Consider the following 72,089-nt stretch of genomic DNA (forward strand, 5'->3'; position numbering starts at 1 on the left):
TATCATTCGGATTCGGTCGCGGATCATTCAGGAATGATTCCGAGAATTACTAACTAGGCTTCGGCCAAACTTCACGCCGTCGGCTTCGTACTAATTTCGAACCTCTTACAACCACCACCAACACTAAAACATCGCCACTTTTTCCGTCGTGCTAAACAGATGAAATCACTGATTGCGAGATAATGTTGCAACCACCAACAAAAACTGGAGCACATCACTAAAAAAAAAGATAGCCCCCATGATGAACCAACAAAAGCCCCAAGGAATAAATAAAATTTGGATTGGAAAAGCAGATCTGACCACCATCACCATCATCTCAATAAAAAATTCTTCCATCGCCAGTCTCCAGAAACTCCAAGGAGCAAACTGTTGGTAAAATTACTAATAAAGTAACTGAGAAGAAGATACTTAGCTCAAAATAATGTTGTTGATGTTGCTGCACAGAGAATGTAGAGGCACGTAGACTACGCTGTCCTAAAGGCAATATCGCCTGCCACTCCTCTGAGATGCTACAGCAGTTGGCGAGTCACCTCCAGGATACAACTACAGTTAGTACCCCTCAATGTAGCATACAATGAGGGTACCCTTAGAGCTTGGCAGAACTTAAAACAGTAGAAGAGATGTGTATAGAAAAACTGAGGGAGAGTAGAAGAGATATTACTCTGTGTTGTGTTTTCTGAGATTACAACTACTCTCTTATATAGTGTTTGTGTAGTTACAAACAAGAAAGAAAACCCATGCGTATGACAGGAAAAACTGGTTATGTTGGGTTAAAGATAGTGCAAGAAAAGTTGTTTTGACAGGCATGGAGCAGTGTGTTGCTGCCAAGCCAAATACGTACATACAAGAGAGCCAGGACAAAACACGTACAGACAAAGAAGCAAAGACAAGCACGTTCAGACAAAGAAGTCAGGAGAAAACTCGTGCAGACAAAGAAGCCAAGACAAGCACGTTCAGACAAAGAAGTCAGGAGAAAACTCGTGCAGACAAAGAAGCCAAGACAAGCACGTTCAGACAAAGAAGTCAGGACAAAACACGTGCAGACAAGGAAAAGATTCTTCTACTTGTGTGGAAAACACGTACCAAAAATTTCAGCAAAAAGATAGGATCTAATGAACCCACACCCACACCCGAGCCCGAGCCCGAGCCCGACCCGACCGGACGGACGGACGGACGGCGGCGGCGGCGTGCGTGCTTCTGTGCGAAGCACCGCGCGTACGGGAAAGGCAACCTTGCCCTAGTCTAAGCCTCCCCCCCAAGCACAAAAGTCTAATGACCCAAGGGCCATGCCCTTATAGCCAACTCTATGGTATTTATGTCTAAAACTCTTTAGATTTTAGTCAATGTGGGACTATTGTTTTATCTATTCAAAAGAAAAAACAACTAATGGGCAATAGGTCTAGGGATCAAAACATAGTCCATGGAAAAATTGGTAATTTTAAAGCGTTTTTTCTAACAATCCCCCACATGAATGATAAAACATATCGACGAAATACGAGAAAACATAATACATCATTATTAGGCTAAGGTGTCCCAGAGATTGAACCTTAACATAGTGAGAGGTTACCGGAACTGCTTGTTGTTTCGGTGAACACAATGTCTTGAACCGTCAACAGTGAGTGCAATTCAGAAATAACAACCACACTTTGATGTCTCAAAGAAAAAGAAAGCTGCCAAGCTCTTGCCGTTGTGCCCGTTTTGGCCGTGGGCTAAATCCCGGACTTAATGAATGTCTCTAGAGAAAAAACTCAAATTCTCATAGGAAGCGGCCCCACTTCCAACATCCATATAGGTGAGTCCATTAAGAGTGTCCTGCCACACTCCGCTTTAAGCAAAGCCATGGAACTCATTAAGATCCTGACAGATCATCCTAAAACATGCAGGCAGCACTTATCATACGGTTACACCATAGGGAGGGACAAAGATAGTGCTTTCTCTCGACATCACCAAAAATTAGTTGTCTCATTGAACCTTGATCTTGGAGCTCCATTCACAAGGTTGAGTGTCCTTCATGGCGATTTATTCTATGAGCTTGAGTCCCATCCCCTTCGATGTGGATCTAACTACCTCTCTAGATAACCCTTTCGTCAAAGGATCTGCAATATTCTCTTTAGACCTTACAAAGTCTATAGAGATGATGCCAGTAGAGAGTAGTTGTTTCACTGTCTTGTGTCTTCTTCGAAGATGTATAGACTTTCCGTTGTATACACTATTCTTTGCGCATCCAATAGCAGCTTGACTGTCACAGTGGATTGCGATCGAAGACACAGGCTTGGGCCAGAGTGGAATTCCACCCAGGAAACCTCGTATCCATTCAGCTTCCTCTCCAGCTTTCTCCAAGGCTATAAACTCAGACTCCATGGTGGATCGAGCTATACATGTCTGTTTGGTAGACTTCCATGACACAGACGCACCACCAAGTGTGAAGATGTACCCGCTAGTGGATTTGCACTCATCTGAGTCTGATATCCAGTTAGCATCACAATACCCTTCTAGCACAGCAGGATACTTCCCAAAACTTAGGCAATAGTTTGAAGTTCCTCTCAGGTACCGTAAAACTCTGTAGAGAGCATTCCAGTGATCCTGCCCAGGGTTGCAAGTGTACCTGCTTAATCTACTCACAGTATAAGCAATATCAGGTCTTGTACAGTTCATTAAATACATAAGACTGCCAATAACACGAGAATACTCAAGTTGATAAATACCCTCACCCTTGTTCTTTTTCAATTTGCAATTGGGATCATAAGGAGTAGTTGCAGGTTTAGCTTTTTCATGATTAAATCTCTTAAGCACAGTTTCAACATAATGAGATTGACTAAGACTATATCCATCAGACATCTTTCTGATTTTCATCCCTAAGATTACATCAGCAGGGCCTAAGTCTTTCATGTCAAAGTTTTCGTTAAGCATGCTTTTAGTGGTATTGATACTATCAAGGTTACTTCCTAATATGAGCATATCATCAACATATAGGCACACAATAACATGAGAATCGTCCACAGATTTAATGTAAACACATTTATCAGATTCATTAACCTTGAAGCCATTAGATATCATTACATGATTAAATTTTTCATGCCACTGTTTAGGTGCTTGTTTTAAACCATACAAAGATTTTTTCAGTTTGCATACTTTATCTTCATAACCTTTCACAACAAAACCTTCAGGTTGGTCCATATAAATTTCTTCATTCAATTCACCATATAAAAAAGCAGTTTTAACATCCATCTGATGTATATGCAAATCATAAATAGAAGAAATATCAATCACCCACACCCACACCCACACCCGAACCCGACCGGACGGACGGCGGCGGCGTGCGTGCTTCTGTGCGAAGCACAGCGCGTACGGGAAAGGCAACCTTGCCCTAGTCTAGGCCTTCCCCCCTCACATAAAAGTCTAATGAACCAAGGTCCATGCCCTTATAGCCAATTGTATGGTATTTAAGTCTAAAACTCTTTAGATTTTAGTCTATGTGGGACTAATGTTTTATCTATTCAAATGAAAAAAACAAGTAGTGGGCAATAGGTCTAGAGATCAAAACATAGTCCATGCAAATTTGGTATAACAAAACCGTTTGTTTCTAACAATCCCCCACATGAATGATAAAACATATCGACGAAATACGAGAAAACATAATACATCAATATTAGGCTAAGGTGTCCCAGAGATTGAACCTTAACTTAGTGAGAGGTTACCGGAACTGCTTGTTGTTACGGTGAACACAATGTCTTGAACCGTCAACAGTGAGTGCAATTCAGAAATAACAACCACACTTTGATGTCTCAAAGAAAGCTGCCAAGCTCTTGCCGTTGTGCCCGTTTTGGCCGTGGGATAAATCCCGGACTTAATGAATGTCTCTAGAGAAAAAGCTCAAATTCTCATAGGAAGCGGCCCCACTTCCAACATCCACGTAGGTGAGTCCATTAAGAGTGTCCTGCCACACTCCGCTTTAAGCAAAGCCATGGAACTCATTAAGATCTTGACAGATCATCCTAAAACATGCAGGCAGCACTATCATACGGTTACACCATAGGGAGGGACAAAGATAGTGCTCTCTCTCGACATCACCAAAAATTAGTTATCTCATTGAACCTTGATCTTGGATCTCCATTCACAAGGTTGAGTGTCCTTCATGGCGATTTATTCTATGAGCTTGAGTCCCATCCCCTTCGATGTGGATCTAACTACCTCTCTAGATAACCCTTTCGTCAAAGGATCTGCAATATTCTCTTTAGACCTTACAAAGTCTATAGAGATGATGCCAGTAGAGAGTAGTTGTTTCACTGTCTTGTGTCTTCTTCGAAGATGTATAGACTTTCCGTTGTATACACTATTCTTTGCGCATCCAATAGCAGCTTGACTGTCACAGTGGATTGCGATCGAAGACACAGGCTTGGGCCAGAGTGGAATTCCACCCAGGAAACCTCGTATCCATTCAGCTTCCTATCCAGCTTTCTCCAAGGCTATAAACTCAGACTCCATGGTGGATCGGGCTATACATGTCTGTTTGGTAGACTTCCATGACACAGACGCACCACCAAGTGTGAAGATGTACCCGCTAGTGGATTTGCACTCATCTGAGTCTGATATCCAGTTAGCATCACAATACCCTTCTAGCACAGCAGGATACTTCCCAAAACTTAGGCAATAGTTTGAAGTTCCTCTCAGGTACCGTAGAACTCTGTAGAGAGCATTCCAGTGATCCTGCCCAGGGTTGCAAGTGTACCTGCTTAATCTACTCACAGTATAGGCAATATCAGGTCTTGTACAGTTCATTAAATACATAAGACTGCCAATAACACGAGAATACTCAAGTTGATAAATACCCTCACCCTTGTTCTTTTTCAATTTGCAATTGGGATCATAAGGAGTAGTTGCAGGTTTAGCATTTTCATGATTAAATCTCTTAAGCACAGTTTCAACATAATGAGATTGACTAAGACTATATCCATCAGACATCTTTCTGATTTTCATCCCTAAGATTACATCAGCAGGGCCTAAGTCTTTCATGTCAAAGTTTTCGTTAAGCATGTTTTTAGTGGTATTGATACTTTCAAGGTTACTACCTAATATGAGCATATCATCAACATATAGGCACACAATAACATGAGAATCATCCACAGATTTAATGTAAACACATTTATCAGATTCATTAACCTTGAAGCCATTAGATATCATTACATGATTAAATTTTTCATGCCACTGTTTAGGTGCTTGTTTTAAACCATACAAAGATTTTTTCAGTTTGCATACTTTATCTTCAAAACCTTTCACAACAAAACCTTCCGGTTGGTCCATATAAATTTCTTCATTCAAATCACCATATAAAAAAGCAGTTTTAACATCCATCTGATGTATATGCAAATCATAAATAGAAGCAATAGCAATCAGCATACGGATAGAAGTGATTCTAGTGACCGGTGAATAGGTATCAAAGAAATCTAATCCTTCCTGTTGTTTGTACCCCTTAGCTACCAACCTAGCTTTGTGTTTTTCTATAGTTCCATATGTTCTAAGTTTCCTTTTGAAGACCCACTTGCAACCTATGGTTTTACTACCAGGAGGTAAGTCTACAAGCTCCCAAGTTTCATTTTGTTGAATGGAATCCCACTCATTATTTGAAGCTTCTTCCCAGAAGGGAGCTTCCGGAGAAGTCATAGCTTCCTTATAGGTTTGGGGTTCAGACTCTACCGTAAGAGTCACAAAATCTGGACCGAAACCTTTCTCGGTTCTGACCCTCTTACTTCTTCTAGGTTCGGTTTCAGCATCTAGAGACGGGGGTTGACTAGTCGAAGGAACATCTGAGAGATCATCGCGGACCCTTTTATGAGGTCCAGACCCTAAAGGGAAAATGTGTTCGAAAAACACTGCATCTCTGGATTCCATTATGGTGTTCTCACCAATTACCATGAACCTATAAGCACTAGTGTGCTCAGGATATCCTAGGAAAACACAATCTACAGTTTTAGGTCCTAGTTTGGTTTTCTTGGAACGAGGAGTGGCCACCTTGGCCAAACACCCCCACACTTTAAAGTATGCATAGGACGGTTGTCTTCCTTTCCATAACTCATATGGAGTTTTGTCGGATTTCTTAAATGGAACTCGGTTCAAGATATAGCAAGCAGAGAGAATTGCTTCCCCCCACAGGTTAGAAGGTAGCCCTGAACTAGCTAACATAGCGTTCACCATATCTATGAGTGTTCGGTTTTTCCTTTCAGCTACTCCATTCGACTCAGGTGAATAAGGTGCAGTAGTTTCATGAATGATGCCATTAAGTTTGCAGAATTCTCCTATAGGTATCACATACTCACCGCCTCGGTCCGACCTAAGAGTTTTAATAGTAACACCTCTTTGGTTTTCTACTTCAAGTTTATATAATTTGAAAGCGTCTAGGGCTTCATCTTTACTTCTAAGAAGATAAACCTGACAGTATCTTGAGTGATCATCTATAAAAGTGATGTACCATTTTTTCCCACCTCTAGTTGGTGTTGATTTCAAATCTCCCAAATCGGAGTGGATTAGTTCTAGGGGAGTTGTACTACGTTCAACCTTTTTGTTAAAGGGTTTTCTAGCATATTTAGATTCAACACAAATTTCACATTTATGACCTTTGTCAAAGTTTATTTTAGGAATGCAGCCTAGTTTAGCAAGTCTTTCAATAGATTTGAAATTAACATGTCCTAGTCTATCATGCCAAACATGTGAGGAGTCACAAACATAAGCAGAAGAAGATGCATTATCATTCAAGTTCAAAGAAAGTACACTAAGCTTAATCATGTTATCAGTGACATATCCTTTTCCTACGAAGTCACCACCTTTAGAGATTACAACTTTGTTAGACTCAGCTACAAATTTAAAACCTTTTCCAAGTAAGATGGTTTCTGAGATAAGATTCTTGCATATGTCCGGGACGTGATACACGTCATTCAATGCGAGAGTTTTTCCTGAAGTGAGCTTCAATTCAACCTTGCCTTTTCCTACCACTTTAGAGGTAGAAGAGTTTCCCATAACAATTTCTCATCGTCTCCTACTTTGTTATAGGAGGAGAAAGCATTTCTGAACTTACAGACATGCCTAGTGGCTCCAGAATCAAGCCACCAGTCTCTCACATTGGTCACATTAGAGACAAGGTTGACTTCAGACACCATGCCAGTAAAATATCCAGAATCATCTACTACGTTTGCCTTATTTTTCTGTTTAGGATCATTTTTGGTCTTTTTAGGTGCCCTACAGTCCTTGGCCATATGACCAGTTTTCCCACAGTTATAGCAGTCGCCTTTGATGGTGTTTTTGGAGACACCACCCTTTGGCTTAAGATGGTTACCTTTGGAGTTACGCTGTTTGTTACGTTTACCATTTTTGCTGGATTCTCCGTGCCTTTTCTTTGATGAAGCATTATCGTCCAGGACATGAGCTTTGTTTGACATGTCTTTGCTCAGCATCAGGCTCTTGTCTTTGCAGCACAGAAGTTCCTCCACCTGGATCTTTTTCCCCAGCTCCACCATGGTGATTTCACGATTCTTGTGTCGCAGCCTCCTCTTGTACTCGTTCCATGAGGGTGGTAGCTTTTCAATCACTGCGGATACTTGTAGAGATTCATCAATATGCATTCCTTCAGCAAGAATTTCGTTGATGAGTAGCTGGAGTTCGACGAATTGTTCTACAACAGGCTTTTCATCAGTCATCTTATATTCCAGGAACCTAGCCACCAAGAACTTCTTGCTTCCAGCAGCTTCAGCAAGATATTTTTCTTCTAGGGCTTCCCATAAATCAAAAGCAGTAAAATTCTCTTTTGCATTATAAAAGTCGTACAGGGAGTCATCCAGACAGTTAAGAATATGGTTTTTGCACATGTAATTTTTCCTAGTCCACCTATCCAGTCTATCTTCATAACCACGGTCATGAAGCCTTCTTGAGGGTCTTTCTAAGGCAACTTCATCTAGCCTTTGGTCTTTTAAGAAGAATAACATTTTAGACTGCCATCGTTTAAAGTCTTTGCCACTAAACTTTGGGGGTTTGTCTACAGTACTCTTTCCCATGTTGTTACAAAATATAGTAAAGAGGCTATTGCCTTTAGAGTGTTGGTAAAATTACTAATAAAGTAACTGAGAAGAAGATACTTAGCTCAAAATAATGTTGTTGATGTTGCTGCACAGAGAATGTAGAGGCACGTAGACTACGCTGTCCTAAAGGCAATATCGCCTGCCACTCCTCTGAGATGCTACAGCAGTTGGCGAGTCACCTCCAGGATACAACTACAGTTAGTACCCCTCAATGTAGCATACAATGAGGGTACCCTTAGAGCTTGGCAGAACTTAAAACAGTAGAAGAGATGTGTATAGAAAAACTGAGGGAGAGTAGAAGAGATATTACTCTGTGTTGTGTTTTCTGAGATTACAACTACTCTCTTATATAGTGTTTGTGTAGTTACAAACAAGAAAGAAAACCCATGCGTATGACAGGAAAAACTGGTTATGTTGGGTTAAAGATAGTGCAAGAAAAGTTGTTTTGACAGGCATGGAGCAGTGTGTTGCTGCCAAGCCAAATACGTACATACAAGAGAGCCAGGACAAAACACGTACAGACAGCGAAGCACCGCGCGTACGGGAAAGGCAACCTTGCCCTAGTCTAAGCCTCCCCCCAAGCACAAAAGTCTAATGACCCAAGGGCCATGCCCTTATAGCCAACTCTATGGTATTTATGTCTAAAACTCTTTAGATTTTAGTCAATGTGGGACTATTGTTTTATCTATTCAAAAGAAAAAACAACTAATGGGCAATAGGTCTAGGGATCAAAACATAGTCCATGGAAAAATTGGTAATTTTAAAGCGTTTTTTCTAACACAAACATCACAAGAACGCTGGAAGATTAAGATGATCAAGTCTGGATACCATCAACACCACCTCGACCAAAGACATCCCAAAAAAATTCTTGCTGACGATGAGCAGGAAGAACGCAGAAGAGATAGAAAAGAGAGAATCTTTATCGTCACGAGGTGATTAATTTTTTGATTGTGAGGAGATTAGTTTCTGATGCACCGGGCATCTTTTGAATCGCGGTGATGGATTTAGAATATTAGATCACTCCAAATTCATTATTCTACTATAGAATTCTCATGGAATACTATATAAGGAAAACGTTTTACTACTAATATCAACGCTGAATACTAACAACATCCGGTCATCAGAAACTACACATCCGGTTTCCAACAATTTCGTCACCAACAATATGAGTACTGTTGCCGATGATATTCATGTTACTAAGCACAAGAAAGCACTTGAATTCATCGAAGAGGCACCACAGATACGGACAAAGTTCAGAAACAAGTCCTCTCTGAAATTTTGTCCATCAGTTCACACGTCCAGTACTTAGAGCGTCACGGTTTAAATGGTCGAACATATCATGAAACCTACAGGAATGTCATTCCCATCGCCACTTACGAAGATCTTAAACCTTATATAGAACGCATCGCTAATGGTGATACTTCACCAATCCTGTGTGGCCGTCCCATAACAGGGTTTGGACTCAGGTCAGTTCTATTACTCGATCTTAAACCAATTTTGTTTTTACATATTACAAAATTAGTTGGTTTTGCGATTTGGATCTTAAACCAATGGTTGACTTGTTTCAGCACTGGAACTTCAGGTGGCGAAATAAAGATATTTCCATGTACAGAAGAAGAGATGGAAAGCATATCGTTTGTTCACAGTCTTATAATGCCGGTTGTGAACAAGTACATAACAGGTATTGATAAAGGAAAAGCTATGATTTTTATGTTCTCAAGAGAGATTGCTTATACTCCTGGAGGACTACCAGTATGTTCAGCTTTAACGCGTTTGTATCGTAGTTCACAATTTAAGAATAGATTGTACGATCCACTTGAAGATTACACTAGTCCTGTTGAAACCATTCTTTGCGAAGATTTTGACCAGAGTACGTATTCTCAGTGTCTTTGTGGTCTTTATCAAAGCAAACTAGTTGTCCGAGTTGGATCTGTTTTCATAACCGTGTTACTAAGGATTATACTTTTTATTAAAAAACACTGGTCTCTGCTCTGTAACGACATCCGAACAGGAACAATTAATGCCCAAATTGTAAAGGATCGTTCGGTACTTGAAGCTGTCAAGAAAATACTAGTAAAACCTGATCCTGAACTCGCTGATGTTATCGAGGCCGAGTGTAGAAGAGATGAGTCATGGAAAGGTATTATATCTAGGTTGTGGCCTAATACCAAGTATATTGATGCTATCATAACAGGGTCTATGTCTCAGCATATACCTTCTGTCGACTTTTACGGTATGGGAATACCATTTGTTTCTACTAGGTATGCATGTACAGAATCCTTCCTAGGGATAAACCTAAACCCTCTCTGCAAACCAAATGAAGTTGCTTATACCCTTGTCCCTAACATAGCCTATTTTGAGTTCTTGCCAATACTTGACGACCAGCAGAAGCTACATGATGCGCAAGAATTAGTTGAATTGGCGAACGTTAAACTCGGACATGAATACGAACTTTTCGTCACCACTTATACTGGTAAAATATATTGCTTACATTTTATTACACTCATTCATTTATAGAAACATTCAGTTTTAATTGCGGAAATATGGTTAATTTGTGTGCAGGACTTTATCGGTATGGGATTGGAGATGTGCTAAGAGTCGTTGGATTCAAAAACACTGCTCCACAGTTCCAATTCTTATGCCGAAAAAAGGTACTTCTGAGCATTGATTGTGAGAAGACGAATGAGTTGGAGCTTCACAATGCAGTTCAAAATGCAATGAAACATCTCATGTCGAAGTTCAATATATCACTTGTTGATTACAGTAGTTATGCCGATACTACAAGTACTAGCAATCATGGCCACTATGTTATCTACTGGGAGTTACGATGTCACGACTCTAACGTTAATAACCATGCAGTTACTATTCCTAGAGTTGTGTTCGAAGAATGCTGTTTAAAAATTGAAGAGTCATTAAGCTTCGTATACAAGATACATCGTACGATAGACAAATCAATTGACTCTGTAGATATAAAGATAGTCGAGACAGGAACTTTTGATAAATTGATGGACTACGCAGTTTGCCGAGGTGCGTCCGTTAGCCAGTACAAAACTCCACGGTGCATGAAAAATGTTGATCTTCTAAACTCTTGTGTTGTTTCGAATTACTTCAGTCAGGAACTCCCGGACTATGCTCCTTGTTTGTGCTAAAAACATAGGTTTCACCTATTTGCCTCCCACATTTTTCATATATGCCATCCTCTCCGAATTTCTAAAGTGACTCTATTTTACAATTCCATGTATTCCTATTTACCACCAATAACTCATTAAAAATCTATGAACCCTAAATCAAAAAATCTCTTTTCCATTATAGTACACAAAGAAATAAAATAATAAAAATATCGTTTTATCGTGAAGTACAGATTTTTCATTTACTAACTTTCGGTTGAGACTGATTCACTTGTTAAGATCTGCCATTAATGGTGGTTATCAAGCCATTAACCCCAAATTTGATTACCCTCAAAAACTGTTTAACTTGCTTGAGTGGTTAACACATATATCGGTATTTATGCCGTGAACCGAATGTAATTTTTGATTACATCGTTCCATGAATAAGGAACTGTATATTCAATTCCGTGATTAAGATACGTTTCGAAAGAAAAAGGAAGAACGTTCACCATCAATAAAAAAACAAGCAGCCCATTGAACTTTCATTAGTTTAAGTTTATTTTGTTTTATTGAATGCAATAAAATCCAACCAAAGTTTTTGAGTATTTGTCACTATATGAACGATCAGGAGACTAGTAACTTAGAAGCTGGGAAGCACCGACACGGACACGAGGACCGGTAATTTTTCAAAATTCTAGGACACGGACACGTATATATATAAATATTTTCATTAAATTATATATGTTTGTCCCCATTCCTAACATAAAAGATTAAGCATTTACCTGTCTAAATGTTCCAGCCTTCCAGGAGAACATAGATATCCATTATCAACAAAAGGTTATATAGACATTTACTAGTCTATATATACATATCAACAAAAAATTAGAAGGCTTCGCAAAAGGGAGTAAAGTCCTTTCCGCGACATTTACTAGTCTATATATATATACATATCAACAAAAAATTAGAAGCCTTCGAAAAGGGGAGTGAAGTCCTTCCCGCAACAGCGCAACTTCATGAACCAAATACTAGCCCAAAAAACAAGGATCCTCCAAGTATGATGTGAATGACACTACATCCAGCTGTAGAAATTTAAAACAAAGAATTGGCATAAATGAAACTTGCCAGAGTTTGTAAGAGTGCAGGGCTACTTGTAGAAGGTCAGTTTAAACACAAATTTTAGGGGGAATTCACATCATAAAACAAAGAATTGGCATGATAGTAACTAAAATTTTAGAATAAAACAAATCAAGGAGATGGACAGTTACCTGGTCACCAAAAAATAACGTCAACAGTCAAACCAGGGGGTATAGCTCCTCCACATTAGCTTCATTATCATCCAATATCATGCGTTCCATCTCTGACTCATTAAGAGAAAGATCAGCAACTTCAAGTACACCAACAGTACCCTCCATAGTATCAAAAGAATCACCTCCAATGTCCCACATTCTTGTATCCCCTAGCAAGTATTCTGGGCTTCGTCTTGATAAGAGACGAATATTAGTATGAACAAATACCAAATCTTCACCTCTTTGTGGAGTAATTTTATTTCTCTTCACAGAATTTATGAAACTATACGTACTCCAGTTTCTCTCACTACAAGAAGATGAACAAGGTTGGCCAAGCAACATGAATGCTTTTTGCTGAAGTAAAGGAGCATACACCCCATAAGTAACCCACCACACATAAGGATTCATACTCCATCTATCATTTATGGTATTTGCATTTGCAAATTCTTCACGGCAAGATGAAAACTTAGCATACTCAATGTTAACTTCTCTTAACTCATCCGCATCGTAATACCTCTCGAAACACTTCAATCTTTGACCTGCAATCTAAAGATCTCTATGTGGTGGAACACGCCCTGGACGTTCATCAAGCCACTGACGACTATAATACCTATGTTGTTTCAATTATGATTTTAGTATAATTTTTTTTAACACTTAACTCAACTGACCAGAAAATATAAATAAGCGATTGCATATTTTACACTGTCATACATACCTTGGGTTCAATGAATGTGCCAAAGAGTGAAGCGGTGTGCTACTTTTACTCCAACGATCTGTTAAAATCCCGTCCACCACCATATGAAATGGTGAAATATCATATTCTTGTAAGCCCTCGTGGCGATGTATAATGCTCTTTACCTCATCTATCATTCGATCCCACCTTTCATAAACCAAGTGAAGACAAGGCTCGTCTGTGTCGCATAATCTAAGCATTTCTATGATAGGTTTTGTAAAATCAATAACATACTGCAAAGTGTTCCACCAATCATCATCCAACAACTTCTCTTTTATAAACAATGCTTGATTAGGATCATCATCTTTATATGATGACCATTGATTGCAAATTACCAAGTTACGGAGTCCTTGCTTCACATCTTTAAATCTTTGAAGCATTATAATACTAGAGGCAAAACGTGTCTCTGCAAGTGTGAATAATTTTAACTCCACATGCTCATTAAACATGGCTAATCTCATGAAATGTTTAGTGATGAAGTTTCTGATCAGTACCACCTCAGCAATAATTTCACTAATCCAAGCACACCCTTCATATACTAAAACATTAGTTCGAATATCTCTCGGATGACATATATTCTTTAAAGCAAGGTTTAGTGTGTGGACTACACATGGAGTCCAAAAAATGTGTTTAAATTGACCTTCTACAAGTAGCCCTGCACTCTTACAAACTGGTGCATTGTCCGTGATTACTTGCACGATATTCTGATGCCCAACTTCCGTAATTGTCTCAATGATCAACTTAGAAATGTACACTTTGTCCTTCACTGACCCTTGAGTGTTGACTGCTTTAATAAACATTGCACCAGCCTCTGAAACAGCCATAAAGTTCATGAGGGGTCTTCGTTGTTCGTCGGTCCATCCATCGGTCACAATACTCGCACCTTTTTCTTTCCAAGTGCTCTTAATTGGTTCTAGCTCTTTCTCAACATGTTCTCTTTCCTTCCGTAAAAGAGTTGTTCTTAGTTTATTATAACCCGGCGGAATATAACCTTGAATGCTTTTACTATCTGATGTAGCCAAATTAAATGCAACTTTATAATATGGACACCTAGCAAGATGGAATGGCAAGCCAGCTGCATAAAACAACCGTGCAATTATGCTATCCATTTCTTCACGTCTGGCAGCATTATATAATTTCTCTATTGGGCTCTCAACCCCTCTTTTCTTCTTCCTAGGATCTTCAACAAGTGATGAAGAATTTGACGCAAAAGAAGAACCACTACCTGATCCACATGTTGGCAGAGGCACACTTTTAAACTTAGATGCTTTTGCTCTGGCCTCAGCTTCATCACTCAATTGTTTCATTTCCTGAAGTTTATGTTTTCTGACCTTTGGACATATTCTAATTCCAGAGCCTGGAATCTTTAACAAATGTGCTTTCACTCTTGAATATGACCCCGAATATGGAACTTGACAGTGGTTACATACAAAATTCCAATTACCACCACCTTTAACTTTATCCTTCTTAGTCACATATCTCCATAGCGGAGTAGTGCTTAAAACATCTTCGCTCATATCTGGCTATCTGCATCAAAATTAAAGAGATGATAGCCATCAAAATACAAGCATAAAATCATTACAAGCAGAAAATTAAAAGATAAATTATAAGTATTATATATAAAGCTCAAATTCAATGAACAACCAAAAATACCCCCAAAGGCCCCAAAAAAAACCCTAAAACCTACACAGTAGACAATACACATGATCCCCACCACTAAAATCAAAACAAAACCCAAATTCACCAAATACAGCAACAACCCAAGTTCACAATAGATTGAAAATAGAACAAAAAATCAATAACTCAACAAAATCATGCAAATCAGAAGGAAGAAGGGAGAGTAAAAGAAAAGGAACATACCTTCAAATTCAATGTAAACAACTAAGAGATAAAGCCAGAACAACTAGCAAATGATTGTAAAAAACTAAATAAGTTGATTTTCGGATAATCAACTTAGATCTGAGAAGAGAAGAGTAAAGGTGAGGGAGACTGTGGGAAGGGGTATTCACAGAAGAGTAGAAGATAGACGAGAGAGAGAGACGAGTTTTGATAAAAAAAAAAATTGGAATTTAAGATATAGGGTAACATATGCGTCCGAGTGTGTCCAATGTGCGTCCAACGTGCGTCAAGTGAGGACACGGATTTTCATGCATCCGACACGCGTCGTGGCCGCGTCATGTGTCCATAGTGCGTCCGACACGGACACGGAAACAAATCTGATGTGTCCGTGCTTCCCAGCTTAGAAGGGAACAAAAATGGATTTATAGGAGGTGTCGATTATGGAAGAATGGGATGGTGACGGTGGTGGTGGGTGGGGAAAGGGAATGATTTTTGGATGGGGTGGAGAAAAATAAAAGATGTGAAAAATAAAGTCAAACCATGTGAAGGCTGTATTTAGTATTTTTAAAATATATTCAGGTGGTAAATAGGATAGTTAGGGATGGTAATTAATATGGGTGGCAAATACAAAAAATATGGGTGGTAAATAGGTGAAACCAAAACAAAATAAAAGTATTTTTCTTCTTTCAAGTCTTTTTCTATAGAACAATCTCTCTTTTTCAATTTTTTCATCCTGTTTCTCATTGCTTGCATTGGTATGTAATTTTCGGTTTCCCTAATTCCGAGCGATGGTGCGTATCCAAGTACCGAGCACCGTGTAATGGTGAATACAACAATAGAGATGCTTTCAATTGCCACATTTCCTTCACCAATCCCATTTCCAATGTTTTGAAGAAATACTATCAAAACTTATTCGATTGTTTGGTAATGATTGTAACGCTTAATCCCTAAATGGAAATTTCAAGGATTAAGTACATTTATTTTCTCTTTAGTGTCAAACTCAAGGATTATGCACATTTATTTTCTCTTTAGTGTCAAACTCGCTTCTCTTGTAAATTAGGGATATATTTTCCCATTATTGATACTTATTATGAAGAGACATTGGGTCAATTGTCCAAATATTTTTAAAACATGGTTCTAATGGAAGAATAAAAATTAGTATGGGTGAAATGGACACAAAAAAAAAATAGCAACAATGAATTTGGCTTCATCCTGGCTTAAACTTAAAAATTAACGAGGATGGAACTGGATGCATCCTGATGTGAATTAAAAATAAGAAAAAATGTTTGAAAATGGGTAGGATGAAACTGTTTACATTCTGACTATTTTTACATTCTTGTCCAGTTAAACAGATAAAATTTTACATATCTTTCTCATCCAGGAATTATCGTTATTGGGTTAATTGACCAATTTTGTGTATTATGAATTGCTTTTGACAGGAAAAATAAAATAAGAATGCTTCTTTCTCTGTAAGTAAAATCGGACTAATTCATCTTTTCGAAAATTTTTGTTTGAGCCTGTGTTTTAAAAATGTATTAGAAAATATAAAAAGTAAGAGAGTTGTTTTGAAAGTCTGTACTGGAGAACGGCATCTGTTATGTTGTCTATTGAAGCAGTAGCTTCATCAAGCACCAGTATCTGGCTTCCCCTTAATAATGCCCTACCCAAGCAAAATAGTTGGCGTTCTCCCATGCTCCACTTCACACCATCTTGTTGAACTATAAATATTTAATGATTATGAACTAACTACGTTCAAACTTGAAGAACCGTCCAAAAATGAAAACGAAAAGAAGAAAAAATGTAAAAGGTTTGCTTGACGAACTTCATTATATACCTGAACTATTTAGGCCTTCTTCGGGGCCGTACCAAGATTTTTAGGGGTCTTAGGCGAAAACCGAAAATAGGGGACCTAAAACTTTTTTCAACGATTGTTTAAAATAAAGAGACCGATAACATAAGTATGTTTCCAAAAATGAAAAGACAAACAAACATAAGTATGTAATAAAATTTTCAAATGAAAACGACTACGCAAAAATAGTTAATTTGCGAAAAATTGATCTCCTGGTCTCTTCGATGCGAATACATCAATTATCGTAATCGATGTTATTCACCAAGTCGACCTCGATATATAACATTGCTAGGTCATTTTATCTTTCTTGTGACATTGTCAATCGATGGTAAGACTTGATCAACTGTAACTTTGAGAAACTTCTTTCTACAGAGGCAACTGTAACGGGAAATGTCAATAAAATCATGTATGCAATCTCTGCATTTGGGTAGCAACCTTCCATATATTTCAGGAAATTCAACACTTCAATTGGACTTTCAGTTTCTTCTGGAAAATAGCCTTTTAGAACTTTCATTTCGGCATACAAGTCACGCCCATCGATATCGGAACCTATGTCATGTTTTAAATAATTTTGAATTGATGTCATGTAGATTTAAACATAAATAAAAACAAAATTGAATTCTTTGTTGAAATAGTTCTAATTGATGAACTTACCGTACCGAGGTGAATGTCGAGAGATGCAGAGATAACCCTTCCGCGAATGAGGAAATCAATTTGTACGAATGGATGTAGCTAGTTAGGTTTTTACTTTCGTATATGCTAGACAATCAGATGGGCCAAAAATACAATGTTCCATTAGACCAAAATAGTTTAGAAATGGCTGACATTAGTTTTTTTTTTTCACTGACGGGCGAATACATACTAGTAGTATACATATAAAAAAAAATGGGCCCCCTAATATCTGGGGGCCCTAGCCCTAGGCGAATGTCTATGTTTCCTAAGCTTGGCCCTGCCTTCTTCTTTCTCTTGTACTGTCTCCCGAAGTTGGTGCATTTCCCAAGAACCTTTGTACATGCATCTGCGAATGATCCAATTAGCTATGTTACTTATAAACTACACATATTATAGTAACTCATCCATATACAGCAGAAAATACAACGAATAACGAAGCAACAAAAATACCTCGCAAATTGCCTGGTCTGCATGTTGAGAAAGAGGGTTCAAATTGAATCTGGCAGTCCCATTGAAAAGTGTAGGATCCTGAGGTATGATACCTAAACGTGCTCGAAGGTCATGAACCCCTATTGTTGAGTTGTCAATGTCATCAATTACGATGTTTCCTGTTACTGGTTCAACGAGTCGAAACAAAGCACCTATTTGAGTTGACTCCCCGCTACCGGTTCTACCAACGATCCCAACCTTGTGCCCTCCTTCAAATGTGCAACTAATTCCATTTTCATTCTTTTAGCTATCTTTTCATTGCTTCTTCATTTCCGTCTCTCAATATCATTAACCATTGAAACTGAAGTCCTCCTAGAATTTAAAAAACAGTTACAAGATCCCTTGAATTCCTTAGCAACATGGAAATCAGACTCACCAGATTTCTCCATGTGATTTCGAGGGAGTCTCATGTGATCTGAAATCTCGCGGAGTCACATGATGTTGGATTAACTTTAACATAGAAGTCACTAACAAGCTGGTTAGGATAAGATTAGGAAATTGATGTAATTAGAAGTCATCTAGTTCTAAGAAAAGGAAAGACATATAATAAGGTAATAGGACTAGGAAAAGGAATTCATAGTTCTCTATATATATAATCACCAAAGTTGTGGTTGATCATATGAGCAAGATTAGAGCTTGTGTTTAGTTTTGAGAGATTTTCTAAACATCAATAAAGAGAGTTGTCTTTATATAAGCTAAGTTTCATCTTGCAGTTGCCATTAATTGGTATCAGAGCTTGTTTCTGAGCCATGGAAAACGAAACCACCATTGTGGGTGCAAAACAGTTCACGCCACCATCAATACAAGTTCCAATCCTCAACGCCACAAACTACACAGTATGGGCCATGAGAATGAAGGTACTGATGAAAATCTACAAAGTTTGGGAAACAATTGATCCTGGTACATTGGACCCAGACAAAAACAATGCTGCCATTGGATTACTCTTTCAAGCAATAACAGAATGTCTTGTTCTACAAGTTGGTGAACACGAAACTTCAAAGAAAATTTGGGATGCAATAAAGGCACGTAATCTCGGAGCTGATCGAGTTAAAGAAGCCCGTCTGCAAACCTTAATTTCTGAATTTGAAAGAGTGAAGATGAAAGACACTGATACTATTGATAGCTTAGCAGGAAAGCTATCAGAGATAGCCTCAAAAGCTGCGTCACTTGGACAATCCATTGATGAAGATAAACTGGTAAAGAAGTTTCTCAATAGTTTACCAAGATCCAAGTATATTCATATCATAGCTTCTCTCGAACAAGTCTTAGGTTTAAAGAAAACTAGGTATGAAGATATAATTGGAAGATTGAAAGCATATGAAGAGAGAATCCTTGATGAAGAAAACAATGGAGAAACTCAAGGAAAACTATTGTACACAAACTCTTACCAACAAAACTCTGCGACAAGAGGAAGAGGTCGTGGAAGAGGTGGTAGAGTAAACAGAGGCCGAGGAAGGGGAGGAAGGTTTAACTCACAAGATAGAACAACAAGTCATAATGATCAAAACCAAGGGAAAGAAAAGAAGGATATATCAAACATTATTTTTTACAGATGTGATAAACCAGGACACTTCTCCTCTGTATGCCCTGAAAGAATACAAAATATGGAAGAAGCAAACAAGAATGAAACAAGGGAAGCCGATACTGCTCTTTTCATGCACGAAGTGGTATTCTTAAACGAAGAGAAAATAATACCAAAGAACTATGAAACAAAGGATAGTGAAGAAGGAGTATGGTATTTAGATAATGGATCCAGCAATCACATGACTGGTAAGAGACACTACTTTTCTGAACTCAATGAGAAAATCAAAGGACAAGTGAAGTTTGGGGATGGATCTTCAGTAGAAATTGAAGGGAAATGATCAAATTCTATTTCAGAGAAAGACCGGAGAACAGAAGCTTGTCACAAACATCTACTTCATCCCAAACTTACAAAGCAACATTCTAAGTTTAGGACAAGCTACAAAAGTTGGATGTGATGTTAGAATGCGACAAGATTATCAAGAAAAGGGGTCTATTGCAACACCTCACTTATGTGGCAAGAACCCATGTTTCATGTATCAAAAACCTATTGCCACATAAAAAAAATTTGCCACGCCTGTGGCAACAGCCTGGGTGGCAAGAAATTATTGCCACACCTTAAATACACTGTAGCAATAAATGGTTTTTTTTCCACGCCAAATAGTGAGGCAATAACATGCGGCAAGAAAGTAATTTTTATTTAATTATTATTGTTTTTACTATTTATTTTATTTGAAAAATTTGTTGCCACACCAAACTGGTGCGGCAATAACGTGAGCCAAAAAATAAATTATTTTTAAATTTTTTAATTATATTTTTTTTAAAACATTTTCGCTACACCACATGAATGCAACAAAAAGACACTTGCCTGCCGCAAAAACGTGTTTAGGGATTACTGTAATCATGTACAATTTTTACACAGTAAATAAATTTCTACGAAAGTATTTTTAACTAAAAATTGAAACAAAGAAATCAAAATATATAATTAAGAAAAAATGTATGTTACAAAGTAGGGTGGTAAATCAAACTTAACCATAAGAAAAAAAAACCAGATTAATTTACACATTTTTGACCTTTAACATTAATTAGAAGTAAAGAAACTTTATACTTCAAACTAGACATAATCCATGCTAAATCCATCCCAGCTGTCTATTCCACTGCCCCGTTCTTGCTAAGCAAAAAAACAAACACCACCAAGGAAAAAGAAATCAAGAGATGGCAGAATATCATCAAGTCTAATGGAAGCTTGAGTTTTACGAGAAATATCATACAAACATGCAGATAAGCATCATACTAACATACCGATAATTTTAACGTGTTAGTTAAGAGATTGTTCGAATACTATGAATTCAAGATCAAGAAAGAGATACGATCAGTTTGCGATCTCTACAGCTGCTTCTCAGGTCTAACGAGTTATTCCTCCTATCTGTAAGGCTGCTCCAAAGGTCTGTAAGTTTGCTGCTAAGGTGCAATAGTTACTTCCCATGTATGCAAGGTTGTTTCTCATTTCGTTCCCTCATCCGCCTAACATAACCTTCCTCTCGCTCTTTCGTTTGTCTTTTAAAATTTTCGTTTCCATCAGAACTGGAGCATGTAGATACTACGTTTACAAAGATTTCATCACTGATAGGTTGTAGGTTACCATCCTCATCCTACCCAGATGGTTCCCTCATTTGGACTTCCATGTATCATAAAACTTTTAGGTTAAAGGATCTGATCTCCTAAGAGTAAAATGTTCATAAACTTTTCTACTGTATTTAATCACATGGGCTTTAACAAACACATCACTGTCAGTTGGATGATCAAGAAGTGATATTTAGCAGGGACGGAGCCAAGACATTTACTTTATGGGGTCAAATGCATTTCCTTTCCAAAATTTATTATTTATTTTTCTGATCCATAATTATATTACAACTTAAAGTAATAAGAAAGCTTATTATCTAGTATAAATTCTTATCGTTTTCGTGATCAACAAAGCATCCTTTAAAGGCCATGACAACAATCTTGGCGAATGATTTGTGGTTACTGATGCCAATAGCTCAATCATCTATGTCAGAATAGCTTAAGGAATCCGTGTTTCGTACTCAATGACTGAATCTATGAATCACCCTGAAATAACAAATCAAATATATATACAGACTACATACAACCATTTGTTGTTAGTATACCATTTGTTAGCGGAGATGATGTGTATTCATTTATATTGCCACCGTATTATTTTGAAGATGACGATAGATCAACCCTAACCCATATTATATACTAACATTGCAAATTTCTAATACAACTACTCCATAACTTTCAATGCATAACCTCCAGCCATGTACCCACTAAAAAATTAAGATTAAACACCTATTAAGCTTAAGAGATTAATAGTTTATCAGTTTAGCAATCAAATCTGATAATAATATCAACCCTAAGATCAAATACTAAACCTCGAATAACTTCAAAGTTCCAAACTAAAAAGTGACTGTAAAGACAACTTAAAGTACCACGAATTGCATTTAAAGCTAGTTATGAATCATATAATAATAAAAGGTGCAACCAGTATTCACCGTATAAAACACTATTCTTTTAAGAAACAAATATCTCAGGAATGCAAACAAGGAACTAGCTTTGTGTTACCACTAGCTAATGACAAGATTCATACATGGATGACAAAGCTATCATACAATGCAAACAATTTACTCTCAATCTTTTCATAAATCGGAGAAATCTCCCGACAGAATCAAAATATGATTTTAGTGCTACAATAACAAGCATACACCATAAAATATCAGACTTACCACAACCAAAAGAAATTTAAATTGATTCATCTAAACACAACCAAGTCAAATGAAGTTTCTTAAACTTTCTAACCATTGCTTAAAACATAACCAGAGTACAACATATTCTCAATGGGATGTGGAACAAGGTACAAAACCATAATAGAAAAAACAATTCTCAAGAACGCTACAGAAAAAAAGTGATACCGAATTATCTTGCAACAATTTCTGGAGCTCATCATGATAATTATGAAAATTGAAAGCCCCTTTCGAACTAAACATGATCATGATGATTACGGAAACAGAAATCTACTCAGTGGACGATCAGTAAACCACACCAAAACAGAATAAAGAAAACCCTATAAGAATAAAATAGGGATTTGAAACCTACTCTTCTTCAAATTGCATCATCGGAAATAAGCCCTAAAAAAATCAACATAAAACCCAAATTAAAAATAAGAACCATCTTGAAATTGAAATTTCAGAGAGAGGTGAGAAATTAACCTGCTGTAAGTCTCTACAGAGTGTCGAAAACAAAAACCCCCATATCAACCGGAGGTGTTATGTAGATCTCCATGGAGAGATAGCAATGCTAAGTGAGAAATAGTAAATTAAGGCTTTCAGAGTGACGAGATTTTTTTTAACTGAGAACAAGCCAAGAAGGTGATGAAGGTTTCAGAGAGATGTTGAGAAAATGGAGTAGTTTATAGGGTTTTGAGAGAGTTTGTTTTTGAGAGATGGAAAACTGAAAAAAATTTAATCGAAAAGATGCGAAAAGTTTGGGGGTGTGGGCGAATAATATGGAAATTATTTTTTCACAAAACTCCATTATAGAGGGAAATCAAGCGAATATTACAAATGTAAATTTGGTTTTCTCGAAAATAAAAAGAAAAAGAATTTAACAAATAATTTTAGCTTCACGTATATGACGGAAAAGGGGAGTTTATAGTTTATAATAATTATATTTTTCCGTATTTTTATAGCTGTTGCAACACCTATGTGGAAAATACTTGAACTATTGCGACATCGTCAAACAATATGAGGCAACAACTTATCTTTTGCCTCATCTATTCTTAAATGTGGCAAAAAATATGACCTAATGCCACACCTATAATGCAGTGAGGCTAAAACCTCTCTATTTCCACATTATTTATTGATGTGTAGCAAAATAGTGTGGCAATAGACCCCTTTTCTTGTAGTGTAACAGTTCATGACCCAAGTGGAAGACTTTTAGTTAGAGTCTCACACTCACAGAATAGACTCTACAAGATAAGTCTCATGATTGGAAGGACATTGTGTCTTAATATGAGACTGGAAGATCAGACATGTAAGTGGCATGCAAGGTTAGGACACATAAGCTTTAGAACTTTAGAGGCAATGTCTCAGAACAAGATGGTTCGAGGACTACCACAGATAAATGATGAAGCAAAAATATGTTAATCATGTTTAGTTGGGAAACAAACTCGTCAAGGTTTTCCAAAAGCAACAACATTCAGAGCCTCAAAGCCATTAGAGCTTCTTCATGCTGATTTATGTGGTCCTATTACACCACAAACCCTTGCAAATAACAAATACATATTTGTTATTATATATGACTTCTCAAGATATATGTGGTCTATTCTTATGAAAGAAAAGAGTGAAGCATTTGACAGATTCAAAGCTTTCAGAAATTTGATAGAAAAAGAGTTAAAAGAGGAGGTCAAAATGCTTAGAACTGATAGAGGAGGAGAGTTCACTTCCTTAGAGTTCAACAAGTTCTGTGAGTCAAATGGAATCAAAAGGCAACTCACAACACCATATATACCACAACAAAACGGAGTGGTGGAGAGGAGAAACAGGACTCTAATGGAGATGACAAGAAGTTCTTTAAAGGCTATGCAGGTACCTAATTATCTATGGGGAGAAGCTGTACGACACTCCACATACCTAATAAACAGGATACCTACGAAAGCTCTGAAAGACATGACTCCATATGAAAGTTTGCGAAAGAGAAAACCAAACATAGATCATTTAAGAGTGTTTGGTTGCAAAGCATACACAAAAGTTGATTCTGCAACTCTTAAGAAACTGGATGATCGATCTCAGACTCTTGTGAACATAGGAATTGAGCCTGGATCCAAAGCTTACAGATTATTCAATCCAACAACGAAAAGAGTGATAGTGAGTCGAGATGTGGTATTCGATGAAAAAGCAAACTGGAACTGGAAAGAAACTAATGATGGACCAAGTAGGGATCCAGGAATGTTTCACATGAGATGGGGTCAAGTAATTGATGAAGGCGAAGGACCCATAATCATCAATACCAATGGAAACAATGATGTTAATCAAGAAGAAGAAGAGAATAATGAAAACACTGAGAATAAAGAAGAAGAAGAAGAAGAAGAAGAAGAGATGGATGAAATAACTCAACCCATTCCACTGCGAAAATCAACAAGACAGATACAAAAGCCACAGTATCTGGAGGATTATGTTCTTCAAGCTGCGGAAGAATGTGAGATAATGCTACTGTCTGTTGATGACGAACCAAGAAGCTTCAAGGAAGAAAAGATTTCGACTAAATGGACACAAGCATGTAGAGAAGAAATTATTTCAATCAACAGAAACAAGACTTGGTTTCTAGTTGATAAGCCAGGTGGGGTAAGAGTGATTGGTCTTAAGTGGATCTTCAAAATAAAACGGAATGCTGATGGTACTGTCAATAAATACAAAGCAAGGCTTGTAGCTAAAGGATATGTACAAGAATCAGGCATAGATTTTGATGAAGTTTTTGCACCAGTTGCTAGAATTGAAACAATACGCTTATTAATAGCAGAAGCAGCATCAAACTCATGGGAAATTCACCACTTAGACGTTAAGACAACATTCTTACATGGTGAATTGCGAGAAGATGTGTATGTTGAACAACCAGAAGGTTTTGAAGTAAAAGGACAAGAGCATAAGGTTTATAAGTTATCAAAAGCTCTATATGGTCTAAGACAAGCTCCTCGAGCCTGGAATACAAAGTTAGATCAAATCTTAAGAGAAATCAGATTTGTTAAGTGCTCTAAAGAAACATCAGTAAACATAAGAGAAGAAAAGGGAACGCTTCTTGTGATTGCAGTCTATGTAGATGATCTATTTTTGACTGGAAACTCCCTTAAGGTGATCAATGAGTTCAAGAGAGAAATGTCATCAAAGTTTGAGATGTCAGACCTCGGAAAACTCACTTATTACCTTGGCATAGAAGTCCATCAAGGAGTAGATGGGATTCAGATTAAACAAGAAGCTTATGCAAGGAGAATTCTGAAAGAAGCCGGACTTGAAACTTGTAATCCAACTAAGATACCAATGGAGTTTGGACTTAAAGTTTCAAAGGCACAAGAGAAGCTGAGATTGATCCAACGAGTTATAGAAGAAATGTTGGATGCCTTAGATACTTGTTACACAGAAGACCAGACTTGGCTTTCTCTGTGGGAGTAGCAAGCCGTTATATGCAGAGTCCACGCAAGTCTCATGGTGATGTAATAAAGCAGATATTGAGATATCTAAGAGGAACAATCAGCCGTGGATTGAAGTATGGTCGAGGAGGATCAAAAGGAATTGTTGGGTATAGTGACAGCAGTCATAATATTGACCAAGATGATGGAAAAGGTACAACTGGTCATATATTTTATCTAGGTGAAGCACCTATTACATGGTGTTCACAGAAGCAAGAAATTGTATCCCTCTCATCCTGTGAAGCTGAGTTTATGGCCGCAACAGAAGCAGCTAAACAATCAATATGGCTTCAAGAACTGTTGGGTGAAATCAAAGGAAGAGAACCTGGAAAAGTTCTCATCAAGATTGATAATAAGTCTGCAATTGCATTCACTAAAAATCCAGTGTTTCATGGGAAGACGAAACACATTCACAAAAGGTATCATTTCATAAGAGAATGCATCGAGAAGGAGGTCATTAACGTAGAACACATACCTGGAACTAAGCAGAAGGTAGATATATTAACAAAGGCATTGGCTCGGATCAAGTTTGAAGAGATGAGGAAATTAATAGGAGTGCAAGATTTTTCACAAGCACAGTTGAAGCTTAAGGGGGAGAATGTTGGATTAACTTCAACATCGAAGTCACTAACAAGCTGGTTAGGACAAGATTAGGAAATTGATGTAATCCTAAGGGAATTAGAAGTCATCTAGTTCTAAGAAAAGGAAAGACATGTAATAAGGTAATAGGACTAGGAAAAGGAATTCATAGTTCTATATATATATGATCACCAAAGTTGTGGTTGATCATATGAGCAAGATTAGAGCTTGTGTTTAGTTTTGAGAGATTTTCTAAACATCAATAAAGAGAGTTGTCTTTATATAATCTAAGTTTCATCTTGCAGTTGCCATTACATGAATCACTCTTGAAAATAAATCTCTCTCGGGTGAGATATCATCCGCTATATTTGTTCTTCAAAGCGTAACATCTCTTTTTTTGGGTTCAAATTTCTTTATCTGGTGAACTTCCTTCCAAGTTGATCAAATGTAGTAGTCTTGAAACTCTCAGTCTCACAGAAAATAACCTCAACGGCACAATTCCTAATCATTCTACTTTGACAAACTTTCAAATTCTTGATTGATCAGAGAACTACTTTTCCGGTTAGCTTCCTGATTGGGCTGAGAAGCTAGTAGAATTAAATTCATTGAGTCTCTGTTAGAATACGTGCATCCAACTCAAAACCAATTGTCAATGAGTGGAGAGGCCCAAAGGATTATAAACCGCAGGATCTTAGATTTCCCAGACAATGTGGGACTAATAATCTCAACACGCCCCCTCACGTGTAGCCTCTTTGGGTCTAACACGTGGACAATTCAAATCGGGTGACGCGGAGTAAAGGCGCGGTCAAATGACTCATCGCAAATAGCCTGCTCTGATACCATGTTAGAATACGGGCATCCAACTCAAAACCAATTGGTGATGAGTGGAGACGCCCTGAGAGATTATAAACCGCATGATCCTAGATTGCCCAACAATATGGGACTAATAATCTCAACACGCCCCCTCACGTGTAGCCTCTTTGGGTCTAACACGTGGACAATTAAATCGGGTGACGTGGAGTAAAGGCGCGGTCAAAGACTCGTCGCAAATAGCCTGCTCTGATACCATGTTAGAATACGGGCATCCAACTCAAAACCAATTGACAATGATTGGAGAGGCCCTAAGGGATTATAAACCGCGGGATCTTAGATTGTACCAGGAAAATAACCATGAGTAAGCTTCAGAGTGAAGTGTTGAGGAAAGCAATCTCCCAGATCAATACCGAAGCTACCGCTAAGAAGCGAAAGTTCACCGAGACAGTGGAACTTCAAATTGGTCTTAAGAACTATGACCCTCAAAAGGACAAGCGTTTCAGTGGTTCAGTAAAGTTGCCACATATACCACGCCCTAAGATGAAAGTATGCATGCTTGGAGATGCTCAGCATGTTGAGGAGGCTCAGAAGATCGGTCTTGAGTAGAGCTGGAAAACAAGCCAAAACCCGCGGGTTTGCCCGGCCCGACACGTGAAAAACCCGCACCCGGCTCGGCTGGTGTCTAAACAAGCCGGGTTAGGGTTGGAGAAATGTCGGCTTGTGAGTAAACGGGTTAACCCGTCCCGGCCCGTAAATCCGCGGGTACAACCCGTAAACCCGTCCATATTACCTTATTAATAAGTTTTATGTAATCCTAACCGTCAGATCATCTAGGTTTCATCTTATCCCTACGTTTAAGGTATAAATGCACCAAAACCCTAGAAGACAATAATCATTTCCTTTCGTTTCTTCTTCCCCTTTCTTTTCTTTCTCTCCCCACACCCTACTGTCTTCTCCTGCGGCTGCGCCTCCTCACCATCTCCATTTTTCTTCTTCTGCTTTTGCTTTTTTATTCTTCATCTCTGTATCTCCTACACATAGTTGGTACTTTAACTCCATGGTGATGATGATTTAAGGCAATAAATTGACAATTTTAAAACTAGGGTTTAGTAATATACTAATATTGGTTTTGCATGATTGATTGTGCAGATTAATTTGAGGAACTTGAACTTCTGTTTTATCAATTGTTAAATCAATTTCTGAATCATCCAAATATTGAAGCATCCAAATATTGTTCAATTCAAGCAGGTACGGTGTTGATTCTCTGCACTTCAGGTTAATTCATTTACATTTGAAATTTCCCCAAGTTTTTGGAAATTAATAAGAATGCGAAGAATGTTGTCGAAGATTGAAATGATTGTCAGGAATCTGAAACTGTTATTATGTGCAGGTTCTGCTAACACAAACACATTTAGCTATTGTCATGGAGTATGCAGCTGGTGGTGAACTTTTCGAGAGAATCTGCAGTGCAGGCCGATTCAGTGAAGACGAGGTATAATCAAACAAACTCTAGTTGATTTCTTAGTCTTTTCAAGAATCATTTTCTCGTTCCCCGTTTCTCTTTTCTGCGAATTCAACTATAACGTGTCCAATTTCAACAGGCAAGATTTTTCTTCCAACAGCTAATATCGGGAGTCATTTACTGCCATTCCATGGTATCTTCTTTTTCATTATTTCAGATCATAATCTGTTTCACATTCTTTCAGCCAACATGACGGATCCGGCTCTAATCTTTTGTGCTACAGGAAATTTGTCACAGGGACCTGAAGCTAGAAAATACACTCCTGGATGGAAATCCCACACCACGCCTTAAAATACTCCTGGTCAATTTTTATTTTCTTATTTAGATTTTGTATGTATCTTATATTCCTATTGCCTGATTCTATAGGGAACAGTAAGTAAGAAGCAATAATGGGTTTTGCTGCCCCTTGAAATGATGGGTTTTGTGGGAGTTTGAATGCTTGAATGATTGTCGAAACATCACAGCTTTCTCATCTCTTTCACCACCAGAATATGTATGTTTGATAAAACACCTGAAAGATCAGTGCATTCACCAACTTTCTCTACCAGCAATTGGGGTTTACACAAGGGTTTAGTGAGAAGAAGTGAGAAGAAGTGACGCGAGATTGGTGGTTTCGGTCATTCGGTGTTCTGGTAGTAAAATCAGTCAAGACATGTTGATACAACGGGTTCTGGTGGTTATACTTGAAGAGATAGAAGCCTGGAAGAACAATAAGAAGAACTTGATGATGATGATTGTCATGAGTCGTGACTAATGTAGGCTGTTCTGTGCAAGGTTAACTTAATTTTTGTATCTCGTATTATTTTACGATTTTTATCCTTGTAATTTGATTTTTATCCTTGTAATTTGACATAAATTGACGAAATTTAGTTTTAATTTTAATCAAACAAGCTGGATAACCCGCAAACCCGCAAGCTTTATCTGTTACGGGTGCGGGTTGAAGAAATGACCACCCGTGAAGAATATCAACCCGCAGGTTTTAGCCCGTGTTAACCCGAACCCGTGTAACCCGTAACAAGCCAGCCCCAGACCGCCCGTTTGCCAGCTCTAGTCTTGAATACATGGATGTTGAAGGTCTTAAGAAGCTTAACAAGAACAAGAAGTTGGTCAAGAAGCTTGCAAAGAAGTTCCATGCTTTCTAGCCTCAGAAGCTGTTATCAAGCAAATTCCCCGTCTTCTTGGACCTGGTCTTAACAAGGCAGGTAAGTTCCTAACTCTTGTGACTCATCAAGAGTCATTGGAGGCCAAGGTGAATGAAACCAAGGCTATGGTTAAGTTTCAATTGAAGAAAGTGCTCTGAATGGGTGTTGTTGTTGGTAACCTTGGCACGGAGGAGAAGCAGATCTTCCAGAACGTTCAGCTTAGTGTCAACTTTCTAGTATCATTGTTGAAGAAGAATTGGAAAAATGTGAGGTGCTTGTACTTGAAGAGTACCATGGGAAAGCCAGTCCGCATCTTCTAAGCATTACATTTCTATAATTGTAAGGGTAATTCCTACACGCTCTTCATGTTTTGTGAGATCCCTGGAGGGTTAGATGTAGGAAATGCCCCAAGTCCCGAGACTCTGTAACCAGATATAGGTGGTTTGCATGAGTAGCAGACTTTTTCTGAAAATGCTCAGTAATCTTTTTGTTTAATTCCTGAATTCGTTTTTTCTGTTTTTACTTGGTAGTTCAGGGATACTTAAATCTTGAAAGATAATGATTTGGCTTTTCTTTATGACTTGTTAAATAGATGGTTGGCTTTACCAGATTTTTAGTATATAGTGGGGCTTATATTGGTAAAAAAAAAATGTTTGAATACGGTCATCCAACTCAAAACCAATTGGAAATGAGTGGAGAGGTCATAAGGGATTATAAACTGCAGGATTTTAGATTGCCCAACAATATGGGACTAATAATCTCAACAGTCTCGGCCAAAATTAATTCCATGAGGGTAGCCTTGGAAATTCGAAGAAGTTGACATATATCGTTTTGACTGGCTGCAATTTGATTGGTACAATCCTAGACTCCCAACTAAAATCTTTGGGCACATTTGATTTTCCAACTAACAAGCTGTCAGTGAGTTTCCCCAAAGCCATTAGAACTTTGCCAAATTTAGATGCATTGAAGCAGAGTTCCATTGATATTTCGCAAAATCAGTTAACAGGGATGGTTCCCAATGATTTAGTAATGTTGGGTGGAAAACAAACATTTAATGGCAATGGACGACTCAGTATTGACCAGAAATTTGAAAATCAGATATGTTCTGGAATTAGTGTGTGCAACAAAAGTCTCCATTGCGAGAAACATGCTGATAATAAGCTTGTGTTGTATCTTGTTATAGCAACAATTTCGGTTGTCATATTATCGACATGTTTCTCGCAATGAAGACTTCGGTTGCACACACTAATTCAGAACCAATATGATTTTCAAATTTCTGGTCAAAACAGAGTCCTCCACTGCCATTAAATGCTTGTTTTCCACCCAACATTACTAAATCACTGGGAACCATCGGTTTTGCGAAAGATCAATCGAACTCAGCTTCAATGCATTTAAATTTGGCAAAGTTGTAATGGCTTTGGGGAAACTCCTAGACAGCTTGTTAGTTGAAAATCAAATGTGCCCAAAGATTTCAGTTTGGAGTCCGGGATTATACCAATCAAATTGCAACCAGCCAAAACGATATATGTCAAATTCTTCAAATTTCCAAGGCTCTCAGGAATTTCACCCTCATGGAAGTTATTTTGGCCGAGACTTAATGAATTTAATTCAGATAGCTTGTCAGCCCAATCAGGAAGCTTCCCGGAAAAGTAGTTCTCTGATCAATCAAGAATTTGCAAGTTTATCAAAGCAGAAAGATCAGGAATCGTTCCGTTGAGGTTATTTTCTGTGAGACTGAGAGTTTGAAGACTACTACATTTGATCAACTGGGAAGGAAGTTCACCAGATAAAGAATTTGAACCCAAAAAAAGAGATGTTACGCTTTGAAGAACAAATATAGCGGATGATATCTCACCCGAGAGAGATTTGTTTTCAAGAGTGATTCCTTTGACTCGGCGAGATTTCAGATCACATGAGACTCCCTCGAAATCACATGGAGAAATCTGGTGAGTCTGATTTCCATGTTGCTAAGGAATTTGAGGGATCTTGTAACTGTTTTTTAAATTCTAGGAGGGCTTCAGTTTCAATGGTTAATGATATTGAGAGACGGAAATGAAGAAGCAATGAAAAGATGGCTAAAACAATGAAAGAGCAGGAAGTCACAAAGGAACCTTTCGACATCGTAAAAGACGTCGGTGACTTCACATTCTCTAACGGAAAAGACCTGCAACAAAAAATTAGCATACTGTTTTCATATTTGCAGAAGTCATTGATTATATTGCAAACGATATAGTGAACTTCACATTCGTGAATGTGCGGTTTTTTGGTTGTTCATTTCACGGTCCAAATAGAATTTTTGTTTTGAGATTAAAGTACATGCTGTGCCAAATTTAAGCTAATGTTGCATGTCCAGTTTGATAGGAATATTACTACTTTTTTCCATCAACACTGAACTTCTTCTATTACACCTGTGTTGCCCTAGATATTTGAGAAAATAAAGCTTAATCAGAACTCGGGTTCAAATGAGCCCTAACAGTACCAACATGACTAAATTCTAAAGTAAGAATTGTAGGAGTAAAATATCGCACACGTAAGTAATCAAGAGAAGTAAAGAGTACAATCTAAGCGAAGAGCATCGCACACAGCAAAGTTGAGATGACGCAACAGATGATTTTAGCAAAGTCACGAGTAAAGTACGAAGAACTGTGCGAAAGAAGTACGCTATGCGAAGATGAGCGATTGTATATGAGCGAATGTGTCGCATAGTGATCCCGAAAATAATGGGTATCTTAGCTGTCATCCACTATGTAAAATTATATATAAAGGAGAGAGGTCATTACTTGTGAGGGGTTCTGGAGAGTCTTGGTCAAGAAACAGAGAGAGAAATAGAAAGTGAATCTAGATTTCAAGTAAAATTGTTGTAATACTTGAATCTATCTTGTAAACATTCTCAATATTCAATTAATCAAATAATAATTCAAAATGATCACTTAGAAATTGGATTAGTTTTAGTGGAGTGTAGTTGTAAGAAATCTTACAACTACATTTTTGGCGCTAGAAACAGCTCTGGATGATGATTTCTGTTAATGATCTGAAACTTTTAGGGAAATTGAGGAAGAATAATAAGGAATCCATGAAGACAACACGAATCATACCAATTCAAGGAATAGGCGGGGATATACAGTGTAATAGTATAACTAGAGTATCAAGTTCTGAGGCAGATTTTCAAGCAACAATGACAGGGAGAATTCATAAAAGAAATTATGAAGGCAGGAAGATAGAGACGGTAGACAAAGAATTTCCATTACAAGAGCGGGAAAAAGTAAAGATTTACTTTGCGGCGGATGAAATTCCAGAAGAAAATTTACAGCGAACAGATCCATTGGTCATAACGGTCATAACTGAGCGAGAAAAAATTATTGCAAAACAAAGGGGATTTGAAGGATGGGCGATCGATAGAACATTGATAGATACAGGCAGTGCAGTTGATGTATTATTTTATCGCACATTCAAAGCAATGGGATATGAAGATGCAGAAATGATACCTACATCCTATAATGTTCATGGATTCAATAGAACAATTACAAAGCCGAATGGAGAAATCGTTATCCGGATATTACTGGGAGAGGTTCAAACAAAGATAACACTGTGTGTGATTGACATTGAGCCACCATACAACATGTTATTTGGACGACCATGGGTACATGGACTCAAGGCTGTAGCGTCAACATTACATCAGCGTATTAGATTCCTAATTCCAAGTGGTATAGGTGAAATCAGAGGAGATGTTAAGGTTGCGAATACTTGTAATCGAATAGATGTGCGAAATTATGAAGGACGAAAAAAGAAGCAAAAATATCAAAGGAGAAAAGCAAAAGAACAAAGGAAAGAAGAGGAATTTCGAATATACATGATCAGAGCGAAAGAGGGAAAAGGAATACCAGGCGAAGAACCAGCGAAGGAAGGTGGACAAATTAAAGAAATCAAGAAACCAACACCTATGGGGGAACCAAAAGTGAATTTTACTGCAGCAGAACCAACAAAAGAAATAAACGTAGGAACTGAAGAAGAACCAAGAATATTAAGAATTGGAACTAAAATAGATAAGGAAGAAGAGGAAAAAACGATAAGCATTCGGCGAGAATATAATGATATTTTCGCATGGAGTATGGAAGAAATGCCAGGAATAGATCCGTCTGTCGCATGTCATAAATTAGACAATAAGAAGAATGTAAAGCCGTTCAAGCAAAGGATAAGGAAGATTGCAACTGATTATCATCCTAAAATAGAAGCAGAATTGCTGAAGATGTTAGATGCAGGAATTATAAGAGAGGCAAAATATCCAGAGTGGATAGCAAATATGGTGGTGGTACCCAAAAAGAACAACGAAATTAGAATTTGCATAGATTTTACAGATCTAAACAAATCGTGCCCTAAAGAAAGCTTCCCTTTACCCGACATACCTCAAATGGTGGAATCCGCATCACGGAATGATAGAGTCACAATGTTAGATGGGTATAAAGGATATAATCAAATTTCTTTGGCAGAAGAAGATCAAGAACACAATGATTTCTTCGCACCAAGAGGTTTATATTGTTACACGAAAATGCCATTTGGATTGAAGAATGCAGGTGCGACTTATCACAGAATGGTGCAGAAATTATTCGACAAATGGATATATAAAACATTAGAAGTCTATGTGGATGATATGCTAATTAAAAGAAAATAGGCGAAAGATCATGTTGATGATTTACGATAAATATTTGAACAAATGCAAAAATTTAATATTATAGTAAATCCAGAAAAATGTGTAATTGGCATATCATCAGGAAAATTCTTAGGCTATATTATATCCAAGGAGGGAATACAAGTTGATCCGGAGAAGGTACAAGCGGTTAGAGATATGCCACCACCTGCGACAGTCAAAGATGTTCAAAAGTTAAATGGATTGATAGCATCATTGGGAAGATTTATTGCAAGATCTTCGGACAAGTGTCAACACTTTTTCAAAGGGGACCAAATTTGAATGGACAATGGAGTGCGACAAAGCATTGCAGAGCATAAAAGATTATTTGGTAAACTTATCCATTATGCAAAAGGGGAAGCAGGGAGAAGAATTGTTATTATACCTAGCATCAACATCTCATGCATTAAGTGCAGTACTGTTACGTTCAGATGAAGGTGTAGAAAAACCAATATATTACATCAGAAAAAAATATAACTCCGCAGAGAAAAACTATTCAAAAATTGAAAAGTTGATTCTCGCACTGGTATATGCATCATTCAAACTTCGCATTTATTTTCAATCTCACAAAATTAAAGTATTAACAAGAGTCTCAATTGAAAACACAATGAAGAATTCGAAGAAGTCAGGAAGAATAGAGAGGTGGAATGCACAATTAGGAAACTATGAGATTGGTTATGAAATTTTATCTTCACATAAGTCTCAAGTTATCGCAGAATTTCTTGCAGAATTTTCAATAGAAGAAGATGAATATGTAGAAGAAATGATGGAGGTGGATGAAGAACATGGAAATCCTAATGATTTATTAACTGAGCGAAATCCAAACATATGGGAGATATTGGTGGATAGATCTTCCAATGGAGAAGGAAATGGAAATGGAATTGGTATTGTATTCATTTCACCAACAGGAGCGAGTATGGATTACTTATTCAGATTGTACTTCGCATCCACAAATAACGAAACTGAATATGAAGCAGTCGTTCAGCATTAAGATTAGCAATTGAAATGAAAGTTGAGGATGCGCGAATAACTAGTGATTCCTAATTGGTAATTCGTCAGATAGAAGGCACATATATTACTAATGAACCATCTTTACAAAAATATAGGAAGTTGGTCATGGATTTAGCAATGCAAATTCCAAAACTAAGTTGGAGACATATAGGGAGAAAAGATAATAGACTTGCAGATGCATTGGCGTTCATACCATCAATGTTAGTAGATCCGGTTGCAAGGGATATAAAAATACAAACACTATTATTACCATCTATAGAAAAGGGTGAAGAAGTGCAAACAAATGTGATGCTCATAGACGATATACAAGAAGAAAGTGTGAGCGAAGAGAACGATTGGAGAACTGAGATACAATCTTATCTAGAAAAGGGAGAAGTGCCGAAGAAAAGATTAGAAGCACACAAATTAAAGAGTCGTGCGACAAATTATGAATTAAAGGATGGTGTTCTTTATAGAAGATCATTTCTTGGACCATCACTAAAATGTCTTACGCGAAAGGAGGGAATCGAGATTCTAAAAGCATTACACGATGGCGATGCTGGCAACCTTAGTGGAGGAAGATCACTCGGATATAGGGCAAAAATACAGGGCTATTACTGGCCATATATTGTTGTAGTTTTGAAAGTGGTAGTAAAAGTTCGTTGCTCGGACTTGAATAGATTTTAAAACGAAAATATATGTACAAATTTGTCACAAGATGTTCGAGAGATACTGGGACTAATGATTCGGCCAATTTTCATAACATAGGGCTCAATGATTTATTCTCAACAATAATCGCTCAAAACATAAATTATATGGACTCTTATTTTGCCAAAGTAGATTTTCAAAATATTGATTGTAAGTCCTAAGCATGATGTATCAAAACACCTAAGCCAAGCATACATCATCAAATTAAATAACAACCAATTAATTCAAATCATATTTCAATTTTAAATTAATGCAAAAGTCTTAAAAAGAATTAATGAAATTACCCCAAGTATGCAGTTTGGCCTCCTCCATCGTCCCAGTGTTGGGTTTTAGCTCATCATAGTAAAAATGCTCTCAAAATAATTATTTATTGCTCAAAAGTGGTTTACAAATGATGAAAAGGTGTAAAACAATTGAACAGAAAAATCGCAACAAAATAACTGTTGCAAAGGCGCTGTTCAGCTGTTACAAGAAGAACGATAAAATATCACTGCTGTTGACGCTGCGAAAATAAGACTGCTGTTGACGCCTTCTTTTAAGACCCACGACCGCTAGTCTTTCCTCTTTTCAAAGAACGACTGTTTTTGCAGGTGTGTTCTTCGTGTTCTTCGAGCTTTGTTAATGGCAGCAGCAGCAGCAGGTACAATTCCTGCAACTCCTCCTGCGCCTCTCTGCTGGCCTCCCAAGCTTACCCAAACTCTCGACAACCATTCTAGTAGACCCAAAGATCATATTTATACTCAAAGACACGCTGAAATCCCTCGCCATAACTCCAAATAATTCATCTTTACTCGGCAGTGAATAACATTATTTTTGAATATTTTCTTACCAGATTTAGAATTTCACACGTAAACTTGGATCCTGCACGCTCTAGTAAGGCTTATACATGCCTCATAAGTCATACAACTCCTCCAAAACACTTCCATGCACAACCAAAACACACACAACACCGTGTACAGGTCGTGTTCACTCCGTGTAGCTCTGTTTTGAGCTCGAGAATCAAATCGATATTTCCAGCCAATTCCGATCAAATTAGACACCCAAACTATCTTCCTTAGGCTAAATCACATCTTTAACCAAAATTCAGCCATTGAATCGACCTACCACTACTTCATTTCTTTGATCGAAAATTCTCCTGTGTGTGAACATTTTTCCCGCAATTTTGAGAATTTGAATTGTTGAAGAAGGTGCCCCTTATCCTGGACTGGGGTGCGAATAGCAGATGCCTTGGGGGTGACCTGGGGGTGCCCCTTAGTAATTAGGTTACCCCTTATCCAAACTTGGGAGTCCGAATAACACGTGCCCTCCGGGTGCCAAAATCAACTTTTCGAGCCGAATTTTCTTAAAATATTTATTTCCAAAAAATACCTACAAATACATAAAATAACAAAATTAGTACAAAATCGAGTGCCAACAATATATAGTATTGAGATCAAATTAGACACAAAAATGTGTCTATCAAATACCCCCAAACTTATTATTTGCTAGTCCTCGAGCAAAATTTATTCTTGAAAAGTGACCGAGTTAATCTCGGGTGGGTTTATCAGAGGTGTACCCACAAAAACCAATACTCCAGATCCTAGCTATCTACGCAGAACCTTGGAAAGCACTAAAGAACCTCCTTGGTTGGCATACAATTATTGATTCTAAGAGGAAGAACCCTGATGCGAAATTCCAATTGCTGTACACGAGTTTGCACTCAAGCATACTAAAATTCATATAAGTGACAGAGCTCTACTAAGATAGTTTCACGATGGACATCATACTCGGAGTCAGACTAATCACATGAAAAGATTAAGAAGATGGAAAAAGAAAAATGTAGATGGTTGAAAAGTGAACGGTGTTTCCCATATCTGTCTGAAGGCCTCTGCCAAGATGAACCTAACCTAAATGACTGAGATACCGGTCTGACTAATATTAACACACTGGCATATACAAGGGAACCAGTGGTCAATAACTTAAATCTAGATCAACAAACTGGCAAATACAAGGGAACCAGCAGTTGACTACACATAACAATAATCATTTTTTTTTTTTTAACTTAACGGCATGAATAGATCTTTTTGATCCAAGCGCATGCTTCTTGTCAGCAGATTACACGATAGTTCCCACGGGTCCTGCATTCCACGCTTGCTTAGGCGACGGAAACAGGGAGAACACACGCATATTGCTATCCAAGTGTTAATACTTATTCCGATTGGTCTAACTGGTCCGGTCTAATTTTTTTTTTTTTTTTTTTTTTGAAAAGGTAACTCAGTCACTCTATTTCACCCTAGCAAAGGTAACAACTTGAATCGTGTGCCCCACCAAATCACTTGAAATAAAGAAAACTAAAAATAGAAAGTGAAAAGGACTCGACAATATGGCGAAACTATCATGTTATTTCTAACACCTGAGCTCTGTGCTTTTATGAATAGACTCTATAGATGTTTCCATCTAGTCAGATTGGTTCCTCAACTCCTAAAACAAAAATGTTTCCATCCACTTAGATTGGTTAGTGCTATCCTTAATAGGCGTAAATTTCTAGGCTCTGGAGTTTATTTATTGCAACTAAAAAGTTTCTCCCATACCCCCAAACTTAAATCTAACATTGTCCTCAATGTTCTAAAGATGAAACTAAAAGCATGAACAAGGAGAAACTGTTACCACTTGAAGCAAAAGAGATAAGGAAGGATATTACCGTGTCGCAAGAATATTGGGTTACCTCCCAAGAAGTGCTAAGTTTAAAGTCTTCAGCCAGACTTAGGAAAGGATTAGTCAACTCGAACCATAAAGTAACAGTCGAAATAACTGTGGGTCTTCAAAACGAAAAGAGCTGACCAAAGGAAACTACAATAACCCAAGAAAGTGAACAAGAATAACATGCCCTTATCTAGTTTCTGATTAAGAATTTATATCTAATTGTGGTTCAGGTTCAGGTTCTATGAAAGGGTCTAAATAAAATATTTTCCTCGGATGCATTTCCTCATAGGTTGGATCCAAATTATTAGGTCCTAGAGTCTGGAAAAACTCAAATATGATCTTAGAAGCGCACAATAATAACCTAAATAACTGAGGATCCTCTAAGCAATAAGATTTGACTTACAAATTTGACCACAATGAGTAGTGGTCATTCTTAAGCAAATGTGTCGATTCTAATTTCCTAAAGCATTTAGGTCTAGTCTCACAACTTAATATTCGACACATTTGGAATATAAACGTTCCCACAGTTGGAAGAAAACTATTTGGTGGGAAAACAAAGTCAATCTGGGGATCATAGCCTGGGCAAACCACATCAACCAGAGGATGGGTTTCTAACGACTGAACTCCTTCATGGACATCATTAGGCTCGGGAAAACGAGTATGAAGGTAATCTTGTAAAATGGTCGAGGCACAGATATCAAGTCCTAAGTGTAGGGACTTTCTGAGAGTTAAAGGTAAGGCACTAGGGAAGTGATAATCACCCCCAAACTTAGAGTTTTCAGTGTCTCTAGATAGACCTCTAATTATTTCTTGAATTTCCGTATCTTCAGAGTCCTTAAAATATTCAAGAGATTCTTCTAAGTTATTATCAGGTAGTGCATCTTTACTCATCTCTACGGGTCTATCTTTTTCTTCCAAGACTATTGTTTCTAAGTCGCTAGACTCTAAAACAGTATTTTCGAAATGAACCCGTTCCTCTAAACCACTATCGGCTTCGTAAACAGGAAATACTACGTCGTCTAAAACGGTGGTATCCCTAATCAAATCCTCGTCCTTTTGAATAGGTGAATAATCATAAAAATTATTTGGATTTGAACTAGAAATAATATAATCACTATACAACTCAATTGGATTACTAGACTCCTGATCACTATGCCTACATTTCAGATTCTTCATCACTGCTATCCTCATCATCATAGTACGAAAATGATTGAACCTTATCTAAATAAGTAGTGTCTTTTATTCTAACCTCGTCCTCTAAATTAGGCAAATATTCACTATTTATCAAGGGTAGAATTGGAAACACTATTTTGGAAAATTAGATTATTTCGAGCAGCATTAGATAACTGTTCATTTTCTTCCTCTAAACGTGCTTGAATTTCACTGAGCGTAACACTTATACTTTCACAAGTCTCATTGAATATCTTAGACCGTTGTGTACTCTCTTCTCTTGAACTAACTGCACGTTCATACTCCCTTCGAATTTGTTGGTAGGTTTCTTCTAGAGATTGAACAGGTTTAGAAATGTCATAATCAGGACTAGTTTTTAAGTAATTTTCCAAAAACGCATGACTAGTACTATAATATTCCTGATTTTCTTGCTCGTAAGACCAATTCGTGTGTGGATAGTAATTGGGCTCAATGGTATGAACCATAACCTGAAAAGGTTGGCGTTCCCAACTACTATTCCCACCATGGTCATAAAACTGATGATGTCCATATTCAAATTCAGGTCGATACTCATTGTATTGGCTTCTATCATACCAGTTCGACATTCTTAATTGCAAGGGAATTCTACACAATCACAAACAAGGCCGACTCGACTCCACCAAAACAAACCTAAAGATTTCTAGCAAACAAAAAGCATGATGGCTCCACTTAGATTGTTTCTAGACCAGCTTCTATCTTTCGAAAGGGAATTCGTTGCAATTTGAGCAAACCCCTCTGGAATCAATCCGAGTCAAAGTAAGTTGAATTGAGGCGAGGGAAGCTCAGTGGAGCTTTGATACCCAAGGCCTCACCGCTATCGCAAGGCGGCGCAGTCACGCATTCAACTCACAGAAACCATCATGAACTTTGGAGTGTGCTTAAAGAGCAACCAATATTTTTCGAACGAGTTTCCTATTAAGCTCGTTACCCTATCGGTCTCGTTCTATTCCAAATTTTAAGCTTTGGTTCGCGTTAGGTTTCGTTTTCCTAAGGCGGGCAAGAAGGGAACGGTGATGAAATCCGAACCCTTATCTTGTTTAGGCCAGGCCTTGCCCTTTACTAGGAAAATAAAGACAGTCCGGTTCGTCCTCAAACAATTATCACCTTAAGGCAGACAGTAACCCGCTTGCAGGAGATTCGCGGGTGTTTCGATTGGACTTACCTCCCGTACCAGACGGGCGATGAACCGTTGTCGTCGACTCGGGCCACGACTCCTATGTCGTGTGCGAACCCGAGGGGCCGAGACGATATAGTAATCGTCGTCCTTCCCTGCACACAGTTTATATAATAATTTTTTTTTTTTTTATAATAATACCCTTCCGTAGGGTTAAAAAAAAAATAAAGTCCAATTTTTCAAAGTCCAAAGTCCAAAATAAATAAAAAAAAAATTACAGTTTTCCTCACACACTCTAAAAAAAATTAAAAATTAAATCCTAAAATTGTCCTTTTTTTTCTTCTCTTTTCGCTTTTCGCTTTAAGGTTTTTCCTCTCCAAGTCCTTAGTTTTCACTTTGAACCTGCAAAATAAAGACAAAAAGAAACGTAAAAAGGAACAAACAATTCTAAAAATAATAATAATAATAATAATAAACCTAAAGAAAATTCTACCTAAGCACAAATCCGCGTCGGCGGCGCCATTTGATTTAAAATTTTTCGTGTGGTTGTAGTAATAAAGGTTCGAACTCTAAGATTTGTGAAGGTGAAGGATTTTTAGATTTATAAAAATTATATACAAATATAGACAAATTGGTAGAGAGGTACTGGGACTAATGATTCGGCCAATTTTCATAACATAGGGCTCAATGATTTATTCTCAACAATAATCGCTCAAAACATAAATTATATGGACTCTTATTTTGCCAAAGTAGATTTTCAAAATATTGATTGTAAGTCCTAAGCATGATGTATCAAAACACCTAAGCCAAGCATACATCATCAAATTAAATAACAACCAATTAATTCAAATCATATTTCAATTTTAAATTAATGCAAAAGTCTTAAAAAGAATTAATGAAATTACCCCAAGTATGCAGTTTGGCCTCCTCCATCGTCCCAGTGTTGGGTTTTAGCTCATCATAGTAAAAATGCTCTCAAAATAATTATTTATTGCTCAAAAAGTGGTTTACAAATGATGAAAAGGTGTAAAACAATTGAACAGAAAAATCGCAACAGAAATAACTGTTGCAAAGGCGCTGTTCAGCTGTTACAAGAAGAACGATAAAATATCACTGCTGTTGACGCTGCGAAAATAAGACTGCTGTTGACGCCTTCTTTTAAGACCCACGACCGCTAGTCTTTCCTCTTTTCAAAGAACGACTGTTTTTGCAGGTGTGTTCTTCGTGTTCTTCGAGCTTTGTTAATGGCAGCAGCAGCAGCAGGTACAATTCCTGCAACTCCTCCTGCGCCTCTCTGCTGGCCTCCCAAGCTTACCCAAACTCTCGACAACCATTCTAGTAGACCCAAAGATCATATTTATACTCAAAGACACGCTGAAATCCCTCGCCATAACTCCAAATAATTCGTCTTTACTCGGCAGTGAATAACATTATTTTTGAATATTTTCTTACCAGATTTAGAATTTCACACGTAAACTTGGATCCTGCACGCTCTAGTAAGGCTTATACATGCCTCATAAGTCATACAACTCCTCCAAAACACTTCCATGCACAACCAAAACACACACAACACCGTGTACAGGTCGTGTTCACTCCGTGTAGCTCTGTTTTGAGCTCGAGAATCAAATCGATATTTCCAGCCAATTCCGATCAAATTAGACACCCAAACTATCTTCCTTAGGCTAAATCACATCTTTAAACCAAAATTCAGCCATTGAATCGACCTACCACTACTTCATTTCTTTGATCGAAAATTCTCCTGTGTATGAACATTTTTCCCGCCAATTTTGAGAATTTGAATTGTTGAAGAAGGTGCCCCTTATCCTGGACTGGGGTGCGAATAGCAGATGCCTTGGGGGTGACCTGGGGGTGCCCCTTAGTAATTAGGTTACCCCTTATCCAAACTTGGGAGTCCGAATAACACGTGCCCTCCGGGTGCCAAAATCAACTTTTCGAGCCGAATTTTCTTAAAATATTTATTTCCAAAAAATACCTACAAATACATAAAATAACAAAATTAGTACAAAATCGAGTGCCAACAATATATAGTATTGAGATCAAATTAGACACAAAAATGTGTCTATCATATATGCATGAATATGAAAAACAAGTTTCGAGGAGATGCGAAGAATGTCAACGTCATGGCAAGAAGATACATGCACCCGAGGCTACGCTTAATACATCAACAAATGTATGGCCCTTCGGAAAATGATTAATAGATATTGTTGGACCATTTTTACCAGGAATGGGGCAAAAAAAATTTCTAATTGTCGCAACAGATTATTTTACTAAATGGGCAGAAGTAAAAGCAGTTCAACATATTCGCGATAAAGACATCTTCACATTCATTTTTGAAAATATCATATGCAGATTTGGCATTCCTGCACAATTGATGTCCGATAATGGGAAGCAGTTTGAAGGCGAGAATATAACAATGCTTCTCAATGCATTCAAAATTCAAAGTGGTAAATCTACTCCTTTGTATTTTCAAAGTAATTGACAAGTAGAAGCTACAAATAAAACAATCGCAGACAACCCGAAGAAAAAGTTATAAGGGCACAACAAAGGATGGTGCGAACAAGTACATAATGTAGTATGGGCTTACAGAACTACAAGAAGAGAAGAAACAGGAATGTCACCTTTCTGTTTGACATATGTGGTAGAGGCACTGCTACCAACAGAAGTTATCATTCCTACCACAAAGAGAGAAGCTTGGGAAAAGAATTTAAGTGCGGATTTGATCTTAACAAAATTGGATGATTTGGAGGAAGTAAGAGAAGTCGATCGCTTTACAGCACATGGAAAGTTATCAAAAAAGACTAGCTCGAGAATACAATATAATAAAAAGAATAGTTGGAGAAGGAGCTTATGAATTAATGGATCCTGAAGGACGAAATACAGGTCGTAAATTAGATCGACCTTGAAATACGCAGTTCTTGAAAAAATATTATCCATAGTCACTTGCGAATTAACAGTTCAAAATATGTAAGATCATATTTTTGAACAAGTCTGTAATGCGAATATTTCGCTTGAAAGTTACGAAATTCTATAAAAGCAAAGTAAGACTTTGATACAAGGCTATAGAAAATGATATTTATTATCAGATTGGCTAGGAATCTGAATGTTGCGTGCACCCTAGTTCGCTCATATGCAAGAGGCAATATAGTAAGACCTATCGCACGTCATAATTGGAAAGACCTAGAAGGCATGACTCAAGGGAAGACTATACCGACCCCGGAACTTGAGTTGTGGAGATTTGGGGTGAGAATTAAACGATAATGCCCATCCAGGAGAGATACCTTAAATTTTCAGTCTAAGATAGTAATCTTAGATTGAGAGCCTAAGGTGAGAAAGGCTCTCCCAAGGAGTGCAGAAACTCGATCAGGGCGCCGAGGTACACGGTTGAGTCAAGAGTGTCGGGGGCGTCTGGAGCGTACCTTGCCACTCTTGACAAGTCCTGACTATGATGCACTCGGTCCAAAGATACCCTACTTATGGTGCGGTCTTGCTGCCATAAACCCTATAGGTAGTGTATGCGAGACTGCGAAATCAACTGGTTGTTGAAAAACTGGATGGGAAGAGCCATAATCTTAACCCGATAGAGGTAATCTTCCTTGAAGGGGAAACCAGGGGGGAGATAAGGACGACACCTTCCATTAGGGAGCTGAATTGTGTCAAAAGACATAAATGTCATAAGGCTTTTACTCAAGGGAGTATTAAGACTTGTGATATTTATGCGACAAACCTGAAGAGGAAATAATACAAGCGAAAAAGATAATATGAGATCAATGGGTCGATGTACTAAAATGCAAAGACCGCCTATGATCTTGTCGCACAAGAATGAGGCAAGATAAGACCTTTACTTAGGAAGGAAAAATAAGACCTCCCAAGTAAATTAAATAAACTAATGATAAATTCGCACAATTGATCTTACAAGAAAAATAATAAGAGGCAAGTATGGGAATTAAAATAATGATGTATTATCTTCCTTGCAACAAACAAGTCTGAAAATAAGAAGGTTCAAAATACGTCAAAATAAAGAAAGGAAATCAAGAATGCTCAACAACAACATATTATTCAAAATATTTTTCAAATCTTAGTACTGGGTCCAGGATTTTCAATCTCAGTAATGACCTCATCACCAGACTTATCTTCTTCTTGCTGATTTTCAATCTCAGCATTGGCCTCATTAGCAGACTTCTCTTCATCTGGCTGATTTTCTTCTTCATCTTCATCCTTTTCAATCTCACTATCTGGTTCAGGATATTCTTCATCTACACTCACGTTGCATACGGGGAGTTTACTGCTGGGAGAGAATTGCTTAAAAGAATTCCGTCAATAACAGACTGGGCACTAGAATGACCCTTGCGAATAGCAACTCTTTCAAGATTTCTAGCATTTATCTCTAAAAAATTCTTCTGATATGCGAACCTTCTTCGTGCTCTGCTTCGAGAAGCAAAAAGAGAGAGCTTAAGATTCCCACGAGATATTTCCAAATTCGCACATTCTTTGCGAACCTTGGATAATTCAGACTTCAATTGAGTTACAACAAAGTAGTGCGATCTTTCAAAATCTACAAAAAATAATAAATAACCATAAACAAGAAACTTTTAAATCAATATTGTGCGGAGAAATACCAAGAAATCATAATAAGGCAGTCAACTCTAGCTGAATACCTTGGAAGAATTTAGAAAGATCAAGGGTATTGTCCTTCATATTTTCCATAGCCTTATCAAATCCATCACCAACTGAACCACTGAGGCGAGATCGAATCTTCTTTTCTTCGGAAGAAAGAGATTTGTTCCTTTTCTTAAGAACATCATGAGAATTCTTCAATTGACTATATTGTTCTTGAAACTGATTCTTCTTCACAGAAAGACTTATATTATTTTGACCAAGTTTCTAATTTCGGGAGCTTAAATCTTTAAGCGAAGTCTCGTACTGTTCCTTCAGTACGCGAAGAGTTCGCGCTTGATTTTCATTTATTTCATGAAGAATTGAATACTAATGTGAAAACATTGCTTCTTTCTTCGAAAAAGATAGTTTCTCTCTAGAAAGAGTATGGTTTTCTTCTGATAAATTTTGATGTAATAAATCAGCATCGTGTGATAATTTAGAAAAATAAGATATTTGATCATTAAAAAACTCAATTTTTTGAGTAAGATGGTTATTCTCATGGGAAAGATTGTTAATCTGATCAAGTGAATATGAACATTGATTATTTAATTGGCTTAGTTGGGACTGCAACTTCTCGTTATTCGCTTGAGCATCTTCAGCAAGGAATTGAAAGTCATACCTCTCATTCGTTCGCTTCCGGTTTAAATCTTAATAAGTGCACGAAGAAAATTACAAAAATCAACGTGTGCGAAAGAATATAGAATACGATAAATATCTCAAATATAATAATAAATACCTTTAAGTTTTTGATTATTGTTGCGAAGAGTTTCAGCATCAAAAATCGAAACTTGGAGTTCTCCTCTTAGCTTTTGTATTTCCTTCTCCAAAGAAACATTTTTCTGCGAAAGTTCCAACTGGGAGCAGCTACATTCAAAATGCTTTTCAACCAACATCACGCGACGATGAGAGTCCTAAAGGAAAAAGATGAAGTTAGTACAACTTGGAAGTAGCATAAAAGAAGATAAAATTAAGATGTGAAAGGTAGATACCAGAACATCTAGAGCAACATGGAAGCTCGGGTCAATTTGGGAAAAAACCTCATCCCTTGAAGCTTTATCAGCGGGAAATTCACATAAAAGCTTTCTTAAGGCAGAACAGGAGCGAAACTTGCAAGGATCATCAATTAAAGATGGGGAAGAGTTGATGACGTCAGATAGAGTTTGAGCAACAATTTTTACACTATCAAAAGCTTTCTTGTTCAAAGGAAAAGAATTTAACAAGGAAAAAGGAGTAGTAAAATCTGTTGGGACAGGGGATTTCTTTTGAAGAAGGTTTGGTTGCGAGCTAGAATTAATGGGTGAAGGAAAAACTTAATTTGCATGCGATGAAGTCACAGAGGCAATGGAAGGAGTAATTTTTATTCCTCGATTAAGAAGAAACTCCTTACTTACATGAGACTCTTTTCAAAAAAAAGTTCATCATAAGTAACATAGGCATTCTCATCTATAAGATGGATTGTTGGTGAAGGAGTAGCATGAACATTCTTCTCAGAAGCTTGAGATGGTGTAGGAGTAACAAGAACATTTTTCTCAGAAGTTTGAATTATTGGAGTAATAGAAGGATTAGTACGCGAAGGTTGAACTGTGGTTATAGGGACAATGTCTGCAGCATTAAAATCTAGAATAGAAAGATTTGAAGGGATTGGTATGGGCTTGCGAGGCCTCTTAGCTTTTTTCTTTTTTCCATCAACCATCTCAGAATCGGAAGCCTGCGAAAATAAAATGGATAAGAAATAGAGGCGACAATATTGTTTCAAATAAGTTGGATATTTCTTACTTCTTTATTGTGCGAAGTCTTCCTCTTATGAGATTCTTTGTTATCAATGTTTGGTTTCTTCTTCTGCGAATCTTTGTTTTCATCCGACGAAGATTTGGGTTTTTGCATGATTCGAAGAGCGCTAATAGAAGAACTTTTCCTGCGGAAGTATGGGAATTAAGTTAATAAAAAACTTAGATAAGAATGGTGAAAATCAATAATAATCATCATGAGGAAAGGAAACAAACTTCGATTCAGAGTTCGTAGTGGAAGAACAACAATAAAAGAAATCGGTGAAAGCAGCAGCAGAAATGGATAATAACGGATGAAGATGAACATCATCAAGAGAGAGAAGAAAAAGTGTAGAAGTATAGTTGCAGAGAATAAAAAGAAAAGAAGGGTTATTTACTGTTGAAAACCCTTATATAGGTGAAAAGAAACAATCGGTTGAAGACAGTTCAAGCCGGTCAAAGAGGAAGAAAATCGACACGTGTTGAGATAAACTTGAAACCCGGGAAATTGTCGAAAAAATAAAATGAAAAAATACAAGCATGTGCGATTTACAAAAGGGGAATTTCTCATATCGCTCACTCTGAAGAATAACCGAAATGAGAAGAGGCAAATGTAGGAGTGAAATATCGCACACGCTAGTAATCAAGCGAAGTAAAGAGTACAATCTAAGCGAAGAGCATCGCATACAGCAAAGTTGAGATGACGCACCAGATGATGTCAGCAAAGTCACCAGTAAAGTACGAAGAACTGTGCGAAAGAAGTACGCTATGCGAATTTGGCGATTGTATATGAGCGAATGTGTCGCATAGTGATCCCGAAAATAGTGGGTATCTTAGCTGTCATCCACTATGTAAAATTCTATATAAAGGAGAGAGGTCATTACTTGTGAGGGGTTCTGAAGAGTCTTGGTCTAGAAATAGAGAGAGAAACAGAAAATGGATTTAGATTTCAAGTAAAATTGTTGTAATACTTGAATCTATCTTGTAAACATTCTTAATATTCAATTAATCAAATAAGAATTCAAAATGATCACTTAGAAATTGGATTAGTTTTAGTGGAGTGTAGTGGTAAGAAAACTTACAAGTACAAGAACATTAGCTAACAAACCATCCAAAAAAGCTAAAAAACCAAATGCAAGCCCGACACGGACGGCTAAAGACAAAAATGCATCTTCACATCATAATCATGCAGAATCTAAAAGATGAAAAAGAAAACAAGAAAGATAAGAAGTTACCGTGTTGTTTAGTAGATCATATAGTAAGAGCCTCTCCAATACAAGTGGTGAAAGTCCAAAGATAGCATGAGACATAGTTATTGAAACCTTTCCCACCAAATATTCTTTTCCCATAGAACTACACCTAATAAATTAACCCCTAGTTTATGCTAATACAGAGTTCCATCCCCAACCTCGGCTGCGGGTGGAAGCTTAAAAACTTTGTGTCTTGTTGGGTCACCAACTACCATTATTTGCATTCACAAAAATGTACCCGATACGAAATTGAATTTTTTTACTACTATTATTATTAAACGATTATTTTCATTTTTCACTTAAGTAATATAAAGCATTACATTCAACAAAATATTAGTACCACGGATACACCTAGATCAATACCACCTAGTGCTGGTAACTAATTCCGAACAGAATTATATTCAACAAAATATCTAGTAAGATTATTATACTATTATTTTCATTTTTCACTTAAGTAATATAAAGAAGATGAGCATAATATAGTATTATCATTATCATCTTCTAAACGTAGAGCAAAACGCAATAGAAGTAAAGCAAAAGCAAAGAAAAGCCCGAGATTTATAAATTCAAACCTCAAAATGAGAAATCAAATGAAAATGAAATATTTTAATTTAGTTGAAATGAAGATAATTTCAAAATTCAGTCAAACAGTCACCGTAGAAATCATGAATGCATGGCCACCTTTCTGGGCATCAGAATACCAAACCATCATTGTGTGTAAAAAGTTTTGACAGATAAAAAGAAAGAAGGGTTAAGCGTTCAGAATGGATTCTCTCTGTACTTTCCTCAATCATCATTTTACTACAATCTAAAACATCATCAAAGCCCTCGAAAATAAAAGTATTAGAATTTCTTACCTTTACGTAGAGAACCAACCAGCCGAGGACCCGAAGAGAATGCTTCTTAGTTGAAATTCTTGCGGAGTACTTCCTTTTGGTAGATCAATTTTCCTTTCTTGTAGTACTACTAACTACCCCACGAGGAAACTAGTGATGAGTAATTAAGCTTAAAAAAATCACAAAATTGGTTAAAAAGATCAAAATCAACAATTCCTGAGCTAAATGGACAAAAATGTAAAAATAAGCAGGATGTAACCAGTTTCATCGTGCCCATTTTCAAATATTTTTCTTCTTTTTAATTTACACAGGATGTATCCAGTTTCATCCTTGCTATTATTTAAATTTAAACTAGGATGAATCCAGTTTCATCTTGCTATTTTTTTTTTTGGTCATTTCACCCAAATTATTTTTTACTCGTCCATTTGAACCGTGATTTAAAAATATTTGGGCAAATGACCCATTTTCCGTAAAAAAATGAAGGGTTTCAACCAATTCATCGACCTTTGCATTGATTAATTAATTCGTTGAATATTTGTGAAGAAAAATTCTTCAAAGCGGACTTCTCTAGACAAAGAAAATTCATACAATTAATGAATATAGAGACTAGAGAGATACAGATTTTGTTCCCGATATAAAATAAATAAATGTTTTCAATGCAATAAAATAAATAAAGGTCTTGTTAACATATTTTATTATTTCCAATGCAAAAATAGTATTTTTTTTCTGTGAACCTTAACATCGTGTGCAGACGCAAATTTCGGTTTTAAACCATAATACAATCGAAGTGCAGTGTTTAAAATACAACTACTCTCAAAAACCACGGGACATACATATTTCAAACGTTCGATACTAATGAAAAATAATGGGCGGAGTATCTTACGCGTTAGATATAAATGAAAGGCCAGTATGATAATTATTCACATAGGCTATATGACCTTGGCCCCGAAAGAAAACGATAAATGCATATTTTAAACTGTACGATTGGAAACAATAAGTATGATTGCACGAGTTTGATATTGGATACTATGGATGATATGCAGATCTACAAATACGTACTACCTTCAGAACATAATGAGTGATGGAACGTCGATGTGAGTCTGAGCGTGAAAGAGGTTCGAGAATAAGTTCACTTTTTACAAAGGCTAAATGACTTATAAAAGCTGCACGGTGTGAACAGCTAGTCATATGTTGGGGAAGTATTATAATTGGAGAAAGAGGCCTTGACATGCATGCACCAGGATAAAGTAACAGAATCAAGAGTCAGACTAGTTGAGTTTGTTTATTTGTTGTCCTTGATGATGATGGCTAGGTAATCGCGGACACTCCCATCGGGTAACTTCTTGCTGATTGAAGACACTCCCGATGTCCATATTTATTGAGTTTGACCGGATAAAGGAGTATAAAAATTGGCTATAGAATTCTACTCGTATATTCCTTGTAAACGAACATATCCTTTCCATTGGGAACTCGTTTATTTACTTCACTCTCGTCTCTCTAGGTGCCTCCACCACCAAAATTTGGAACCCTCAAGTTTCTTCTCTCTGTGAAAATCCGTCCTCTTTAACGGGAATTTTAGTCATCTCCCATTAGACATTTTACTCGACATTATCATTCGTTTACCAACTGAATCGATTCTTAATTGAGTGCAAATTAATTTGTAAACCATGGAGGAATCTGGTTTCTCGCATCCTTCATTCTCCCAATTGCATTTAACCCGTCTTAATCGATCCACCGGTAAGTTATGTTTCCTTTTTTTTAGGAAGGAACGAGATCTTCAGTGTTTTCAGTATAATGAAAGAAATGACGAGCCACCTGTGCCTAGTATTAGAAGGTTCAATTTAACCCCACCATTTAGAAATTCTTGTTATAAGGTTATTGGTTCGATTAATGGTTTAGTCTGTTTTTATGGATGGCAAGATTCTGCTTATTGTGTATGTAACCCGGTGACCACACAATACGTTATGATTCCAACTACATGAGATATTTTGGTGATCAGCATATTTACCCGGCGAGCGGATTTGGTTACATTCCTTTAACTGGTGAGTATAAAGTGGTTGAATTGAGTCGATTAGGGAGAGGATCTAGTTATACGGAAAGAGAAAGAGTTTATGTTGGAATTTATGTTTCGATCTAGTTGTGATCCTGGTGTGTATGCAAAAAAATCTCTTCACTGGATAGATACAAGAGGAGGAAAAGTTTGAAACGGTTTCAACACCTTCTTTGCCACAAGATGGTGCATATCATGATAACACTATAGGAGAGTTGGACGGCCTTTTATATGGTGCTATAGAATATCACCTTGTTGGAGGCAGATTTTCTGACATGGTTATTAAGAGAGAAGAGCGATAACCCTGACATGGAATGGGAGATGGTACACAAGCCATTGGATTGGAGGAAAGAGTACTGTCAGTTTCTTCGAAGACAACCACCATAAGCCTTCGGAGGAAAGAGTACTGTCAGTTGGACGACAAAGATTATGTCATGGCCCGATTCTTAGGTTATAACCTAATCTAGATTGGAGGGCTGTGATGGCCTAACTATGTCTAATCTTAACCTAACCATGTTAGAACCTTTTTCCGGAACGTAACGTAATCTTAATTAAGCTACGACCTAAACTAATCCTAACGTGTAAGAAAATAACTCTAAGATTAACTTAACTTTTGTCGTAAGCCATCGTGATACTCTATAAGAAGAACCTCATCTTTGTTCTATAATGGGACAGTCTTATTCAAAAACCACCATTTACAATAAAGGAGGTAAATGTAGATTTTTCTTTCTTACTATATCCTTCTACTTCCATCTCTATATTTTCTAGTTACATTCATAAACCGGAAGGACATTGGTGGTCAAACCAAACCCAACTTCCCACCTGGTCCTCCTAAGCTTCCAATCATTGGTAATTTACATCAACTAATGAAACAGCCCCATCATCAGACACTTTCGCTACTATCTAAAATATACGGTCCGGTCATGCTACTACAATACGGTCGTGTATCAACATTCGTAATCTCCTCCGTTGAAGCTTCCGAACAAGTCCTCAAAACACTTGATACTCAGTTTTGTACTAGAATTCAACTTGCTGGACGAAAACGTCTTTCGTATAATTACGTAGACATGGCTTTAACACCTTACGGAGAGTATTGGAGAGAGATTCGGAAAATATGTGTAGTTGAACTCCGTAGTAGGAAATGGGTGCAATCGTTTAAGGTAGTCATGGCAGAGGAAATTGATGTTTTAATTGATTCCATATCATCATCTTCTTCAAATACAACTCCTGTTAACTTTTTGGAAATGTTAACAGTCTTTGCACATAAAACAATCTGCAGAGTTGCATTTGGTAGCACAACCTGTCAAAGCAGGAATATAACTGATAATGGAAGACTTGCAAAAATTCTTTCTGAAGTTGCCGTAGTGACTGGTTTATCTGCATCCGACTTTTTCCCAACGTTAAGTTGGATTATTGATAGGATCACTGGAATCCATGGGAAGACTGAAAAGTGTTTTCATGATGTCGACAATTTCTTACAACAAATTATAGAAGAACATGAAAACCCAGAGCGAGTTAAACTGGAGCACGAAGATATCATAGACGTTTTGCTGAAAGTGAAGAACGCTCAAACGAGTACAATTCGTCTCACTAACGACCATGTCAAAGCAATTGTTGCGGTAATCTCTTTTCCCTTTTCTCTCTAGGTAATCAGTGTAGCAGTCTTTTTCTAAAGGTGTGCAAAGTTTCCAAGATAAACAACAAACTCTAACTTTGGGGTTCGAACATCTGACACCCATTTAAGCAGCTGGTTTAATTTTTTGTGAATGTCCGCCCACCTTTTAGGCATTGTCCATTCCCATCCTTTGTTCGAGTTGGGCGGGTTGGCAACCAAAGTCCCACTAGGAAGTCTGGTTTTAATTTTTACAGAATCTTAGCATCGTAGAGTTGTTTTCTTAGTTTCTTGTTAACTATATTTTTAGCATTAATTTATGAACGATCGATCCTAATCCATATTTATGATTTTTTTGTTTAAACATTATCAGAATTTATATTTTGCTGGAGTTGACTCACCCGCTGTAACACTGAATTGGGCCATGATAAAGCTGGTTAAAAATCCTAAAGCAATGAAGAAAGTTCAGGAAGAGATTAGAAGTTATGTGGGTTCAAAAGGCAAGGTAAAGGAATCAGACCTTGATAATTTTCAATACTTAAAACAGATAGTAAAAGAAACTCTAAGGTTGCATCCAATAACTTCATTCCTTTTAAGAGAAACCATGAAACACAGTAAAATTGATGGTTACGACATATACCCCAAGACATGGGTGTTAATAAATACATGGGCGATGGGGAGAAATCCAGAGCATTGGCAAAGTCCAGAAGAATTCTTGCCAGAGAGGTTTAAAGATAGCTCCATGAATTTTTGTGGAGATCAAACTTTTGAGTACATGCCTTTTGGGGGAGGTCGAAGGGTTTGCCCTGCAATTAATATGTCAATTGCGTTACTAGAGTTCGTCCTCGCCAATGTATTGTACACTTTCGATTGGGAATTGCCAGAAGGATTGATGAGGGAAGACTTAAACAAGGAGGAGTTATCAGGTCTAGGGAGTAGATATGCACTTGAGCTTGTACCCATCAAACATGTGGTTAGGATGTCTGATTAAGAAAAAATATTAGTTTGTGCTATATGTATATATAGGATTAATGCAAGATATTGCATGAGTGAATAGTGATTGAGTGAAAAATGTACAATGCAAGATATTGCATGGGTAATTGTGTGCTAACAATAATGCATGATATTGCATGGTTGATTGGTTGTGTGATACCATTACATCTCTATCGATACAAGGACATAAGTTCTGATAGTCTCGTAATACTTGGCTTTGGGTTGGATCACGAGTTTCTCCTTACCAAGTCTATCCCGCGACTCTTGCGTTCATGGGTTGTATTGTTTTTTCTCATCTGTGGTGGGTTTTTATAAATTTGCCGACTTGAGCGATTTTTTGGGCACTACTCAAAAATTGAGGGGACTATTCTTCAATTTTTTGGGTGGATATTAGAAGTAATAATGAGCCACCCCTTATCTAAGTTTTTTTCTAATACCAAACTTTCCCTTGGTAATTAAATTAGTTAGTGTAATGATTAATTAGTGTTAGTGTAATGATTAATTAGTGAGGTTAAATTAATTAGTTGGGTGTTTTTAAAAGAATAATTTTTGAGAAGAAGGTTCTTTTTTTTTTTTTTTAAGATGGTTGATTTCGAAATGAGGGTTTGGGATACTTAGATATACTTCAAATTTAGTTAATGTTGCTTGAATTGGAAAAAACTTTCGAAAACATGAAAATTTTATAAACTAATTTCGACCATGGAAATAAAGTTCGGCTACGACATCTAAAGAACAGGTATCCGAACTCATCTGCAAGCGTAGTTCGGTTAATGGTTCTGAAGACACAGGTAGCCGAACTCAGCTTTAATGGAGTTTTTGCTTTCAGAGAAAAGTTCGGCTAGGAAAAAAAAAGTTGCGACGTAACCGACCTAAAAGTTCGGTTGGGAAGAAAAAAATTCGACGTAAGCGAACTCAATATATAGGTTTTCATAGAAAAGTTCGGTTAGGAGAAAAAAATTGCGTCGTAAACGAACTAAAAGTTCGGCTAGGAAAAAAAAAAGAAAAAAAGTAGCGACATAACCGAACTAAAAGTTCGGTTGGGAAATTTTTTTTGCGAGGTAACCGAACTTTTCTCTGAAAGAAAAAACTCCATTAAAGCTAAGTTCGGCTAGTTTGACAAATTGTTTCACATAATTCCTATCCGAACTTCTCTCAGCTGCAACTTCCATTTTCAACTCATTTTGATGATTACTACTCATTTTTTAAACCAAGTAATGGGTTTGCGTAATCTTTTTTGAATCGAGACAGTGAAGCGGAAAGAAGAGAAGAAAATGAACCCTCTAATAATAAGGGATTTGTGAAAAATTAAAAGTAATGAATTTGTTATAATTTTGATTTTGATTTTGTTTTATTAATGATTTGTTCTTATATATATATATGTATATTTATTAGATTAGTTTTAATTTTAATTAGGTTAAGGGTAGGTTAGTCATTCTCACACTTTAGGACACCCTTTATAAGTATAGAGTCGGCATTCTTATCACAAAGTAGTCCCCCTCCATTTTTGAGTAGTCCCCCAAAAATCGTTCAAACTAAAGGGGAAATTAGGCTAAGGCCCAATATTTTTGTTCTTATCCTCGGGCCCAAGTATTTTGCAGCACGGGTTTTTAGGCTAAGGCCCGACCCATGGATAACCCATAATATGAGGCCATTAATTAAAAGAAGTTTAAATCTATGTCTCGAGTTATTAAAAGATATCCATGCTCTTTTATATGTTGTCATTTGTCAAGCCCCAAATTAAATAAAATTTAAATCTAGGCCCAAAATTATTAAATCTAGGCCCAAAATTATTAAAGTATAGTGTGAATGTGTAAACAGAAGTTACACATGCATATGGCATGTGTATCTAGAAGTTACACATCTATATGACATGTGTAATGCAAAGTTACACTTGTATATATATATATGTGGACAACATATGCGTATGGTAAGAAATGGTTACACATGTGTATGTCATGTGTATCTAAAAGTTACACATCCATATGCATGTGTAACTTTTTATTACACATGCCATATGTATGTGTATCTACAAGTTACACATCCATATGCATCAGTTATACATCAAAACTATATATACAGAAAATACATGTATTACTTTAATTTTCATTTACAACAATTCGTCTGTTTATCAATTAGATCAATCTGCACAAATTTTTAGAAAACAACAACAAATACCTTGAAGCATACCACATTTGTTTCAATAAAAACCAAATAATTAACATACTTCTTCGCCAATGCGCTCCCTGCTAATCTTATATGCAATAGGAGTTCTGACCTCATCACTTGCAGCAACTTCCGTTAACTCATCATCAAGTAAAAAACTGAACGTTGCACTTGAAAGGCACAAGATTATCAACATCTTCAAACAACATACTTTGGAAGAAAAAAAAACATGCCTCATTTTAAGCAACAAAAAAATAAATCTTCAGACAGTAATCATACTGGCAGAATAATACAAAGGTGGAGATGAGAACCTTGATAAAACAAACTATTAGGAGTGTAACTGCAAGTTACACATGTATCTGACTTGTGTAAATAAGATTTACACATGCATATAGCATGTGTAACTAGGAGTTACACTTCTGCATGACTTATGTACTCGGAAGTTACACATGCACATTGCTTCTGTGCTAAGAAGGTACATAGATGTTGCATGGAAGATCTTACGGAAAACGTGAATAATATCCCAAAATAAATGTAAATGATACCGTCTTAAACATACTCACAGGTATTGTGATGCAATACCCTGCCTACGAGCTTTTCCCTAACTTCTCTAGATATTTCTATGTCTATTGCGAGTACTAGTACCTGCACAACAAAAACATTAATTCAAGTGCCTGCAAATGCAATCTAAACAATCTTGTAACTTTTATTTTTTTATTTTTTTAATCCAATTCAAAATTGCAACCGTACTCATTCAAACAAGAAACACATACTTAATAGTAACATAAATAAGATGGATCATCTCTTCTGTGCTTGTAATTTGATGGACAATATGATACATCTCTTCTAAATTCTCTTGACAGTACACAAGAAACTGATTTATGATCCTCAACTAGTAACAGTTATGGACATGTAATTATTTCTTGTCGTGAAGCGGAGCACAACCCAAGTATCTATATATTGGTTGGTTTGAAATTAAAATAAAATATGAGAGAACCAGAACAGAACAGTAATTGAGAAACATAATTGAAAATTCACAATTCAATAATCAAAACTGTCCAATCTCTTCTACAAAAACTAATCTCAACAATCCAATGAAAACAAAAACAACAAAACGTACAGACTACAAATCATCTCAATTCAATCCCTAAAACCAGAATTTACGTGCAAGTAGATTTACACATTTATTTAGCATGTGTAACTAGAAGTTACACATATATTTAGCATGTGTAACCAGAAGTTACACATCTATTTAGCTTGTGTATCTATAAGTTACACATCCATATGCAGGTGTAATCTTATAATTACTCAAAAAAAAAATTGCATCTATAAGTTACACATGCAATTGAGTTTAACTATATACAATTTCAGTCACTAATTATCTATTGCACAGGCAGCTTCTTCCGATCATTTCACAAACATTAATCAATGCATATGTCATATTGCAATTTGTCATGAACTTTCAAGCATATGTAACTTAAATCACGGTGGAAAACAAATTATTAGTTCATGGTTTAATGGGAGTTAAACAAATTTGACTATACTTACATTTTCCAGCACCACCACTGGCTCCATATCCTCCACTAAAAGCTGCACCTCCACCACCAACACCTCCTAGAATCATAAACTCAATAGAATAGTTGCAACACTTTGCAATTCCACCGCCACAAATTAATATTGACACCTCCAGTTTTTTCTCCACAACTCACATCGCACCTCCAGTAGTACCACCACCCGCACCACCATCGGCTACAACTTTCACCATCACAAAGCTATGAACTGACAAGTAAAGCACAATGAACAACTATCGATTACATACATGTTTCATATCATACGATCATTCACATATGATATGCACGTTTCAGAATGAAAATAATGCAACCTTAATGTAAAGAGTGCAACATTTTCAATCAGTAACAACCATTATTATATGTAAGTAAAATCTATGTAAACAGAAGTTACACATTCAATCATTATGTGTAAGTAAAAGTTACACATCTAATTAGCATGTGTAACTAGAAATTACACATCTATTTAGTAGTTACACATCCACTTAGCTTGTGTAACTTGAAGGTAAGGAACAATTATCCTATCTATGTAACTACTTTCTGGCCCTGAACCCTCCTATAAATGTAAATATGAAAGCCGCAGGCTTATCACTGTATGATAATAAATAAGAACCTATTTATATGCAGTATCCTATAACGGAAAATATTTATTTTAAAAAAAAAATAAAGACAAGCTTCTAAACCTAGAATCGTAACAAACTTATTCTCCAAAAGCATAAGAAATTAAAAGGTAAATGAAATCTCAGGTACTCGTCATCTCGCATACAACCTATAAATTATGATGGCATGCCACAAACAATGAGTTCTCTGTGAGGTTTACGCATGAGTTCAACTGATGTATCACCTCATATTGTTTGATCCAACTCTTTCTGGCCTCAATCTTCTTTTTGCTAAAAGCCATTTCGATAGCCTCGTCATCCTGTTCATCCACCCACATATAATCCTTCTTATGGTTTCCAAGGTCCGAAAAGTACTCATTCCCTTCCTTGGACATACTGGTTCCCAACCCCTGTAAAAAATGAGCAGAAAAGTCATGCAATGATCCAAGGCCAACTATAATTCACCAAAACTTATCATTGCAGCATGAGTCTCTCATCAGGTCATAAATTGTTCTAAGAGAAACCTAAATCTCATTTCATTGAATTGTTCTTTCTCCTCCTGCACATGTGTGCTTCACAGATGGCATATCTTCCACTACTAAATTTCATCAAATCGAAGCATCTAGTAAATAACAGCAAAAACTTCATCTAAAATTAAAACGAAAACAACTTTAATTTCATATCTACTAAGAACATATGAAATCGAATTTTAAAAGCGAATAAAATTCAAATTAAATCTACGGGTAATAGAGATGATGAATCGTTGATATCAAATCTCTAATCAATTTTTAGATCGCAACTTGAAATTGAGAGTTAAGATGAATTTGACGAAAAACAGATCTGGAAATTTTATTCAAGATTCTTCATTACATTGATACAACCAAAGTGAGTAAATGAATGTAATTCTAAGATCTGATTTCGATTCACACATGTTAATTGAAAAACGCCTGAAGATTTAGGTTTTGAAAAAAAAAAATTCTCAGATTTGTTTCTGAAATAAAAAAAAATAAAATCTCTCAATCGGAGCATAATCACTAATAGAAGAGGATACTTATGTATACTTAGCTTGCTGATGGACTTGTGTTGAATCTACAGTTCAATTAATTGATATTTGTTTCTCGGATCCATTATCTTCTACTGCAACTAATGCTCCTCCTTCTCCTGATGGTGGATTTATGATCTTTATTGTCACCATCGATTGTCTCTGCTCAAAATCATATTAAAAACCCTAGAAAGTGTTTTCGTAAGAACTGGAGAGAGGAAATGAAATAAGAAATGAAAATATCTAATGAGTTTTCCACGATATATATAGTAAAGGGTAGTGTTGGCATTATCAAAATTCGTAATAATTAATTATGGGTCAGATCTGAAAAAATTGATATTTTGGGCCTAGTAATAGCATTCTCTTAAAGTATGGAGTTGACAATGAAGGATCCATTTTGTGGGGCTTCTATATGTTGAACCCATATAGTAGAGGGGTTATAGTATTTTTCACTTTGCAGTATCTAGTCGCATCCATAATTTTTTAAAATTATTAAAAAGACGTCGAGATACTCAAATACCCTTTAGCGGTTTTGGGCAATTTCATTAACTCCCAGAAACGTTCATACAATTTATTACAACAATTATCTTTTCTCCTCCATTAACTCCGTAACGTATGTGCATAGAAGAAAAATCTCTAAAAACCTAGATCTGTGATGAAATCAATCATTCAAATCACTCAATTAATTTGATTAAACCCTAAAAATCAACTAGTTACAAACCCTATTAACTGCTGAAGCACTTCATCGACTCTAAATCACTTCAACAAATGGAAGAAAAGGAAAAAAAAATAACGTCTTCAGAAGTCAAAAGCTGCGAAGGAAAAGAAATTTGGTATGAAAATCAAGGTTAAGTGTTCGTATTGTTGCATGCATTCAATAGATTTGATTTTTTTTTCTTCGATTTTAACTTTTGTTGTTGATGATGTTGACCTAAAAGAAGAAGATGAAAAATCGGAAGGGAAAATCAAATCAAAGAAACATAAAAATCTGGTGAAATTTATTATTAGATTCATCTGTTAGTATTTGATTTTGCTTTTTTGTTGTTGTAACTGCCGATGATGACCAAGAAGCTGGTAATCTGGAAAACAAGACCAAATCTAAGAAACAAAAAATGCCTAGTGATATTTTAATCATATATGTATTTACCTCTATTTTGTTTTAATTTTTCACTTTAATCTTTTTCAATTTTAACATCATTTGGAACTGCTGATATTATGATCACCTAGAAGAGGAAAAAGGAGAAACTGATGGTGACCAACCACTAAGATCAAGGGCTATGGAGTGAATGTTCTCATTCAATATGAATGAGTATCAATGGATTTGCTCAAATTAGGTGCTACTATGGAGTGAGAATACTCACTCATTCACCAATAATCACTCATACACTCGTTGGAATGAAAGAGCGGGCGAAAGGGGAGACTAAGCGGCTAATTATCAGCCGTTTGGGAAGAAAAAACCTTGAGCGGGACAAAATCTGCCCCTCAAACCTATTTTTAGAGTTTTATTAATTGAAAACTCTTTGATGCGGGACCCACGGTTAGGTTTTATTATTAAAAAAAAAGCTACAAAGAGGCATATAATCAACCGCTTGGAGAGAAAAAATCTCTCCAAGCGGATAAACATTAGCCTCCTAATCTGGTTTTTTTTAACGTCCATGGTCAGGAAAACACACTTTCACTCAACCCTCACTTAGTTTGGCAGTGAATGAGTGTTAAAAACACTCATTCCATAGCCCTTGCTCTAAAGAAGATGAGAACCAAGGAAAGCACGACGCTGCTAAGAAGAGAAAGGAAGTCTCTGGTATGCATTTACACTACTTAATGTGTGATTCATGTTTCGCATAACAGATTTTGTATAAAGAAACATATGTTACGCATGAAAAGATGGTGAATAACATGTTATGCAGCATAAATAAAATTTGCATAACAGGTTATCCAGCTGCATGACATGTTATACTTATCAAAACTCACTGTATAACATGTATAACTTGTTATGAATAACCCATTATCCCTTCTTTTTTTAACTTTAATCTTCTTCAATTTTAACATCATTTGAACCTGCTGCTGATGATCACCTAGAAGAGGAAAAATGAGAAACTCATAATGAAACAACTAAAGGAGATGATAACCAAGGCAAAGCACGCCGCTGCTAAGAATAGAAAGAAAGTCTCTAGTATATATTTACACTACCTCATGTGTGATTCATGTTCGCACAACAAATTATGTAGAAAAAAAACATATGTTATGCAGGAAAAGATGTTGAATAAAATGTTATGCAGCATAAATAAAATGTGCATAACATGTTATGCAGGTGCATGCCAGGTTATGCTTACCAAAGTTACTGCTTCATCTGTCATGAATAACTTATGTATTTTTTCACTGTGTAAAAAGATCCGGAAACAACCTCATTAAGGAAGTCGCAGAGATTAAAAGATCAGGTATCACCTAGTTCACCTAAACCTTGAGCAGAGAAGAAAATAAAGATAAAAAAGAAAGATGGTGAACTTAACTTGTCTACATGTTTCATGTTTCTGAACATTTATTTTTCTTTTTTTTTATGCATCTTGTTCTTTTCTGTTATGCATCTTATTCTTGTTTGCTATTAGATTCTGATTGGGAAGCTTGAGGAGCAATTAATTGCGAACAATAGTGCACCTAAAGTTCAGAATGATAAAGCTACTAAAGTGAAAAACAAAGCAAAGAAAATTGCACTAAAAGAAGTTTTGGATGATGATACAGAGAATGAGAAAGAAGTAGATGATGACGAAGATGGTAATATCTTGTATCTTTTGGCCAGTAGAAAGCGTGGGTGTCCTTACCGTGCAACGAGAGAGCTATATTTTTCTAGGCCTTTAAGTATTTAGATGTTACTCATGTATACCAATTATTTACAATTTCTAAAATTTATGTTTCATGTGAGTTGGATGTTTCGTTTCCTTAGACATGTTGTTCTTTGTAGAGTTAATAAAAAATTCAACTGATGTGTAGTTGGTATGGTGGCTGCGAGGTCGGATGGGGGTGCGGTTTGATAGAAGTTGGTCGCAACACCTAACAAAATATTTCAGTTGTTGCATCATGTAAGTTTTGTCTTCTGAGGCTTGCAAGTTTTTTTGGTTGTATCGGGATGATATTTTTATCTTTATGCCCCATCCCTGGATAACAATTGACCATATCATACTCGTATGAGGTGTGACTGAATATGATAGTTTGTTAGTGCATTTAATAATGTTGTTCATTCTGTTACATTTAATAAAAGGACAATTTGTTAGTGCATATCATACAATCGAGGCTCGATCACCTGTCCTAGCTCCGGAACTGGCTTTAAGATGTACCTGCAATACATAAAGGTATATTATAGGTTTTAAACTATCATCATCATTTTTAGGAAGGAGAAAATTACCAGACAGACTCATATCTATTTGACCGTGTGTATAGTTTTTTTTTAGTTATCTGCATGCGAAGAATGATTATGATCTTGAACTATTCATACTATTTGAAGAAGAAACTGCAGTAATAAACATATATTTACTCAAAATGCTCATGTTTTGTTTAGTTAGACATTTCTGTACGGAATTGCAACTGTATAACGAGAATTAAGATGTGTTGTATGAACTTTTATCTTATATGTTTGTTTCAATTTTTATTAAACTCTTCTCTCACTTGCTCTCCTTTTGTTGCGACCAAAAAGAAGCCAGGTGCTTAGTTTTATTAGCTTAAAGACAAAAAACGAACAACATTTGTAAGCAACAAAGTTATATTATCTTAATTTTTGTCTAGTTATTTTTCTTAATTTCATCAACATGTAAACTAACATGTATTTTTATATAGGATAATATTATTCAGTTCCAACAAGAAAGCATCATTAACGGGAAGCAAAGAGATGAAGTTGGTATTTACAATGAGGTTCTTGGAAGAAGATTAAAAAAAAACATACATAAGTATTATGCTTTTTGGAGATCTTATTCAAAGCCGAGTAAACGGAATAAGCAGACAATGCATTATTCTAACAACAAATATTGATCCAAATGTTGAACCAAATGGACTTGGCTAAATGGTTCAAGTTATGTAAACATCGTTTCATGTTTTTAGTGTAAAATAATAGACCAAGAGATTCTATTTCTACATGGATTTCATTTTCTAGTAGTTTTTTATTTTGATTTAAAATAAAAAAAATAAAATCCCGAATCAAGAAAATTGTGTTGATTTTTATTATTATTCTTTTTGTTTACTGTTAAAAACTTGTAGAGATGAATTATTTTGTCTTTGAATTTTTTTCTAAAGCAAACAAATAGTCTTTAATAAACTATTTAGGGACCAAATAACCTCTTTAATGAAGAAGAAAGTTGATTGTCATTGATCAAGTCAAAATTGATTGTCTTGGATTAATAAATTTAAGAACGCTTTTAAGGCAAAATGAGTTGTTTTTGATAAAATATTTAGGGACAAAACATGTTGCTTTTAGAGATAAAAAAATTGTCTTTGAAAGTTCGTTTTAAAGGAAAAATGAATTGTCTCAAAATAGAGGAGTTTTGTTTTCGAAAATTCTTCCTAAGTCAAGAAATTTCGTCACTTATAAAATATTTAATAGTCTCCAAATTTAAATTGGAAGGGCTATCAATTTTGTCTCTGGTAAAATAAATTATAGATGGATTTTTTTGTTTAGATTATTAATATTAAAGACAAATTAAATTGACAAAAAAAATCGTTTTTGAGACATTCTTTTGGTTTTAAATGGTAATCATTAAAGGAAAATTATCTTGGCACGGAATTTAATTTTTTGTGACAAAAATATGTCATGTACCGGTGTTGGAGGGGGTGCATATCATAATTGAGTTGGTTATTAGTTTAATTGTTAGAAGCACCTGGCTTTTATCAATTGTAAGTGTGCCTAAATAGTTTCCATTCTCCTAACCCAGCTATATAAGGCTAGTGAATCTGTGTAAGAGAGATTATCCAATTTAATGAAAATATAATTTGTTCTTCTTCTTCCATAGGCTGATTCTCTGAATCAGATCTCTTTCTTGTTCTTTAGGCTTGATTCTCACGAATCAAGAGAGGTTTATCCTCAAATCTATCACCCAAACTTGTCATCGTACTCAGGTACATGACAATTGGTATCTAGAGCCGTTTCGATCCATGGGGAGTATTTCGTATCTAGTTAGGGAGAAAGCTGAAGCCTATCTCTATTTCCTTGACCTCAAGAGAAGGTATAGTGAGCTGCTTAACGATGTACCTTCACCAAGTCAAAATTATCATCTTACGCAATCAGAGTCTCTAATCTCCTTCGCCAAGCTTAGGTGGGAATCAATTTACATACCACCATTAGAAGAACAATTCGTTCCGGGAGTTGTGAATACAGAAGCTACCAAAAAGGAGGAGGTTTTTATTGACGAATTGGTACCTGAATTCAGTCAAGGTCTTACTCCAATTTCTCTTCCTGATGCTACTTCAGATTCAAGTTTCTATTCCGATTCAGATGAAGGTTTAACTTGGTTTTTAAGATCGACATCAAACATTGAAGACGCTGTTAATTCAATTGTTGATTTCATGGTCTCTCCATATGAGGAAATCAAATCCATTCCTACTGGTGTTGATGAAGAAAAGGAATCTCTCGAATTAGAGTTGATTCCTTCGTTTTTCTTTGTTGAACGAGAAGATGATGCTTTAATTGATGCGGTGAGTTCTCAATTTACAGAAATCGATAAGGCGTCCTTGAATGATTTTGATAGCAATAATCGCTTGAACATGGGTCAAGTTTGTTTTTCTATTCTTCCTGATTATACTCGCTTATTGTTTGATCGTGGAAAAGATCTCAAACTCATTAAACGTTTTTCTTACTTAGCTGAAATTTATGAATTTGGTTTTGATTCAATTACTTCATGTTCCTTTGCATTATATGTTTGTTCAATTTTGATGACCAATGACAATGACAATTGTGTTCATGAGCTGGTTAAGAAACTTGGGTACCAATCAGCTTGGCCGATTAATGAATCAATTATGGGTATGTTGGTAGAGGTGGTTTTATTAGTACTGAAGGGATGTTGTTTGATACAATGTATGAGAGTAACTCTGTCAATTTGAGTAGTGTTGAAGTCGATTTCCTTTTGCAGCTCAAAATGGGTAAAGTATTTAATCAAGGCAAAGAGTCAGATGGTATTAAAAGGTTCTCTAATTCTCTTAGTGAATATGAATGGGATTTTGTTACATTTTCTTCTTGTGTGATTTTTCTTCTTGAGTCTCTATTACTGGAAAGGTACAATGATGACTTGGGATGTGAGCTGCTTCCAAGGCTTGGGTATCCATCTGAATTTCGGTTTCTGAATTCGTTGGTTCTTATAATTGCCTATGTTGCTAAGTCTGGTGGAGAGTGGAATTTGGATGCTGAATTTTCAGAGAACAATAAGCTTTTGTTTCACTTATTGGCTGGAGTGACGAGGTTAAACAAAGCGCATAAAGGATATGTTCACGTGCTTGATATGCAGGGAGCAGAAATTTTCTTCTTACAGCTCACATGTGAGTTGCTTGAGGTGATTAAAATGGAGGTATATGATGAATGTCAGAATTCTCCTTCGTGTTACAGCTATATGGTCAAAATGGTAATGTTCAGTAGCATTCTTGACAGTGATCATGGGAATGTTTGTTTTTATCGTTGTTTTGTTGCTACTCGTTCCTTGTTTGATCGCAGAAAATGGTATAATTGGTCCAGGGTATTTGATGCGAAAAGTGTGTTACTGCACTTGTTTTCAAACTGGGATACCCATGGAAGTTACTATGGAAGAGCTCGACTACATTTCTGTTCGTGAAAGGGGTTGCAACTGGTGTTGTTTGCAAGTTCTGGGATGAAAGGTTGCAGTATGGTACAGTTTTATTGTGGAGATTGATACTTCAAGTGACATGTACTACTGAAGATGGTACTGTGATAGAGTTAGTTGATCAACTATATCTCAGTAGTTGGAGTTTCTGTAATCCTCTAATCTTGCAGCTGGGAAATGGTTCACGAAATTCGCTAAAATTCTGTGTGGTGGCAAGACATTATGCTGGTGAATCACAGATTCTCTCAAAGAGGCTTACCTGTAAGCTTGTGTTTCTTTCTCTTCGTGCCGGCAAGTTGTGTGATGTGTCTTTGCAGCGGGGAATCAAATTATGCTTGCTTCATCTCGGTTTTTGGTGTATAGCAAGTGGTGATGCTTTCACTTGGATTTTTACTTGCTCCCTGAAGGACCCAACTCGACAGTTTATAGTAATAATAAATATCATTCTGGCGGGGAAGCATTTCTTATCGAGAGGGTGAAAATCAAAAAGATGTTTGTAGTGGTTAATGATGGTGTATGTTTTTATGGATACATGAGGTGGAAATTCAGATTGGTTCCACCTGATATATGGAGTTTGAGAAGTGTTAAAATGAAAGTTAAATTCTCAGTTTTCAACTTTGATGCAAACTGAACTGCTCATTCTAAGAGATTTTGGGTTGTTTCTGTTTACATAAAAGTTTTATGGAGCAGTGGCGAAGATTATATTCGTGAACATGGTTTCCCTAATGCTTCTGAATGGTTGAGGGATAGTGCAGGTACACATAGAAATGAAAATTCTGCCATGACTGGTTTTTTGTGCTGCAATCGACTTTTGCTATTGGTATATCCACCAACAAAGGGTTGTATCCAGTTAGAGCTTTATGGCGAGTTACGAGTCATTCAATTCAGGCTCATGATGAGTCAACATCGAACAATGCTAATGTTCATGGTATCCTTGATGTGGGTCTTCTTGAGGAGATACTTAGCAGCGAATGTGGATGCTGAGTCAGGTGCTCGTCTACAGACCACAATCCTTGCTCCTCCTGCATTGCTCCTGCAGTCGTCATAAGTGGCTACCTACCTTAAAGTTCATTTTTGTGACTCTCATCCTTGAGGATAAGGATGCTTTCAAAGGGGAGTGGAATGTCATGTAGCGGTGTTGGAGGGAGTGCCCATATCATAATTGAGTTGCTTATTAGTTTAATTGTTAGTAGCACAAGGGTGCCTAAATAGTTTCCATCTCGTAACCTAGCTATATAAGGCTAGTGAATCTGTGTAAGAGAGATTATCCAATTTAATGAAAATATAATTTGTTCTTCTTCTTCCATAGGCTGATTCTCTGAATCAGATCTCTTTCTTTTTCTTTAGGCTTGATTCTCACGAATCAAGAGAGGTTTATCCTCAAATCTATCACCCAACTTTGTCATCGTATTCAGGTACATGACAAAATATTGCTCGCTGGAAAATGCTTTTTGGTGTCGATTTTTTTCGTCATTAAATTAATTTTTCAGACAATTTCATTTCGTTGGTAAAATACATTTTAATTGACAATAAATTTCTAGTTGATATTTTTTCTTTCATGACGGTTCGTAATTTTTTCGGATATACTTTTTCATTATAGGTATTTGACAGAAAAATATTTCGAGACAAGAAAAAGGATTTTCCTGACCAAATTTTTGACACTAAATCACCATATGAGAATGATGGAGAGTCCAGATGCCCTTTAGAAGAGGGATACACCTTGAATTGCACATATGGCAACGGATGGGAAACCTCTGATGAGATGTTTCCTATTGATTCAACTGTGACATCTCTAGTGTTAAACTTTATATTCCGAGATGCTGATCTTTCTTCCCCTTATCCTGCAAAAGCAAGAGAAAATAGTCACGTGAAACTGTTGGTAAGAAGAAGGATTATAAATAGATGGGAAGTAGAGACCCACAATGCCCTAGAAATTGCGAGGAGCAGCTCAAGAGGGCTTGAGAGGGACAATCAAGAAATAAAGGAGCCAAGGAAAGAAGGACCTGAAAGGCTGCTAAAGTAACCAATGCACCAACAAGCACAAAATAGCTACCATGACCCTTTTTCTAATTTTCCTAGAAATCAGTCTTGTTACATGTCCTAAGAGCGTCCACAATGGACGACTAAACCCAACTATTTGGTCAAGTGGATAGGCGTAGTTAGACGGAGCATCGATCAAAATTTGATCAAAGACTAAAACCCAGACCAAATTTGATCGACGATCAAAACCAAATCCAAATATAATCGGGCGTTTATATAATCTACGCCCCACCACCAGGCGGACGTATAGTCCACGTCCCACCTCAGGCGGACGTATAGTGAACGCTTGTTTTTTTTTTTCTTTTGTGTGGGGCGTGGTTTATACCTCCGCCCCACTCTTTAAAATTTTCAAATTGGCATGGGGCGGGCTTAATACCTCCGCCCCATTTTTCTTATTTTTTTTTTTATTATTTTTATTTTTTGAATCTCTGTACCGGGCGAATGTATAGTCCCCATCCCACACCAGCGTTGGTATAGTCCACACCCCACACCAGGCGAATGTATAATGTACGTCTGACCAAATTTAGTCTTTCCACCGTAGCGTCGCACACCAGACTAAACCTAAAATTTGGTCTTTTTTTTCCTCTTTGGTTTTTGGTTATACTCGCACCACTGCAATTGCTCTAAGTTCTTTTTTGTTATTATTTTATTTTTGAGTCTTTAAAAAACTTATCAGCTTTACTGCTAAGGGAGATTGAGAGAGTAAGAGTCAGATAAAGGGAGGATCAGAGAATGAAACTGATGCATCAATTAGTCTCCGGGCCTATGTTTTCTTGAGTCTTTTCTGTCTTTGGGTCTTAGTAACTAGTGTCTAAGTGTCTCTTCAGTATTTTCGGTGTCTTCAGAAATGGATGTAACAAAGAGTCTTGGAATCAGATGAAGTGTAGAAGTCAGCCAAAAAATGTATGGAGGTTGAGTAACCAAAAAATTTAGAGTTCAGCCATCTGAAATCTTAAAAACTCCGGAACTAATAATGTTTTTAACATCTTAAATGATAGAAGTGTTGAATATCATTTAGAGAATACACCAACAGAAAATCAAATCATGAGGTTCCTCGTTATCCGATCAAATACCGCCCATAATTTACCGAAGTAGGAGAGCAATGGGAAAATAAGTTATATTTTACATTTTCGTTCAATTTCGGAGCAAATTTAAACGGAGATGAGAGAGGGCAGAGCTAATTTCAGTGTTAATGTTAACAGTGCTGATTTTAGTGTGATACTTGTAAAACTTAAACTCAGTACTAACATGTTATAATACTAAATTGTATACAAATATAAGCGAAACAGCTACTCAACCATTATAGAGTTATTTATTTTTCTTCGATGCCAAAAGAGATTACTTACCCGACAGTTGCGTGATGCTTGTCTGATCCCATATATTATTTTATTGTTGCAAATATACTATAATACAGTATATTTTATTATCGTATTTCAGTATATATATAGATTTATTTATTTTTCTTCGATAAGGAAAGAGATCACTTACCCGACAGTTGCGTGCAGCCTTGGGGAATATATCTCATGTCTAATACCAACAACGGACCCCATTTTAGTCTATAATTTATTTCAATAATTCTTTTCAGTCCACCTAAAATTCCAAAGTCAATCCCACGGGTGATGTGGCGGTGACCTGGCTACTTTCAGTTGTTTCTTTTTCTTTCTTGACGTGTTATATTTTTAATCTCTTTCTTTTTTTTATTTTTTTCTCCACAGTTTCCTCCTCCTCCATCGACCTTCTCCAAATTCTAAATTTTTTCATATCCTCCCGAGAGAGTAAGCGTTAACTGAGATTACCCATGCTCAGACTCATCTTCTGAATCACATCGTCTCACTTCACAAAAAAAAAGGTACAATCTTTTATCAGATTCCGGATTTGTTTCTATGAATACCAATACTTGATACAATATTATACATTGTTTATGAAAATTGTATTCTAGGATGAAAGACAAATATAAGCTTACATTTGTGAAATTAGAGATTCAGAATGTGTTGATCTTGGGTGTTTGGTTTATAATCAACAGTCAATCCCAATGTAACTTAAATTTATGAAATTAGGGTTTGAAACTTTGGAGATTTTAGGGGATTTCTTATAATTAATTGGGTATATTAATTTGTAAATTACAGGTAAGATGATGGGTGGAGGGAAAAAAATTATTGCTATATGCATGTCTGGTGGTGGATTTTTATTGTTGTATGCAATTTTCGGTATTGAGTAATTTCTTCCACTTAGATTCTGTTTGGTTCTTAATTTTATGATTTCTTTGGTTGATTATTGTACAATAAGCTCTATCACAAGGGACAAGCGAGTAGAATTTTCAACTAGATGTCGAGAGAGATAGTGGAAGATGGATTTGAAAGTTATTTCTTCTGGTAAGTTTGTTGTTTTGCTTGGCTGATAACAACTGATATTCAATTTTAATTTGCACAAACTTATTGATTATTAAGATGTCGTGCACAATTTGGGTTAACTGAATTTTAAGTATGTAGTAGTTAATTATGATATAATACTGATGTCGTCGGCATTTGTAGATATGCTAACTAATCAGTCAATACACTGTACAAAGATGGAAATACAAGAACAATTATCTCTCTCTTTCTTCGTATGTTTTGTTCTTCCATTATGGAAAGAAAATATGTCCACCACTCTAGACTAAACCAGTTAGTAGTTTACAACTGATATACATGACTGCACTGAAGTTTTCATTTTTGGGAATATCATCTTAGTCACACAACTCACAATTGTAAGAACAGTCTTCCTGTGAAAATTACTGCATACTGATTTGACACAAAGTTGGCAGTTCTTTTTTTTTCTTTTCTTTTTGAAGCATAGTTGGCAGTTTTGTTCATGCATATCTGATATTTACCTTAGATTCTATACACATTCACAAAGTTGGCAGTTCTGTTCAGGAGAAGTGCGTGTCTCTAGACTAGAACCAACTCTCAGTCACTCCTCACAAAGGACAGGGCGAGGAAGACCACAGTCCAGAGAGAGTGAACTATAATGCTTCTCAAGTCACTGTCTGTACTGGTAATATTCCGTCTTCATCTGGCTTTTTGATGGTTTCATAGTCTATTTTATTACACGCATTAGAGATATTTCTCATTTTCCAAGTTTTTTACATTTGGTTTTAGGTTTCGAATGTGCATATCAATGGTTTGGTTTGTCTACTTTAGTTCAAAATAGGATTGATTCTGGTACCACATTATAAATACCTAATGAAAATTAAAAGAGGTCTGTGATTAAACCCATTGTCAGAAAACATAAAAATGTCAAATTTGAACTGGTATGTGATTAAACTTATTGTCAGACAACATAAAAACGTCAAATTTCAGATTTTCAAACATAACTAATTTTTCTTTTGAGTAAACCAGCCACTCAAATTTGTTTGCAAAGAAATGGCAGAATTGTCGTATGTAGGTGCGACATTGGGTAAAT

The 72,089-nt window shown here is 36.5% G+C and overlaps 4 protein-coding genes, 1 long non-coding RNA gene and 2 pseudogenes across 5 annotated transcripts; 5 read left to right on the forward strand and 2 right to left on the reverse strand.

The window, feature by feature from the left end:
* Positions 1-9,115: 9,115 nt before the first annotated feature.
* LOC113320433 lies at positions 9,116-11,365 on the forward strand (annotated as a pseudogene).
* Positions 11,366-12,928: 1,563 nt separating this feature from the next.
* LOC113321847 lies at positions 12,929-13,579 on the reverse strand. Its single transcript, XM_026569776.1, has 2 exons — positions 13,175-13,579; positions 12,929-13,069 (listed from the first exon to the last, which is right to left on the reverse strand). The coding sequence occupies exons 1-2, from the start codon at positions 13,570-13,572 to the stop codon at positions 13,006-13,008; spliced, it is 462 nt and encodes a 153-aa protein (XP_026425561.1). The 5' UTR covers positions 13,573-13,579; the 3' UTR covers positions 12,929-13,005.
* Positions 13,572-14,709, reverse strand: LOC113325228. Its single transcript, XM_026573438.1, has 2 exons — positions 13,687-14,709; positions 13,572-13,598 (listed from the first exon to the last, which is right to left on the reverse strand). Exons 1-2 carry the CDS (start codon positions 14,707-14,709, stop codon positions 13,572-13,574), a joined length of 1,050 nt encoding a protein of 349 aa, XP_026429223.1.
* A 12,818-nt stretch (positions 14,710-27,527) lies between these two features.
* Positions 27,528-30,466, forward strand: LOC113320779 (annotated as a pseudogene).
* On the forward strand, positions 28,407-28,830 carry LOC113320780. Its single transcript, XR_003346289.1, has 3 exons — positions 28,407-28,440; positions 28,583-28,684; positions 28,794-28,830. It is a non-coding gene; the product is annotated as an uncharacterized LOC113320780 (long non-coding RNA).
* A 22,033-nt stretch (positions 30,467-52,499) lies between the features above and the next one.
* Positions 52,500-54,635, forward strand: LOC113321738 (cytochrome P450 71B35-like). The gene is made up of 2 exons (XM_026569648.1): positions 52,500-53,441; positions 53,808-54,635. The coding sequence occupies exons 1-2, from the start codon at positions 52,689-52,691 to the stop codon at positions 54,423-54,425; spliced, it is 1,371 nt and encodes a 456-aa protein (XP_026425433.1). The 5' UTR covers positions 52,500-52,688; the 3' UTR covers positions 54,426-54,635.
* Positions 54,636-64,786: 10,151 nt separating this feature from the next.
* Positions 64,787-67,604, forward strand: LOC113320566. Its single transcript, XM_026568472.1, has 2 exons — positions 64,787-66,395; positions 66,506-67,604. The coding sequence occupies exon 1, from the start codon at positions 64,936-64,938 to the stop codon at positions 65,878-65,880; it is 945 nt and encodes a 314-aa protein (XP_026424257.1). The 5' UTR covers positions 64,787-64,935; the 3' UTR covers positions 65,881-66,395; positions 66,506-67,604.
* The last annotated feature ends 4,485 nt before the right edge of the window (positions 67,605-72,089 follow it).

The sequence above is a fragment of the Papaver somniferum genome, chromosome 11 (genome assembly GCF_003573695.1).
Source record: "Papaver somniferum cultivar HN1 chromosome 11, ASM357369v1, whole genome shotgun sequence".
Taxonomy (NCBI): Eukaryota; Viridiplantae; Streptophyta; class Magnoliopsida; order Ranunculales; family Papaveraceae; genus Papaver; species Papaver somniferum.

Bases quoted from the DNA above. Each gene is read 5' to 3' on its own strand.
- LOC113321847 (XM_026569776.1), bottom strand. From the start codon at position 13,572: ATGCTTCAAAGATTTAAAGATGTGAAGCAAGGACTCCGTAACTTGGTA. The intron at 13,070-13,174 runs GTATGTATGACA...GAAACAACATAG, and splicing joins GCACATTCATTGAACCCAAG to GTATTATAGTCGTCAGTGGC.
- LOC113325228 (XM_026573438.1), bottom strand. From the start codon at position 14,709: ATGAGCGAAGATGTTTTAAGCACTACTCCGCTATGGAGATATGTGACT. The intron at 13,599-13,686 runs GTACTGATCAGA...TCACACTTGCAG, and splicing joins GTGAAATTATTGCTGAGGTG to AGACACGTTTTGCCTCTAGT.
- LOC113321738 (XM_026569648.1), top strand. From the start codon at position 52,689: ATGAAACAGCCCCATCATCAGACACTTTCGCTACTATCTAAAATATAC. The intron at 53,442-53,807 runs GTAATCTCTTTT...AAACATTATCAG, and splicing joins ATGTCAAAGCAATTGTTGCG to AATTTATATTTTGCTGGAGT.
- LOC113320566 (XM_026568472.1), top strand. From the start codon at position 64,936: ATGGGGAGTATTTCGTATCTAGTTAGGGAGAAAGCTGAAGCCTATCTC.